We start from the raw sequence: 72,089 nt of genomic DNA on the forward strand, positions 1-72,089 counted from the left end.
AAAATATAACCCTCTGCTTACGGTTGGGTTTTGCATTGGAGTAAATGGAAAGACAAATTACATTACAATTAAAGAGATACTGGCACCAGAAAATAATCTTTTTTTTATATCCATCTTAACATTATCATTGAATACTATTTATAATTTTGCCATAAAAGTAGTCGCCTGATGCTTTTATATTACTTTTCTTACCCCAATGTTGCTCTATAAGGGGGCTTCCATATTTTTGCAGCAGGAGTCTGTTAGCATTAGAAGCTCTATGGGGGCAGATTTATCAAGGGTCGAATTTCAAATTTGGAGGGTTTAAAATCCTTCGATCGAACAATAAAATAGTTTGAATCAAATGATTCGAATGATTTTAAGCAATCGATCAAAGGATTTTTATTTGACCAAAAAAACTTAGAAAAGTGCTGTGGAAGGTCCCCATAGGCTAACATTGGACTAGGTAGCTTTAATTTGGCGAAGTATGAAGTCAAAGTTTTTTTAAAGAGACAGTACTTATCAAATGGTCGAACGATTTTTATTTCGAATCGTTCGAATCATTCGATTCGATCTAATTCGATCTAATTTGACCAATTCGATGGTCGAAGTACCCAAAAAATTATTTCAAAATTCGAATATTTTTTGATTCAAACTATTCACTCGAGCTTAGTAAATCTGCCCCTAACTGACAGGCTGAGAAGTGAGAGTCAGGTTGGCAAAATGGTCAGATTTAGGAACTTCAAGTAACAATTACTTACAAAGGCAGAGCTATCAGCAAAAAATGATAAATGTGAACTATAGGTAACTTTTAATGTAGACCAGGGGTGTCCAACCTTTTGGCTTCTCTGGGCCACATTGGAAACATAAAAATTAACTGGGGCCACACATGAAATAGACAAACACTTTTGATTTTTAAAATTAAGAAAATCCACAGAAAATAACTACAATACCAGTTGGATAACCTGATGGAGCTATACAGTGCAATATGGGACACCTGGATATTAAACAGACTTATTATTATATTATTATTACTAACTGGGCAATGGGCAGAGTCCTCCATCCTCCCTACTCCATAGATAACCACATTGTTACAACCTGGCATCGTAAGCCTGTTCCTAACAAGACAACAGACTGAGGTGGTTAATGTGTCTGGACTTAGAGAGCACAAAGTGACATTTCACTCTCGTTTTTCCATACATTTATTTCTTAATTTCTTTCTTTTTATCCTTTCTCTTTCTTTTCTCTCTCTCCTTCAAGCTGGGCCGCATTCATATCCATCCTGGGCCTCATGCGGCCCTTGGGCCGCAGGTTGGACACCCCTGATGTAGACTAATATTTCGAAAAGAAAATTCATTGTGTCTTTATCACTTTACAGCGTTTTTAGCTCTGCAATAGCGTATACATTGCCCATACCTTGAAACGCTCTTCACTATGCCACAAGTGTTCTTCATTGAAAAAAAGGTTCCCATGTTCCGAATTGCTTCCAAACATAGCACCCACACAGCTCCTTAGATAAACTGAAAAGGCTGGGGAGGGCTTAATGGAAGGCAAGGAGCAATTGCAATGATGTGAGTGTTTTTTTCTCTAGTGCAAGAGAAGGGTTTTTTTTTGGTGAAACAGACGGCGTGGTCAGGCCTGGATTTGTGGAAAGGCCACCTAGGTCCGGGCCTAGGGTGGCAGGATCTTAGGGGGGCCGCATGCTGCCCAACCACACCCACATTGGTTCAAAAACACTGGGGATGCGCTGAAGATACAATAATTTTTTTAATTTCCCATGTGCCAATCTCCATTGCTCCTGTCCCCGTGGAGGGGACAGGGGCGACAAACGGCAGTGGGCCTAGGGGTGCCCACTATGTAAATCCGGCCCTGGGCATGGGGAGATTTTAATGCAGATTTGTAAAATAATTAACTACTGGCAAAACTGTACTGTGTGAAATCATTTGCTCATACCTAGAAGTGACAAGTACAAATCAGTGGTGTACTTAGGTTGAGTTGGGTCGTCTGCCTGCAAATATTATGGGGAAGGTGGCTCACAATCATGCGTGCTCCCTTCCCTCAGCTTGCTTGTGTTCATTAGTTTGTGGTTGGGGGAGAAAAGGTGGTGAGAGGAGGAGAAGAGTAGCGGTAGGACATGCAGGAGAACCATACAGCAGACCCCATGACTGTTCAGCGCCCCCTGATCTCCTGGTCCCCCGCTGGGTATGCTGTGTACTAGTTACACCACTGATACAAGTTCACCTAGCACTATCAATCACTAGCGAAGGGCGAATGTATGTGCCAGGCGCAAATTTGTGGTGAATTCCTGCGATTCGCCGCCGGCTAATAAATTCGCGAAACCGAAGCAAAAATTTGCAGTTTTGCAAAATGGCCCTATCAATCGCCATCACTATCAATCACTAATGCTTAGTACTGGAAACTGGCATTATGAGCAAATTGACTATGTGAAAATCCTTATCCAGATAGCCCATGCCCACTATTTCTCTTTTAAAGTGATATCACAGACTGCTGTATTTCCATATTTTTTAATCCTGACACATAGAAAGAGACATACACTCCGACATAAACACAATAACTGGTGAAAAAAATATGGTTTTGTTGTTTAAATTGCTTGCTTTTGATTTAAATACAATACATAAAACTATAATTTTTTATGGTATACAGTTAGTTTTACATTATTAGTTGCTGCCTTGGGACTATGCAACTGGGGAATTGGACTGTTACAGTGGGTTGAGATGGAATTATTTTGCCAGTTATTTCCTAGTCTCTGTCACAAATCAAATTCCTCTCAAATAATCTTCTGTATTTGGACTTATTTCTACATAATGCTCCCAGCAATCACTGAAATTTGGCTGTTGTGTGGACAAATTGTACACCCCACTTCCTTCAGGCAGATTTAGTAACTTTAAGACTAACTAAAGACTTTCAGAGTTCAAGGAAAAGTATACCCCCAAAATGAATATTTAAGCAACAGATTATATCAAACTATGTGGCTTATTAAAGAATCTTATCAAACAAGTATATATATTTAAAGCGGACCCGTCACCCAAAAAAATTATTCAAAATCCTATTTTATCACATTAGTCAAGCAAAATTAACTTTAATTACACTATATAAATTATTTTAATTTTGTTTCCTTCAGTCTGGGAATTCAAAAATAAAGCAAGCAGGCAGGAGCCATTTTGTGGAGACTGTTGTTAAGGCAAGTCTTGCATCATCTCTGAATCTTGTCTGTGCACCAGAATGGGGGACCCGATGTCCATCCCCATGCCCTGGTTAAACAATTAAATGGTGAAGAGAATGGGGGAATGTGGGGAGTGCAGTTATATCTAGGAAGGGCTGAATGCAAAGTGAAAGTAATTGTCTGCCCCGCCTCTATGCCTAAGTCATAGAGGCGGGGTAGACAATATTTGATTGACAGCTGAGACTTTTAAATGAGCTTACAACAGCTATGAACACTTTAATAAAAAATAGAAATTGGATTTCATGTTTAATTTGAAAAGGACTTTTATTATACAGCTTTTTGTGTCTGGATGACAGGTCTACTTTAAGTAAATATTGTCCTTTTTGCAACCACCATTTTGTGATGGTCTGTTTGCTGCTTTAGAGATCACCTGACCAGAAAAACTTTAGCTCTAATTGTAACAGGAAGAAGTGTAGATGCAAAAGACAAAACTGTGTCTGTTAATTGGCTCATGTGAGCTAACATGTATGGTTTGTTTGTGTGCACTGTGATCCAAGGGGACTACCCTTATTTTTTAAAATGACAATTTTCTATTTATTACTACCCAATGGAATATACTACTAAAAAAGTATATTATTATGAAAATGGGTTATTTACATTAAAGGAAAACTATACCCCCAAAATGAACACTTAAGCAACAGCTAGTTTACATCATATTAAGTGGCATATTAAAGAATCTTATCAAACTGGTATATATATTTAAGTAAATCTTGCCCTTTTACATCTCTTGCATTGAGCCACCATTTTGTGATGATCTGTGTGCTGCCTCAGAGATCACCTGACCAGAAATACTACTATTCTAACTGTAACAGGAAGAAGTGTTGAAGCAAAAGACAAAGCTCTGTCTGTTAATTGGATCATGTGACTTAACATGTATGTTTGTTGGTAGGATTGTGTGCACAGTGAATCGTACAAACCCAGGGGGCGGCCCTTATTTTTTAAAATGGCAATTTTCTATTTATGATTACCCAATGGCACATAATACTAGAAAAGTGTATTATTATGAAAATGGTTTATTTAATGAAGCAGGGTTTTACATATGAGCTAATTTATGAGATATCTTTTTATAGAGACCTACATTGTTTGGGGGGTATAGTTTTCTTTTAAGCAGGGTTTTACATATGAGCTGCTTTATGCAATATATTTTTATAGAGACCTACATTAAGCAGAGTTTAACATATGAGCTGCTTTATGCAATATTTTTGTAGAGACCTACATTGTTATGGGGTATAGTTTTCCTTTAACATTAAATTATTTCAGAGTGGAACAAAAAACATAATAAGCATAATAATAATAATAATAAGCATCTCATGAAAAACTTTCTAAATGTAAGCATTTGAACTTCAGGTAGTGCCAGTTTCTATCTCTCGCCTGTGGATACTTTGGCCACTGTGTCATTTGCTAGGAGAGGACAGGTCTTGCTCATGCACCTACGACGCGGGATCGGCTACTACCTCCAAAGGGAAAGGTACCTTGGGACATGTGGTGCTACCTGGGGACTTAAGAGTTCTTGGGAAGAGACATTCCATTTGAACAGTGTGGGCATTGGGATGGGGACTGTGTTGGAGAGACAGTTATAGTGATACCTATATTGAGTTAGGTAGGTCCCACATGTCCCCCAGTATTGTGTTGTGTATTAGATTGCCCAAGTTATTTCACTACAGTTTTACATAACGTTATATTTGTTTCATTGCAAACTTGTGTGTTTTATTTTTCCTAGTGGAACCCATCCTGAGGTGTGCCCCTAAGTGTTCCCTAGGTGGAGGCACTGCAGCACTGCACTGTAAATCCCAGTTCCCTGTACTTTTCATACACAAAAGGGATTCAAGGCCCTGGATTGCAAAGGTTTAATTGTTATTTAAAGAAGCAGTAACCATATTAGGGTTATACAACTATGCATTTATTTGAATAAGAAACTGGAATTTGAATAGGAGAGGGCCTGAGTAGAAATATGAATAATTAAAAGTAGAAATAAAAATACATTTGTATCCTTACAGAGCATTTGTTTTAGATGGGATCAATGACCCCTATTTGAAAGCTGAAAAGATGAAGGAAAATAATTTATTTATGATAAAAAAAAAACAATGACAACCAATTGAAAATTTGCACAGAATTGGCCATTTAATAACATACTTAAAGTTGACTTAAAGGTGAGCAACTTCTTTAAATTTTCATTTTCACTATACCACCCCTGTAATGAATTTCAATTAATTTTTAAAGACTCTGCTAAACCTGAATAAAGCAAGATAGTAAGAACTATATTTGCAAGATCCGATAATAAGAAATTGTCTCTCGACAACTACAACCTCAATAGCCTAAACCTAATATATAAAAAAGAGGCACACATTTTGCCCAGGCGCAGTAACCCATAGCAATCAATTTGGTGACCAGTAAATGCTACCAGCTGATTATTATTTATTACATAAACCAAGATATGTGGTAATATGATAAAAGATCTAAGGCAGGGGTATCCAACCTGCGGCCCAAGGGCCGCATGCGGCCCAGGATGGATATGAATGCGGCCCAGCTTGAAGGAGAGAGAGAAAAGAAAGAGAAAGGATAAAAAGAAAGAAATTAAGAAATAAATGTATGGAAAAACGAGAGTGAAATGTCACTTTGTGCTCTCTAAGTCCAGACACATTAACCACCTCAGTCTGTTGTCTTGTTAGGAACAGGCTTACGATGCCAGGTTGTAGCAATGTGGTTATCTATGGAGTAGGGAGGATGGAGGACTCTGCCCATTTCCCAGTTAGTAATAATAATATAATAATAATAAGTATGTTTAATATCCAGGTTTCCCAGGTTATCCAACTGGTATTGTAGTTATTTTCTGTGGATTTTCTTAATTTTACAAATCAAAAGTGTTTGTCTATTTCATGTGTGGCCCCAGTCAATTTTTATTTTTCCAATGTGGCCCAGAGAAGCCAAAAGGTTGGACACCCCTGATCTAAGGGGTCATTTATGATGCAGTTGCACAATTTTAGATGCAGTTGAAGCATGAAAAAATGGCATTCTTTAAGGGGAAACTAAAGTCTAAAATAGAATAATACTAGAAATGCTGTATTTTGTATACTAAACATAAACAAGGGCTTACTACACCAGAAGCCTAATTAAACAAATGATTTATGCTTTCAAAGTTGGCCACAGGGGGTCACCATCTTGTAACTTTGTTAAACATCTTAACAAGAGCAAGAGCATGCACATGCTCAGTGTGGTCTGGGCTGCTTAGGGATCCTCATAAATTATCAAAACAGCACAAGTCAAATAATATCTGCCAGAAGCCAATACAGCAAAACTCATTAAGAATCATAACATGCAGACTGCACTGGGTCCTGTGTTGTCATATAATCTTATGTAGATTTTATAGTTTTTGTATTATTTATTACAAACTTTCTCCAACTCTCCAGAACCAGTGGCTGCAGCTAAATAGTTCGAAACGGAGGATGTAAAGGCAAAAATAAAATCCCATTTTTACTTTATTAACTGAAAAAGAAACCTATCCCCAATAATAAATCTGTACAGTTTTTATAAGAAATCTGATTGAAAGCAGTGAAATTCCCCCTTCATTTCCTTGCTCTGACTGCTGTGGATACGAATCTCTACACAGTCGCCGGGTGGTTGCTCTACCTTAGTTGGGTGCATGTCCTCCAATGGCCACTTTCCACTGGCAATACTGACAAAGAAGTTAGTCCAGTACCCGCAGTTTTAAAAAAAAAAACAGCCTTTATTGGTGCAAGAGCATAACAGCAACATTTCAGAACATACAGTCTTTTATCAAGCGTGATAAAAAGACCGTATGGTCTGAAACTTTGCTGTAATGCCCTTGCACCAATAAAGGCTGTTTTATTTAAAACTGCGGGTGCTGGACTAACTTCTTTGTCAGGGTTGCTCTACAGGGAAACAAACAAAGCTGCTGGAGTTCTGGGTACGTAAGTAAGGTGGGGGGCTCCCCCTGCCATTTGAAAGTATGATTGTTTCCCTGCAGAGCAGTTAGGGACTGTCTGAAATTTTCTATCCTCAGCAGTTAGAGCAAGTAAAATGAAGGGGGAATTTCACATGTCAAGTTTCTTATAAAAAACGGTAGACATTTTTTAATTACAGACTATTAGAGATATATTTATTTTTCATTAAAGAATGTAAAAATTGTATTTTATTTTTTTGCCTTTACATTCCCTTTAAGGTCCTTGTGTCTAAAACTGCTCCATGCAGCAAACTAGCACCCAACTAGCACCTAGATAATCTGGCACAAAACACCAAAATTTTTCATTGAAATTGCACCCAATTCATGTTGAAGCACATGCGCAACTGTGCTCCAATGCTCAAAACCTCATGAGACCACCATTATACTGGAATTATGGGGAATAGCCCTGCATTCTGGTTAAAAAAATTGTAAATGAAAATAATCCTGCAGATGGAGAGGGAGAAATGAATTCTGCTTTCTTAAACAAGGTCCATAAAAGCATCTTACACAGCAAAGTGCAGCAACCACCGTGGATGTTATTTGGAAGATAAGCAACAGTGATGACCCATGATAATTTTATATGACAACAAAAACTTCATTGGAACAATTTCAGTTATAGTATTTGTATTTTCTTTGCACTTTCAAATTGTATGACTAACCGGTAGGTGCCTAGGATTCCTAGGAAAAGTTAAATGAGCTCTGTAGTGACACTAGTTGTATACCTGACTTATATACTGTAAGCATTACTGTAAGCACTCATTGAACTGGTGCTATATGCAAGCCACATAGTGGAATGCCTTGTAGTGCTCAATGATCTCCTATTCTGCACAGTGTACTGAATGGTTGCTGTTATATGAATGGCAGGGTTATAAGCAGTGCAAAGTTTATTTTTTGTATTTGAATACTTTGTTGTGGGATTTTGCATGTATCTATTTTTTATATTGTTTCTTTTATATTGATTTGAGTACTTCTCTTACTTACTTATTTGGACTTTTAGGATAGAATTACTAAATGCAGCTCCTCCATGTTTTTTTTCTCAGTCGTTTTTGTATTTTTGTTATATTTTATGGTGTTACTGTTCTGCGCGCACTTTTTACTTCTTTACTCAGAGTATTTATTCTTCATGTCATTGTGGCAATTGAGCACAACCCTGACCAGTCTGTTGCCATGGCCTTTAACCAGGGGTGCTTCGCCAATGAGGCGAGTTGAGGCTGTCGCCTCAGGCGGCAGCGCCCCACTAGGTACCAGGGGCAGCAAAAATGCTGCTCCTGGTACTTTAAGAGCGAATTTCTGGGGGAGGGGGGGCAGCAGCAACTGCTGCTGCCTCAGGTGGCGGAGGGGCCAGGATCGCCCCTGCCTTTAACTAAAAGTTGCTATATTATAATTTATTCACACTGATAACTGTGTTACATAATACATTTGGTTTGAAAAAAGACAAAACTTCATCAGGTTCAATCCCTTTAAATCATCCACAGTATTACAGAGACAATTCTTCTATTTTTATTTTCAATGTCACAATTTACACTACAGTATCATGAATTTCAACCCTGGGGCCAATGACATACAGGGATTATTCTCTATCTGTGTTTTGCATCAAGTTGAGAAGCACCTGAATGTCGCTGTGCTGTCTGTAATATATATGAATGGATTCTGGCTTTCACTAGAACATGCCCCTTGTGCCACTAGTCTTATGATAAAGAAAGCTTAAAGTCACAGCCAAAATGCCTTATATGTAAATTAGCCCTTATCTAACAATAATAAAACACGAATACTGACAAACTAAAATCAAAACTTCAAGCACTCAGAACCAATATTTTATGAATATTAAATATTAATATTAAAATAAGAGGGGCTAAGACAGTTTAAAAAAAGGTGGAAATTCAAAGACATAAACTGCAAAAAAAAAATTAAAATCAATATTCCTTTATGCTAACAGGGGTTAAGAGCAGACCCAGCTAATTGTACAGTCTACAAGCATATGAGTCAGCTGTCAGTTTGGCAAGAGAAATAACAGCTGCTGCACTTTAATAGATGAGTGTGGATTTCACAAATGTAGAACTCAGGTACTCTGGCAGTAAAAGTAATGTGGTCACACTGGAAAGGGAATTTGCTTTTCATCAGCCTTGACTTCATGAAAGCAAGTTATCAACAGCAATGGAGCAATCAGATGACACGATAAAGCGCATTTACAGGTCTGTAATTACCAGTCCCCCATTCAACCATTCTCCTTAATAATTGCAAACATTTAAATTCTTGATAAGTATAAGCTAGCCACATGACAAAATAAAGTTTGTACTCCACAATATGTAATGCATGGAAAAACCATGGAATGGAACTCGAATGACTACACCAGCAAAATGTTTAAAATTGTCATGGAACAGTTGTTATGGGGAAAGAGTGCCAAGCAGCATTTGTTTCCATTTGTAAAATGTTTCACATCCACGGGAAGGCACTGATGGGTCTGAGAAAGTGCCGCCTTCTGGCTGGTAACTAGATAAAGAATGCATAATGCACACCTACAAAACTGGTAGTAGGATCCTTTATCTGGAAACCCATTTTCCAGAAAGCACCAAATAACCAACTTCCATAGAATCCATTTTAATTAAATAAAAAAATATTTGAAAAATATTTTTTTTTATTTTTCTCTGTAATAGTAAAACAGTGCGTTGTACTTGATCCTAACTAAGATATAATTAATCCTTATTGGAAGCAAAATCAGTTTTTTTTTTCAGTTTCAAATATTATTAGTAGACTTAAGGTATGGAGATCCGAATTACGGAATGATCCTTTAGCCGGAAAACTCCAGGTCCCGAGCATTCTCGATAACAGATCCTACACAGGTATGGGATCCATTATCTGTAAACCCATTATCCCTTAAACTCTGAATTACAGGCTGTCTCCCATAGACTCCATTTTATCCAAATAATCTAAAATGATTTTTCTCTCTAATAACAAAACATAACCTTGTATTAGATCCCAACTAAGATATAATTAATCCTTATTGGAAGCAAAACCAGCCTATTTGGTTTATTTAATGTTTAAATGATTTTCTAGTAGACGTAAGGTATGGAGATCCAAATTAAGGAAACATCCCATATCCAGACAACCCCAGGTCCCAAGCATTCTAGATAACAGGTCCCATACCTATACCTGTATATCCTTAATCTTCAACAAATATAAAAGGGATCAGCATCCAATATTCATTTATTGTTTGAGTGAAAACATTTATGAAAAAAACATAAATCTTGAAATCTAAAGCACAGGTTTTATCTATGCCAAAACGTAATAACTAATGAATTCTTTGTGCTCTGGGCAACACCAACTGCAACTACCAAAAGTTAATAAATAAGAAAACAAACTGGCCAGCATATCACAGGCCTAACAAAAGGCTTGAAATGTGTAAAGGCTAATTTAGCAATGCAGTGCATAGTACAAAGTTAAGTTCTTGACAGACATATCATATTGTTTTTCCAACAATGCAGCATTTTTTTCCAGAATGTCAGTGCGTCTGCTTGCCGTGATTATGAAATCCGAGACTGAAGAAACAAGATTTAAATAATGATAATAATGTTTATAGTCTAAGTTAAGTTTATTTTAAGTTTATTTTGCTTGACTAACATGTTTATTTGGACTTCATGGGGTGCCAAGTCACCTTAAGCAATGGATATCACAATGAATGTATTGCTTTATCTTGTCATGATCTTGCAAGATCTATGCCCCTTAGGTCACTATACACTTATTTATAATGCCTTGAACAGGATAAGTACAGGTCTGTAGATACACCTTATACCTAAAAAGGCACAGTAGGGGTGTGCATATGAAAGGCCATAAGCGCTATGCCAGGGGTGCAAATATTTGCAGATGCAAGGTGCATTGTAGAAAAACACATGGCACTTTGGCCTTGTTGGTAATTAGATTTATGATCTGGAAAACCCTCATGCTCCCAAGCATTACGTATAATAAATCACATGATTCATTTTCCAGGGTGCACATATTTAAAAGCAATATATTTATAAAGGAAGTATAAATACATAATTTACAATTTTTAGGTCAAAAATCAATTAATTTACAGAGACATTAAGACCCCTGGTCCAACTTGTATGTCCATGAAATCATTAATGCTGTCAGCTGGAGTCAGGAGGATCCTTCAGGCAAGAAACTGTTTCATAACAATAAGCAACTATACATGGGTGAGTATAAAAAATGAAACAGAGCTGGATGGAGCAGGCAGAGAAGCAGGACAGACTGGAGCAGGTTGGTGTGGACAGAGGAATGAGGATGAGGCAGGGAAGTACTTAAATAGGGCACACCCATCTCTAATTTGTAGGCCTCAAATAAGGCTGCTGAGCTACAACGGAAAAGGCTTCTGGCTGCTCTCCCAACCCAGTAGTTTAAGGCAGAGCAGCCAGAAAGCAGGAAATGCCTGACTCAAACCCTGGCAGGGCCGAACAGCTTTCCATTGTAGTAACAAACGGTCCACATCCCCTCGCCTAGGTGATTCTGGTACACAGTCCATTGGCATGCATTTAAATAAAGAATCTGGGTGCCTCAGGCTGTTTTAATATATCCAGTTTAGTTTCTTTTTTAGGTTTTGGACACAGTGCAAATGCTAATTCTCTCTCTCTCTTCATCCACTCTAGGCTTAATCTGATATGCCCTTCCATAATGGGGTGAAGTAATTAAAGTACTGCACATACTTAGTCATGGGATCTTCTGATTCCGCTACTGACATTTTTCTTAAAGCCAAAGCAATTATATTTTTTATTAATACCAGTCAGGGTCCATATCAGCGGAGAAACTACAGAGGAAGCAGACCCTGTGGCCGCAGTGGGCCCAGGAGGTATTGGGGGCCCCATGAGGCCCAATTAAAGAGAAATTCCACCATATATTGGTAAACAGGACAACATCTGGCTATGTTGGGAGCACTGAAATGAATTTGCTGTATGCCCAGCGACATCTTATAAAGCCATGGTTCATATATAGTAAATTTGCAGGTCCTCTGATATCCAGCGGTGTTAAACGGATGCATCAAATACGGTCAAAGGTTCATTTCTCCGTAGCTATGAATTATATAAATTAAACATTGCTTGGTTTTGGCAGTCTTTGCACCTTGGTGGAGGTGGAGCCTGTCCCATTCCCCTTCTCTGTCCATGATTTTTGCCAGCAGTACCTTTTTCTGGCTTCTGCATCACTCAGTGTTCTCATCCCCTTGGAAATGCCTCTTGTTCAGAGAAAATGCACCCAAGTTTGATAGCATTCCCTTGTAATTTAATGCTTCCAGGTCTCTGCATTCCAGCTCATTATTACTGTTCCTATGGGCTGACAAACCACACTGCACTGCACATTCAAGGTGAAGTTTTAGTGTAAAGGCACAAGCAGGGTTGCTGCCCGGCTGGTATTCCACCAGTTTAGCCAGTAAAATACCAGCCAAGGCTAGTACTTTCTGGTAAATATATAATACCCTTTTGCTTCACCCCTGGTATATCCCAGTTCCTGCTTGTATGTTTTATACAAGAATGTGCTTTATTAGATTTAGCAGACACTAAGGGGGTTTAGATCCCATACTGATCTGATACTGATACAGTGTCATGTGACATGATCTGCTAATGCTGAAGTGTTAATAAAGTTACCGTAAGTCTTCTTGAAGCAAGAGAAGCATGGTGTCTGTGTGCAGTTTCTCCTCTGTCTTAAAGAAAGGTGCAGGCTCACGTGAGATTGAGCTACCGGTTATCCCATCCCTTAAGTAGAATGGCAACAGAGTTATTGATCAAAATCCAAATTTTTCTGATTTTTTAAAATAAAAAAGTCATACCTCCCAACATTCTGGAAATGAAAAGAGGGGAAAAAATTTGCAGCAAAATGTTTTGGCCACACCCATTTTTGTGGCCACACCCACTAATTACCATGTTCATTTTACAAAATTTGTCAGGTTATGAAAGTTTGAACATATTTTTTTTTTCATTTATTACAGTTTTGCTAACGAAGGTCAATTGTCCTTTAAGCTGCGAGTCTAACTTTTCCCAAGGGACCTTCTTATCTAAATTGTTACAATTACTCATTTGCTTATCTCAAAATTGTAACAAAGTAGCTTAGCTGTACCTGGTGGCTGTTCTGGGCTCTCTGCCAAAAGCCAATTAAGTTAAAAACTTTGTTTCTTTTTCTGTCTGTTCAGTGCAGAGAAAGCCTGGACTTTTTTCAGTACAAACGCGGGACTGCAGGTTGAGCTGTCAACTGGCCATTGACCTTAATGCATTTGGACAAAATAATCATGCATATAAAAATGGTTGCTCGCCTCAAAATTGTGACGCATCACATTATTTTGATGCTCCTTGACTTCAATGCGTTTCGCAAATTTTTCGATGTTTCACAAATTTTTCCACTGTTTCGCAAATTTTTCGGTGTAGCAAAACAGGACAGATTCAGCATCACTAGTTCTGCCTGGTATTCTTCATTGACAATTGCTACATAGTGCTAAATAGTGGCTAATGTTACTTAAAGGGGCTTTTCACCTTCAAACAACTAGTTGGTTTCAGATAGATCACCAGAAATAACGACTTTTTTCAAAGACTTTCTATTTTCTATGTGTGACGGTTTTTCTAATATTGAAGTGTAAAGTGTCATTTCTCTCCTTCTGAAGCAGCTCTGGGAGGGGGGGGGGGTCGCAGATCCTGTAAACTTGTTCTACTGTTCTAAATGGATACATTTAGTTGATACATTACTTATCTTTGTCCCTGCTGAGCAGAATCTCTGGGTTACATTACAGGCATCTGATACAATAGTTGTTGATACTCCAGAGATGCTGCTGAGAAATGTTGCAAAACAGTTCACCAGAACACCAGAGACAGGGACATTCACCTTTAAACTTATATTTTGGTAAAAACGTAAAAAATAAATATTGGAAAGTAATTGAAAAAAGTCTTTATTTCTGAGGAACAATCTAAAAACAGCTGAATTGAAAAAAGTGTTTGGAAGGTGAACAACCCCTTTAAGAGAGTAGTGACATGGACTAGCTAAAATATGGTGGGTCTATTTGCCTAAAAGATTTCATAGTGTTTACCAATAGGGATGGGCGAATTTGACCTGTTACGTTTTGACAAAAATTCGCCGCCATCGAAATGTCGCATGGGTGTCAAAAATTTTTTGTCGCGTGGCGAAATTGTTTTGACGTGCGTCTTTTTTTTTTTTGACGCACGCCACCATACAAGTCTATGGGAGTTATTTTTTCGGCGAAACGAGGCGAAAGAATTCACCCATCCCTATTTACCAATTAAGAAATTATTTTACCAATGAAACCCACAGGTAGCTGTACATTATATAGTTCAGCCGCCTTAGTATACAGACCTTTTAACTCTGATGCACTGTAATATATTTATTCACAAATACAGAAAAGAGGGTTCATTCAAACATGCAAAGGAAAGGCAAACAAAATCATATTTAAAGGTTTCTGCACCTATAGAAACTCTAGCACTAATGCACCAGTCCACTCTGCTTTGATGAACTGCAAGCAAGGTCCAAAGAAGAGGGTGCATGAAGGCAATGTACCCCAGGAAAAAACACTTGACAGATGGATGTTACTTCTATGGTTCCTTTATGTCACACGTGCTGCTTTCTCCACTGATTTTATTTTTTTAATTGTGCATTTCTGAGATGTATCTGCTGATTTACTTTAAAATACATAAGTCACCTGGGTTTACACTGACTTCTTGCTATGAGTAGGGGTGACTGCCCATGCTCTTGATGATGATCAATAATATTGGGAGTATTAGGATATGTTTGCAATCAGAACAATCCTTACAATTTGCTTTTCTTTCAGACCACAATTACTTTAGCTGGGTGAAGTGTGTACACTGAGACCCTGTTAGAGTTTAGAGACCTGTCTTATGAAACACATATTTGTTCAATTTTTGTAACCATGAGGGGACAGTTAAGAATGTCAGTCATAGATGAAATTGATCTTTTCGGAAGACTACCACCTCCAGTAATGGATGGGGGGTGAATAGAGAACAGATCTAGCCCAAAGCAGATTGTATTTGATTATTCTGCCGGCATTAACAATTTACTGTCTCACTGATGCTATCATGGGCTTGACTGATTTCTGGGTTGGGTTGAACATGGCTCAGATATCTTGGTAAATTGTGGTTACTTATGAGAAAGTTAATGGTATATGGAGGACCATATACGCGCGGCACGGACTTATTGGTGCAAAACTCATATTTTTCATTTTTTTAAAAAAACTAGAATTTATTTCAGGATTTATTAAAGTCCGATGCTGCAAAAAGTCAGAGTTTCAACCTTTGCAATACTCTTCTGAGAGGGCTAAAGTGGGGTATGTGATCTCCCATCTGGAGGGTAAACCACTAGAGTGGGCAAGACCTCTCTGGGAGAAGAATTCTCCTCTGACCTTCGATTTGAAGGAGTTCCTCCAGGCTTTCTGAACTGTGTTTGATGCCCCGGGCCGTGTCGCTAATACCTCATCCCGGCTCCTGCAAATCCAGCAGGGAAGTCGCAGTGCCAGTGAGTATGCTATTGACTTTAGAACTTTAATGGCAGAAACCAATTGGAATGATGAGGCATATAAAGCTGTCTTCTGCCAAGGCCTGTCCACTCAACTGAAAGACAATCTCGTCTCCAGAGAACTTACAGAGTTGCTGGAAGATTTAATTGCTCTCGACATGGTGGCCATACACGGGCCAATAAAAGCTGCCGACAGACCGTGTCGGCAGCTTATTGGCCCATGTATGGGGCCCCCCCGACGGGCTTCACCAATCGAGATCTGGGATGGGACAAAAAATCAAAATTCGGCCAGATCTCGATCGGATGGGACAAAAAATCCCGTCGGATCGCGGCCGCATCTATTCGTTGATGTGGTCCCGCAATCCGACCACCCGTTAGGGCCCATGATCGGATCAGCCCAATATTGCCCACCTCAAGGTGGGCATATCGGAGGGAGATCCGCTCGTTGGGCGACATTGCCAAACGAGCGGATATCTCAGTGTATGGCCACCTTTAGAGAGCATTAACTTGCCAAGGAACGCCATCATCTCCCAGAGACAAGTCATAGATGGGTAACTTCACCCCTTTGCTTATTTCTCTAAAAAGTTGTCTCCTGCAGAGCAAAATTACGACGTGGGGAATCGTGAGCTTCTGGCAGTGAACCTGTCATTTGAGGAGTGGCAACATTTCCTGGAGGGAGCCCCTCACCCTTTGATCATTTACACTGATCACAAAAACCTAGAGTTCATCCAGACTCTCAAGTGACTGAATCCCCATCAGGCTCGATGGGCACTCTTCTTTACTTGATTTAATTTTGTCCTTACGTATCTCCCTGGCTCTAGAAACTGTAAGGCGGATGCTCTATCCAGAAGCATTCCCCCTGAGGGATGCATCAGTGAAGATTAAGAGCCAATTGTACCTCCCACAAAGATCATTGCTTCCCTATACCCACAACTGGCCAGCCAGATCCTGTCTGTTCAGTCATCTGCTCCTGCTGCTACCCCCATTGGTATGGTTTATGTGCCACCCTATTCCGCATACCCATCCTTCAGCAAAGCCAAGGTTCCACGCAAGCTGGAAATCCAGGTACTCAAAAGACCTTTGAGCTTGTCAGTCGACTCCTCTGGTGGCCTTCTTTACAGAAGGATGTGACAGACTTTGAGGCGGCCTGGGCCATCTGTACCTCGTCTAAATCCAGCCACTCTCGCTCTAGTGGGCTATTACAACTTCTTCCCATCCCGTCTTGTCTTGGGACTCATTTAATTGTCGAATTACCACCTTCCAAGACGAACACTGTAATATGGGTTCAGTAAGATGGCACACTTTATACCTCTTTGTAAACTTCTCTCTGCCATTGAACTCTCTCAGTTGTTCATTCATGGATTCCCAGTGGAGATTGTATCAGACAGAGGTTCCCAGAATTACCACCTTCCAAGGCGAACACCGTAATATGGGTTCAATAAGATGGCACACTTTATACCTCTTTGTAAACTTCTCTCTGCCATTGAACTCTCTCAGTTGTTCATTCGTGGATTCCCAGTGGAGATTGTATCAGACAGAGGTTCCCAGTTTGTGTCCAAGTTCTGGCGCTCGTTGTGTAAAGACCTGGGTATCGCTCTTCAATTCTCCTCTGACTATCACCCTCAATCCAACGGTGCAGCTGAAAGAGTAAACCAAGCGCTGAAACAATTCCTGAGAAGTTATGTATCCCTCTGTCAAGACCACTGAGCCGATCTACTTCCCTGGACGGAATTCGCTCATAACAATGCTTGTCATACCTCCACAGGTAGTTCACCCTTCTTGACTCTCTATGGGCAACATCCACAAGCTTTCCCTCAGGACTTCCTCTTGTCTGATGTTCCAGCAGCAGATGATCATGCAGCCCACATGTTGGCCATTTGGTCAGCTACAAAAACCAACTTAGAGAAAAGTTCCTTGTCCCACAAGAAATATGCCGATCAAGGACGGAAATCTCCTTTATATAAAGTTGGGGACAAAATGTGGCTCTCTACTAGGAACATTCCTTCCCACAAGTTGGGTCAAAAATGTGTTGGTCCATACTCCATTGTGGAGATTGTTAATCCCTTGGTTGTCAGAATTCAGCTTTCCCCTGAGATGTGAATCCCTAATGTGTTCCATGTGTCTTTGTTAAAACCAGCCATCGCTAATCGCTTCTCTTCAGAGCAATCTCCCCCTGCTTCTGTCTCTGTGGATGGTCAACAAGAATACAAGGTAGAGAAGATCTTAGACTCAAGGATCTTGAGAGGGTCTCTACAATTCCTGATCCAATGGAATGGTTTCGGTCCTGAAGAATGCTCTTGGATAAAACAGGTTGATGTCCATGCCCCCCGTCTGGTACGGGAATTCTACAAGCAGTTGCCAAAGAAACCACAAGATGGTGGTCTAGTGCGAACCCCCTACCCCCGGGAAGGGGGTACTGTCAGGATGGCGCTGCGACGCTCCTGTTTCCAGCCATGGCAATTCCAAGATGGCAGCACCCGTGATCGGCATGTGGATGCTGGCGCCATCGTGTGTCTGATGCAAAATTCAAAATAAAAGAAGGCCCAAGATGCCGGTTCAATGCCCAATAATAGGTTTTGTTTGGAACATTCCTTGGTGCATTATAATTCATCTGTTATTGATTCCTGGACTTCTGACTATGCCTGAACCTCGACTCCTCTACCTTTTGAACAATTGCCTAATCTTGACTACGTTTATGTTTGAACCCTTTTCGGATACCACAAACTTTTACTCTTTAACCCTAAGCTTCCTCCTTGATCCTGACTACTCCTGCTGGGATCCGATAGTCCCCCTAACAATGGAGAACTAAATCCTAAAAATTCATATGACTAAAAATGCCAAAATGAATTTATTGCACGAGCCTCAAGTTTCAGCTTCTCAATAGCAGCAACGATCCAGGACTTCAAACTTGTCACAAGAGGTCACCATCTTAGAAAGTGTCTGCTACACTCACATGTTCAGTGAGCAGCTGAGCTTAGTGGATGTCGCAAATTATCCAGCAGAAAATTAGGTTTGTCTGTCATAAAAGCAGATGTTACAGGGCTGATTATTAAATTCAGATGCTAGTTGCACTGGTTTCTGAGCTGCTATGTAGTAATTATCTGTATTAATTACTAATCAGCCTTATATTGTGAAATTTATATTCTACTGTATGTGTACTATATATATATATATATATATATATATATATATATATATATATATATATATATATATATTGTGATTTGGTCCCTAAGCTCAGCAAGTGACAGCAGCACAGAGCATGTGAAATGAATCAGCAGAAAAGAAGATGGGAGTTACTGGGGCATATTCAGAGGAACAGGTCTTAACTGCTAAAGGGCTGTGGTTGCTTTGGGCTGGTACAGAAGTCCAAAACATAATGATAATGTACGTTTCTCATCTACTTCTTTAGTTAAGTTTTAGTTCACCTTTAAAAATGTATTAAGCTTGCTTTATCTGTTTTCAATGTGAAATGGTAGTTACCTTCGTTTAATTAATTCCAAGGTCAGATTTACTCATAGTAACATAGTTACATAGTAACAGTAAGTAGGGTTGAAAAAAGACACACGTCCATCAAGTTCAACTTTTTTTTTATTTTTTATTTTTTTATATCTGACTAACTGCCAGTTGATCCAGAGGAAGGCAAAAAAAACCCATCTGAAGCCTCACCAATTAGCCTCAGAGGGGGAAAAAATTCCTTCCTGACTCCAAAAGGGCAATCGGACCAGTCCCTGGATCAACTTGTACTATGAGCTATCTCCCATAACCCTGTATTCCCTCACTTGCTAAAAAGCCATCCAACGCCTAATGTATCAGCCTGGACAACTGATTCATAAGAGGTGATGTGTAACTAATCACAAAAAAACTGCTGTTTCAAAGGGTAAGGATTGTGAGTCTGACCCTCTATCTTTTGGCCTCTACCACAATAATGCAGAAAATTGTGTGACTTCAGTGAAATATATATTGCATTTAACCAATATTTTTTTAAATAAAAGGGGTCAATCTCCAACAGCAAGTGCAGATGATTGATAAAAGGCTTTAACCCATGTGCCATGGGAATTTGTTATGTTTGTTTGTTAGAGTTGTGCTATGTAAAAGGGGTTGCTATTGTCTCTGAAAAAGTGGCAAGCTTCCATGAAAACTGTTGGCACTGCTTTTGTGATCCCACATTTTATAATAAATAGTTTTTTTAAGAAAGATCTCCAGAATTGAAGGAATCTTGTACAGTTGTAACCGATGTACCCCTTTTCCAAACTATAAAGAAGAGCTGCTCTACTTAAGTCATTTTGCCATATTTATTCCCTTATTAGTACCAAGTATCCTGCTGTACAAAAGTACACTTTATGTGCATTATTTTTTGCAAAAGTGCTGTGTGGAGAAAGCTTAGTTCATCAAGGGAGGATCTTATTTAATACTCAGTCTAGCCACGTTAGAAAAAAGAACTAATGCTGGAAGCCTTTTCCAGTCCATCAACCAACTGTGATAAATGCAGCTGAAAAAAATGACAATACAGGACACAAAGATTAATTTAATCTCTTTATTTACACAATGATGGTACATACATATCCTCTGAGAGGCTGTTTCCCTCTCCCCACCAGCTCACTGCCTGCCCCACTATGATTTTGGCTTTCTCCAGCACTGCACAGTCACTACACAGGAGCCATGAATTATTAAATCAGTATTTCGTGGTAATACATAATTTCTTATCAATTATTCATGCTAATGTGTGTGTAGTTTACTTAATTGTGTTATTGACGATCAAAAGTAATTTCCTGAAAGTCCTCAAGGACAGAAAATTTAATCAGCGTAACGGCTGCTCAGATGCGCAGACGTTAAGTATTCTTAATTTGCTGAGCAGTTCACTTATTTACGCTCCTTTCCCAGGAAATATGAGTTTAATCAAACTATGGCAGTGAGGATATTGTGCACTTTCAGACTTTAGCACTGAGGGCTGTGAGGAAAATAACTCGTTGAATGCCGAACTGCCCTTTGCTAGCTTTGGTTGTAGGAAAATTCCAGGTTTACACTTTCTAAATAGAAACCTTTTCTCTGTCCAGCTTGTTATTTAGGATTGGGGGCTGCATGTTGTGGTGTTTATACAAATGGCCTGTAGATGTCACTGTGCTCAGACCTATACTGTGCATACTTCCTGGTAGCTTAAAAGTGAAAGTTACTGTTGTGTAATGCCTGCATGACTCTGCTAATAAAGCACTGTTATACTCTACTCATCCTCGGCTACCCAAAACATAACACATCTTCTGACAGCTGAGTATGTTAACATACATCACTTTATTTCCTTAACTATCTGCAGAATCACATAAATCAGAGTAAGTGATGGCTGTTACTAGATATTCCTTAGAAGCTGCTTGGAGACCTGTGCAAGTCAAGTAAGAGTATATTCCCATGGGAAATAGGAGACATTGTGATGTTTTGCATAGCTGTGGTTATACAATAGCAATTGATTCCTTTTTTACATTCTTCCTTTAAAATTAGGAAATCATATATAAAACATAAAAGCAAATCTAAATTCAATTAAAAAGCACACTTTTTTTTGTAATTGAGGAAAAGATCACTTGGCTGATGTAATAGTTTTAGAGCAAAAAATGAAAGGACCATAGGTCACATTGAAGGTGGTAGCATGTAAAGCCACTACAAGGCTGTGTTTTTATTGCCACACTGGGCATAGTTTCGTGATTTGCCCACAAAGCACCAAAGGAAGTCCTCTTCAGCACTAAAGCAGTGATTTTCAAGTCTTTTTCTCACTGGGCATTGTTTACTGTCTTGCCCTCAGAGCACCACACAAGGTCCTCTTCTTCACTGAAGCAGCAGTTTGCAGGTCTTTTTCTGATTAGAGATGGTGCTCAGTGGAGGAACAGAGGGGCAGATGTTCCTCCTATAACAAGAAAGTCTGCCTGAATGCCCCACATTGGGGACTCAATGCTACTGCTTTGAAAAATCATTAGTTTACTGGAGCTTCCAAACAATGGGAGAGGGTAATTGGATGTATATATGCAGCCAGATTAATGAGCAAGAGTCTCAGTTGATTATTGTGTCTGCCCAGAAATAAATACATTTTCCACTGCGTTTGGGGCAGTAGTATCTAATTTTAAATAATTTTCTTCTTATAGTATACTCATATTAATATTCTCATATTAATACTGCTCTGAACTGGGTAATTGGGCGATGATATCAACCAGTACATTTTCTTTCATTTAAAGGTTGTTTTATTTTGACTGGCTGCTATAATATAACTATCCTCCAAGACTACTCGAGTGGATGTTTCAACTGCTGCAATTTTCAGTTAATTGCAAACACAAAATGATAACTTATCATTATTATTAATAATAGACAATAACTTGGTTGATGCCACAAGGAAGTGGTCATCACATAGAATTATCATTTTATCCAAATAATTCACATTTTTAAAAATTGTTTCCCATTTCTCTGTAATAATAAAACAGTACCTTGTACTTAATTCAAACTAAGATATAATAAGTAAACTTTAAGTATGTTATAGAATGGCTAATTTTAAGCAACTTTTCAATTGGCCTTCATTTTTTCCTTTTTTATAGTTTTTGAATTATTTGTCTACTGGCCATTTTCAGCTTTCAAATGGGGGTCACTGATGCCATCTAAAAATGCACTGTAAGGCAACAAATTTATTGTTATTGCTACTTTTTATTATTTGTCTTATTGTTTGTGTAGCCAATGTTCCATATTAGGTTTTGGGCAGAAATGGAGATTAGCTTTCCCCTGGTGAAATCATGTCTAAAGCATTCACAAAAGTGATTGACTGATGTGGCACTGACTCATGTGTCAGCTGCTTTATATTAGTCATTGATACCTTCTAGAAACATATTTATTGTAGCTATCTTCTACTGCAAAATCATCACACACTTATTGTGTAAGAGTTGATAACACATGCTGTGAATGACTTAACTTGATTTGATTTCTTAACTTAAGTCTGTTGCAAGTTCCACAAAAATATCTTATATATGAAAAGTTCATCCCTTTATTATGGAAAATACATTGGGTTGCTCTTCATATTTTGCAAAGCTGACTGATTTTATTGGCATCCAATATTAGGTGGCACTGTGGCAGGCTGAAGATAATTATATTTCCAGTAAATTGGGGGTAATTTTGGAAGTTTGTAACTAAGTTTTATGTATTTCTTGCCCATAAACTGTTTTATTCCATTCCTCCTGCCTGCTGAGATATATGTTAAGGGCATTTAGAAAAGTAAAATATCAGTTAAAAAAATATGATAAAAGATAAAAGATCACAGGCATTTTATTTCTGGGACAATTTAGCACATTCCTCTCTGTATCTAGTTTAAAACCTTACTTGAACTATAAGTTTGAGTTTACATGGCTTGTGCAATAAAAGGAAGTGCTGCATGTCAAATAAAGTAAATGTGACTACTTAGAACACACCAAAAAAGATCATTATACTAGCTAGAAACCAAAACATTGTATTTTTGACTCAGGCATTAAAGTGAGCATTTTATTCGGTAAAATGCAGGTGGATTTTATATTTGGAGTCTGAGTTTAAAAAAGGAGGCAACTTGCAACAATGAAGTTGAAGTCAAAATGTGCTCATTGAGCAGCCAATGACATTGTAAATCCAACGTTACGGGGGGTGAAGGGGTAGGAAGGGCAGGTTGGCTGGTACAAGGCACGTACACCCTAACAAATTTGCCATTATTACTGTAGGTGTTGGGACAACACTGAACAGGCATGTAAAGAGCAAGATTATTCTCAAATAATTACGTGGGGGGGGTTGGAAGACAAGACAAATAACTATTATTATTTTTTTTTTTTACAAATAATTGTAAAAAGCACTTTTATCCGTGGAATGAGCAGATCAAGACAAGGCACTGCAAATGTCCATTATTGCTCATGTCCAGTCCCTTTTTAATTAATTAGCATATACTTAACTCTCCAAAAAGGTATATGCAGATCAGCTCCTACAGCAACAGAGAAAGAAACAGAAAAAAATAGCGCAATATGTTTCAATATCACACCAACACCCAGTGTCCAGATTTTTTTTTGAGGTGTATTTCCCCTTTAAATTTCCACTGTTATTGGTGACATGCAACGTTTTACCAATTTTTCCACCACCGTTTGGTTGAATTGCCTACCTACAAACTGTAGGTATAGAACAGTGATCCCCAACCAGTAGCTCGTGAGTAACATGTTGCTCTCCAACCCCTTGGATGTTGCTCCCTGGGGCCTCAAAGCAGGAGCTTATTTTTGAATTCCAGGCTTGGAGGTGAGTTTTATTGCATTAAAACCAGGTGCACTGCCAAACAGAGCCTCAATGTAGGTTGACAATCCACATAGGGGCTACTAAATGGCCAATCACAGCCCTTATTTGGTACTCCAGGAACATTTTTCATGCTAGTGTTGCTCCCCAACTCCTTTTACTTCTGAATGTTGCTCACGGGTTGTAAAGGTTGGGGATCCCTGGTATAGAATATGGCTCGTAGGGTTTAGCAGGTCTCTCCTTCCATATAATTAACTCTATTGGCAGGCTCTTTTAATACTACTATGCACATGAACAAAGAAAGAAGGGATCATGTGCAGTAGAAACTCATGCTGCCCTCTCACTTAAGGTTCTGGAGGAGGGAACTAGTGAGAAACTGAAGGCCCTTCTTATAGTGTAAGCCCATGCTATTACAACTAATAAGTGTTGGTTTTTTTTTTGTTTTGTTTTTTTAATAATTCCCTATTGGCAAAATAATTATTTTGCAAAAGGGACAGCAAGGAGACATTTACAAGATGAGAACTTACACTTGAATGATTTATTTTTCTCATTGCATGCGGCAAAGGAGCCAGACTCATACTGTAGTACAGCTTACTCCAAACATATTTTCAGTGGCTAACATGGAACAATGTAGTTACACATTAATGTAAGTTAGTGTAAATAGGGCTCCAGTCCTAAAGAGTGCTAACATGGAATAAACTAGGCCATTATTTGTCTTTTTCTTTGACTTCCACTTATCTGGTATGGAACCAATAGATTAGAGGAACGCTGATATATTCCTGTTTTATTGTTTTTTTAAGGTTCATTAGGAAATCTTGTTAACATAAAGATCTGGAGAATGGCATGTTGAGCAATAGTGTGCATAGTTTTATGAATGACAGCCTGTATCAAACATATTTACTTGCTTTTTCTAAGGTAGGATGATGATACTTATATTCCCAAGACTTTTGATACAGTGCCCTATAAAGACTCCTTCCTAGTCTAAGGTTTGTTGGTTGTGGTGGTGCTTTGTGTTTATTGATAAAAATGTTTTTTGAAGGAGCATGTACAACGAGTTGTCATTTAGAAGCTGAAGCATGGTTCAAAGTGGTGTGCCACAGTGTTCTGTATTGGATCTAGTTTTGGAGGTGGACACAATACTAAAACTGATACATCTAAAGTCTAAGTAAGAATGTTTTACCCTTTTAAGGCAAACTGAAGGCGGGATATAGTGTCTTCCTCTTTACTTTGGTAAAAGTGTAAACTTGACGAGCATGTCTTTTTTAAACCTCCAATATTAACTATAGGTAACTATGTAACATTAAAAAGTTTAGTTACCTTAGTTATGGTACATAACACACTTAGGTATACAAAGTCTTAACTTTGTTTAGAAGAAACAAATGCTATCAACCATAGTCACATATTTTGTTTCAGATAATGCAAGATGCTTTTATGATATGCGGCTTGTCAAATTATAACAAAATAATCATCTACACAGTGGTACAGGCTGTAGCAGGTGGGTCTGTTGAATGGAAAATCTCATTAATACAGATACATTTTATTGGTATCAGGTGTTTTACTTTCTTTATAGATAAAATCAAAGCAAGCAGCTCCTCCTGCTGGTAGTATTTGCAACTACTCGCAATACAAACTGGTTGAAAAGCAAAAGCAAACTTTTTTGTTTTTTTCAGAAACATATCTCAGAAAAATAACTCTGGGAGTGTCAATGATATTTTCTTCCTTTTATATATTTTTTTCCATTCTAACTGAAAAGAGGAAATAGTGTGGGTGTGTGCTTGCGTCCTTACTATAGGGTATAGCATATTCTGCCTATAGCTAACTCTGGCCATACGTAAACCAAAAATGTATAAATACATGTGTATACCAGGGATGTAAATATCACCCATCAGAAAATTATGAAATTATTTTTTAAAAGCCTTTATCTTTATATTTGACTATTGGTATGATGGGGTAGGTAAAATAACACCAAAAATGTTAGGACTGGACTATTAACTCAGATATGGCTATGAATGTAGATTTTTCATTCTGATGTATGTGACATGAATATTTGTTGATGGCAGACCAAAACAAGGTTGAATAGTTATCAAGAAAATTTGGTTAACCACCTTTTCTCAAAAAATACCATTCTATATTTTTTAGCTTTTTTTCTTTTTAATAAAATTGGCATCATGCATTATTTTTACTAGCTTGGCTAAAAATACCAGCCAGGTGGCAACCCTTAAGGACTCCCCCTATGTCCCAAATTGTAATTATGCTATCAACAGTATGGTATTAGTTGTACTGCATCAATACTTGTTATTTATTAAAGTGCATATGTAGAATGCTGTCTTTCCCATTGGAGGGAGCTCCAAGGCTGTCTCCTAATGCTGCCTGATAGTAAGGAGATTAAACCAAGTATTTTTAGTAATTTTTTGCAGTTGTATGAGAAAAGGGAAAGGAGAGCAACCCCCCACCCCACTGTACAGTCTCGTTCTAAACATGAATTCCAATATGCATGCAAAAAACATAAATATGTATAAACAAAAGTCTTTGCAAACACAAACACATGAAAAGCAAATACAGTCATGGTTTAGTATGACTGGGCAATGCCAGACCTGAGATGCTTAATCATCTATGGTTGTAATTTTACACATAAGATGAGGTGACATTTTTGAGATGACACATTTATATGACACAAAAGTGGATGTGTCTTCACTTTCATCTAAAATTGCATCTTTCATTTAACTAAAATTACTTGTGAATTACCTTTAGATATTTGGGAGGAGAAAGGTAAATTTAGGGAAGCCATAGACAATATTAAATAAGAAAAAAACTACTGGATCAGAGTTCTGCTCATCTCCAGCAATAAGACCAATTAAATCTTAGGGGCAATCATCACTGGTGATGTTGCCCATAGCAACCAATCAGATCTTTACTTTTGTTTTCTAACTTGTAGTTGACTGTTCAAATCTAATTGCTGATTGGTTGCTACAGGCAACATCACTGGTGATGTTTGTCTCCGGTGTTAATAAACACGCCTTTAGTGTCAGATAACACAACAAATCATGGATGGGAAAATACACAAATAAATATTTGATATATTAAGATTCTATTGGGGGGAATATACTGTATATGGTTGAATTTAAGCCTGAGCAAATTAGGCCTTTTCTTACAGCATAGACAGCAGCTGATGAGGGTACCAAGACCCATAAGACCCAAAATTCTTCTACTGTGGTTCATGAGAGCACTGGAAGCCCAAACTAAATCTTTGTTTGCTATGGGTGCATTTAATATTTGAACTCACAGTCTGTGTGTTGAACAATGGGCCAATCCATAACACTCTTAGTTATCTTGAGCAAGTCTAGAACCCATAGCAGAATCATAGTTGGAGTAAGCATGGATGTTTGTTTTTCCCATAAGGGAGTGACAAGGTAGATCACATGCCCTATCTTTCAGGCTATACAGACAATGCACATCACGGTGGGTGTCAGATACATTTTGTCATTGTGTTCTCTGTCATGTACTCTCATACATTTTTTTCTGTGTCACTTTGCTCAGCCTGTGGAACTCTCTCTTGTCCTCCCTCAAGAGGGGCAGAAGCTGATGCTCCAGTGTTGTTGCCTGCTGTAGGCAGAAGTTGTGCAGATTGGAGTACTGCTTCTGAATGCTCCCGTGCTTTCATTCGGAGGGCTGCTACACTGGCTGTGCGATGACTTTGGCAACTGTATGGGGGTAAGAAGGAAAGACCCAAGGGGTCGGATACACAGCAAGAACACAAGGGACTGCCTGCAAGAGAGAGAAACAGAGCCAGCCTTGTTAAATAGGACAGGCATTTTCATATTCATTTAATTGTAAAATCCAGTAGATCATTAAGTAATATTGTTAGCGTTTTACTTGCTTCAGCCATCCATTGCATTTATTAAAGCGAACTATTGCATTTATTGAACTATTAAACTAATCTAATGAAAATCATATTAATCATTTGATTCGTTATTGTGTATTTGTGGTCTAGGTAAAACTACTGTATGTCCATTTTATTGCATAACCCCTACTCAGCTGGCAGTAAATAACTATTTTTTCATTCCATTTTTCATTCCAAATGTTTGCCTCTGAATCTGTAAATCTTCTATGCTGCACATATTAGCTAACACAGCAGTGGACTTCAAGTACATATCTTGTAAAACAAGTCTGCATGTGATACATGTATACTGTGTGCTGCTTTATATATACACAGACAGCTAAGTCAGCTAATTCATATTAGCAGACATAATGCTGCTCTAAACTTTTTTTCAACAGCCATGCTGCAACATTTCAAAGTATATATAGGACATTATATGTGTTTAACTGAATTCGCTTGTAGGCTGAGCTTCCATTAAAACAACGGAAATGAAATAAGCATGCAGTCCATTTACCCCCTCTAAATGGCTTCAGACAGAACCTCCCTTTCACAGCTTTGGGTCACCCTGGAGGGATGTAAAGTTTCATAGATAGGGACTCTCTCTCTGTAGTGACAATGACTTTAAACTGAAGCATCCTCAAATAAACCATACTTAAGGCTTTAAAATCATTACCATACTAATAGCAGGGAGTTTCTTTGCATCCTTCTAACCTAGGTGCATCTGAGCAGGAATAGGGAAGAGTAATTCTGAGAAAGGTTCATGCTAAAATTGCAAGAAAATTCTGCTTACGCCAAATTGCAAGAGATTGTATCCTAAGAAGACTGAGAAATTTTTAAAGATATAACTCAAGGAATGAGTGTTACAGTTATGCTTGTTGTGACTATAAATCCTTGCAAAATAGAAACATTTCTTTAGACATGTTGTTACTCATGTGGCTATGGGAAATATGGAAGGGAAAGGGTTACCGCTCCATTAGCAAAGAATATAGTGCTGAATCAGAGCAACGTGTGGTGAGATCATCTGAACAGATTAATACTTAATGTAATAATCCAGCCTCTCTGTAAGGAGGGGGAATCAATTCTGAGAGTCTGACAGGAAGAGTCCCCTCTCTACTTCATCTCACCTCCCCACCTCTGATCAAAGCGTCGTACACAGGCAAACAAATCGACCACTGGAAACAATTATTAACCCCTGCAGTGTGAAAGTCCAGCAGAGCATTGATTCAATTCAACCCTGCAATGCACCGTCTAAGTAACAATTGACTCTTATAAGGAAGAAGTCATAATGACCAGTGTTCTCCTGCATCACGAGAGTCCAGCTAAGAACCTACAGCCTTGACCCCCTCCCCCCCCAAAGTGCATGGAAAGATAGATCTAACCCCAGGACTGTCTGAGATTAGTAATGATGAAGCCAAGCACAGCTGGAAAGATGTGCAGTGATTTTTAACCTGTGTGCTACTAGAGAACATCCATGGAGAGCAATCATTTTCAGATATCAGAAAGTATGTCAGAATATAGATGTAGTGGTGAAATATCATAGGGGTCGTTCATGACCGCAAGCAGAGTTGCAGGTCCACAAATTTGGCCACAGTCAGTTTTGCAGGAAATCCAATTGATTAAAGGCACTTCCATCAACATGCTCTCCTTGCACTTCTGTGTAGTTGCTACTGCCTTCCGCTTGGTTGTACACAGTTGGGCCTGTTCACACAGGGGAACCTTGGAGCTACTGTCACCTCTAAACCAGGAGTAGCACCAAACAATCTGCATTAAATCCCTGCAGCACAGCTCTGCTAAAAGAATAGAACTCTACTACTGAATGCCAGCATAAGCATCAACTGGACACAGAACATTGAAATGTGTCCAGTACGCATCAACAATGCAATAGCAACTGCATCAGTTTTGTTCCACGATAAACAATCTGAATATGCCCACGTTCCTATGCATGCATGCATTGAGATGATAATTAAAAGTATTTGCCATTATATATCTAGGCAAGTTGTTTAGGTGGTCAGGTGTTTGCATTGGAAGTGTGCATCTGCCTTTACCTGCAAACCTCTATTTTTTAGTATTTATCTAGTTCATGCCTCTAGACAACCGACCCACCACAGCAAACAAGTAGCCATTCTCTAACCATATTTCAGCTGTATGTCTAATGTATTTCTTATGTCTAAATTAAATTGTAATTGGGGTTGTGGTGACCAACCATTAAAGTTAGATACCGCTGCAATTTATACAGACAACAGGCTGGGGCCTGTCTAGTTGGACAGTACTGAATTGGCAGGCCCTTCTGAATTGCCAGGTCCTTATATTTAAGCAAGCTTGAGGAAGGTGACATGTGACCAAAACATGTGTCAATAAAGCTCTAGGAGCACTTTCATCTTGCTTTGTGAGTGTGCTCCTCCCTTTCTTATAATACCCTAAAAGCCTAAAATTAAGGTTAATGCTATTGAGCCATGAATATGCTTGGCCAACTGCTCAATACCTGGTTGTTTGGAGCTCTTGGTTAAAACATTTTGATTACAAGACAGTGTATACTGATGAGTTAATGGTCATTTGAAATTTAAGTGAACTAAAACTAACAAAATGGGGATTTCCTCCATTAAATTAAAAAAAAATTTACACTTGCATTTATTTTAACTGTATGAAATTACCAAAACCTAATATCAATTATTTGCAGGTGACTAATTATTGTATTATTATTACATAATTTAATAATTAAAAATTCTCTTTTGTTTCTAAAATAATCAAGGTATTTTTCACTAACCACTTCTCAGCAGTCTGCCTAGAGAGGCAGACTGCTTAGAAGGGGTTAGTGAAAAATAACTTGATTATTTCAGAAACAGAGTAGAATTTTTATGTATCATATTTTTTTGATGGACAGTTAGCTCTAATACATCATTGGCCTGTGTTCCCTTTGCCTAGATGATGTATAAACAACTGCGACACAAAGCCTGCATGTAGAGAGGGGTGCATTACTTTTGATCATTTCAAGTGCGGAACAGAACATCATTTAATTCCTTATAATATATATAGAATGTTTATGTTCATTGACATAAATCCTATTTACTGTGGTTTGCCTTCATGATATAGCTAGTTCCCAAAAGACTGCTCTTTTGCTCCACGTGTCCGGGAAGCTTACCAACTGTAATTGTAATTGGAGAGTCTTTACTGTCTCTTGAATACAGTGATATTTTTTCTAGTTAAAATGGAAATTTTCATTATATGATGCACTTATGCTAAACCAATTTTTGGGTTGCAAATCAGACTTCTCTGAGTGCACTATAGTATAAATACTTAGGCAGCACATAGGAAAGGTATATCCTGTAAGCTTGCTGACATGGCAATATTAACTATTATGTGCTAACAGAGCAACGAAGAAATAGAAGCAAGCTTGTAAGGACATCTTTATAAGCCAACAAAAAATACATTTTGCACAGCATCCAATTATTAATTGTGATATGAGTAAGATTTACTGAGTATGGTATATATTTGTACAATATTTGGAAACTTTTTTTTTTACCGGATGAAGAATTTTACATACTGTATATAGGAACACAGTGTGAAACAAACACATTACATTATTCAAGTTCTGTTAGCGTAAACAGCGAGCCTGAGCTCTGACATAAACTGGTTGACTATGAGTCCTACTGCTGCTCAATTAATAAGTGGCCGCTATTAATTAATTGGCATGGTATGCTTCCAGCCATTAAAGGATGTGACTGGACTAAGTAAATCCACAGGCCCTTGATGCTTTTAGATATAAGTTATGGCAGGGACAGGAAATCTCTTACAACAGACCACACAATTAGCAGTGCATCCTGCTCACCACCAGCACAGACTGGCGCATGGTAATATACAGTACATAGTCTTTAGAGAAGCCTGCAGTGCTGAACTCTGTGCCAGTCCAAAGAAAGACATGAAAAGCATCGTATTAAGCCATGGAAAGTGAGGTTGTCAGGTTTTAGTGCTTTGCTATACATTTCTTGCTGAATTAAAATAGTTTTGCAATATGGACAAAATCTCATCATGGCTTCCCCAGCAGTTTCAAACCAATGTTGTTTTCATTTTGTTGTCAAGGGAGAACACTCATTTATTAATCTTATCAGGGGCATTGTAGTTTTGTTCACCAGAGAATAATCTGCAATTCAATTGACATAAGCAAGTTTCCAATTTCGTACAACACCCTTCATAAACACATGCATTGCTTGCCGTACTGACAGGGGAGAACAACATTATTCAAAAGAATAGATAAAAATTAAAGTAGTTAATTTATCTTGAGATACCCTCAGAGTGAGCTATGGAACCTTACCCTTCAGAGATGCAACATGCGACAGAGCTTGAGCATAACTTGCTGTGTTCAGGAGAGCTCCAGGCAGGCAAGAGGGAAAGAAAGAAGTTGCTGAACCCACAGTCCGGTCATGGGACAGACACCTAAGAGCATGGAATAAAATTTAAAGTCAATAGTTGTAATTTGCCAAAAGTGCTTTCCATCAGTTGCCTTGCCTTTCCTTTCACATCTAATACCACCCCAAAAACAATTACAATATCTAGGCCTGGACTGGCAAATGCCAGAGGAGCTTCTGTAAGATGCCATAGACAGTCACTATTTAGTGGGCTGGTGGGGGGCTGTATGGACCTCTGTGTACTTGAAATGCCATGGTCTATTTTGAGAACCCATGCCAGCCCTGTATCCCTTCTCATCAAAATAATATGTTTTCAGAATCCCTTTATGTTCAGAGAGAGTACCTAAGAAAGTCCCCTTATTTTACCTTTGGTGTGCTTCCAATGTTTCTTTCTTTCCTCTCACAGGCTCCACTGAAGAAGGAGGGCTGAGATTTCTACCTGCAGTGGTAACTTCTGGAGCTGTTTCCTTTGCTCCTTCTTGCTCACAGCTTCCCCTTTCAGTTTTTCGCCACTTTGCTCTGCGGTTTTGGAACCACACCTAATTTAATAGAGAAATAATGTGAAAAACATTGGTATTTGTATCCAGGAGAGCAAAGAATATGTGTACCTAGCAAAGCTATAAGACCTTCTAGCAACTAGAGCAATACATGTCTGTTAGATAATAGCATTTATATTTGTTTTTTTACTAGTTCAGAGGCATTTGTCTATGACCCTCTACCACTTGAGCGGACCCTTAATGAATTAATTTTAAGTGCAATGATTTTTGTTTAAAGTATCTTCCAGACAAAGGGATGTAATAATTCTGTACAGACCATTTTTGCTGGGCCTTAATACTCACTAAATCTAGAAATCCTGATTGATCTGGGATCTTCCCTTTGAGCAAACATTACTTTCAGGCCAGGGAGAGTTAATATATTTTTCATACCTTTCAATATTCCTGCATAAAAACTGAGACATATACCTCAGAACCACACTGAGCTATGCCTTAATCAGTGCCTATCTTTGGCCAAGGCAATCTTGTCTGGCGACAGAGGAATACAACAGGGAAATTAAGAGAAGAGTTTGAATTGGGACTAAGACATTAGATAGAGTGCAGAGGATGTAAACCAAAGTGAATGGGGTCTTTCAACTACGAAAATAAATTTTGCAAGTTGTAAATGTTAACAAAGAGAAAAATGAGCATAGAAACCTATGAAGGACCATACTGTATTCTGTTTTCCAGAATACGCAAGAGCATACCCTGAAGGAACAGTTGATGTAGGAAAATACAAAGTACAAACAATACAACAGATTTGTTCTGCAGGCTGTAGGCTCTCAGGACACTCAAAGAAACTGGGGGAATAATTGGGAACGAAAAGGGCAGTAGAAAATGCAGTGTGTACAAATAACTTGAGTGGAAGTGATGCAATGAAATCAGATAAGCAAAATCTCACGTAAATTATTTAACTGAATATCTCCCAAACTATCTGTGTTATTCATGATGGGAAAACTCTGTTTTTTTAGTTTATTACACAGAACCATGAGGAATCAAAATCTAAAAACACTGTTACCTAAAATCAGAAAGAGACCTTTATGTGTTAGTCATGTATGTGTGCTACAGCAGTGAATAGGTTACATGGATTCTGTCTTCTAGCCTTTTTTTATCATATGGGTGTTTATTAGTTATCAGTAATTAATGATTCTCGTTATTATATTTAAGTAGCCTTTAATCCCACGCATCAGCAATCGCTGAGTAATGAGAATCTTTAGTCTAAATTTAGGTCATTTGAGCAGAAGCTTTGTCTCTTAATTGAGCGAAGGTCAGAGCTAGAAGGATCTTTAATTGAGTTATTTTTCATTATCATATTTTAATGACTTTGCACTGGTGGGCTGTGGAGAAACTCGTTCATTTCGCCATTTAGGGTTTTGTTTGACAACATGAGGCTGTTAGCTGCTACACATTAATCATCATTGAATGGCTGAGAGGGTCCTAATTTTAAAGCCATCCGCTTCCCATTTCTGATCTTCATTCACAAACCAAATGTGATTTTGCTTTCCATAATCTTCTGGCACCTCTGTAACTGAATGGCAAATGATTCTTATGTGCCCAAATTAGTTTTTTTTTCTTTAAAGTTGAGACCAAACAGGAAATGCAATAATTTGCCATTGTGAGCTGGATACAGTACATGCAAGGCATAACCTACTGCAGAACTTCTTTGGAAGCTGTGCCATCAGTACCATGATGTAATACATTTCTAAATTGTTTCACAAGATTTAAGATGTTATCCTTAAACTGGCTCATGAGTAAAAATAAGGAAAGTATTTTGACAGAAATGTTTGCAGTATGAATATACTATGTTTTATTCTGCCAAGAGAGGCTTTTAATGTGCTTTTCAAAAACTTCCATTTGCACAGTGTTCCAAATATTTTGGAACTAAGAAAAAAATATGAAATCACTCCTAATCTTTTAGATTCTGTTAAGTGAAACCAACTTGTTAGTTTTGTTTAAGAACATTATGAGATGACCACAGATTTTTTGTACTTATATTTCATATTTGTATACTTACTTGGGTGTATTAGAAAATATGTTGTCTGATGCTGATTCCTTTCCCATGTATAATGCCATAAATCTAAGTTTACAGTACATTTCTGAGATCCAAAATGTTATATATATATATATATATATATATATATATATATATAGATATATATAGATATATATATATATAGATATATATATATATATATATATATATATATATATATATATATATATATATATATATATATATATATAGATATATAGATATATATATATATATATTCACACACACACACGTCTGGTTGCTCCTGCCATGTAGATCCATGTGGATCTCGGTCTTTGTTAGTTAAGGGGAAGGACTCTGTTATTGTTCTTATGATATCTTGTCCCACCCCCCTGTCCAGATTCCTAATTATCTGATTCATCTCATTTTGTGTGACTGGGGGAGGTGGGGAAACTCCTGGAAAGGATGCAGCTTTAGATGATATAACTGACCTAGGAATCTGAAAAGATCCCAGGACATTTAAATCATTACAGCCCGCTATGGTGTACTTTAACACACACAACAACCTGAATCACATACATGCAGGTAGTTATTTAGTTATATTTTGTATACCCCTCTCCAACCACATTCAGTCTGCTTACTTTGGAACTTTTCATACTTTGGAACTGGAACATTCCATGCACCATGCAATAGACATAATTAAAATAATTAAAATATATATTAGGATATACTAACTTTAGAATTTGTTTATTTAAAATATGTTTAGATTTAAAAAGCAGTGGGCACTATATTATAAAAATAGAAATTCCCATTTAAACCTTTAAGTTAACTTTTGGCATGATATAGAGAGTGATATTCTGAGACAATTTGTAGTTGTTTGTTTTTTATTATTTGTGGTTTTTGAGTTATTTGGCTTTTTATTCAGCAGCTCTCCAGTTTGCAGTTTCAGCACTCTGGATGCTAGGGTTCAAATTACCTTAGCAACCATGCATTAATTTAAATAAGATGCTGTAATATGAATAGGAGATGGCCTGAACAGAAAGGAGTAATAAAAAGCAGCAATAACAATACATTTGGTGCCTTACAGAGCATTTGTTCTTTTAGATGTGGTCAGTGACCCCATTTGAAAGTTGGAAAGAGTCAGAAGAAGAAGGCATATAATTCAAAAACTATAAAAATTCTTCTATAACATATTAAAAGTTAACTTAAAGGTGAACCACCCCTTTAATGCTGACTATACTGTAGGTGCAAATTGATTGTCAAACAGCAGAGAATTGTGTAACCCGCAAAGACAAATGTGAACGATGTCAAGGAAAAACACAGGTCTATGGATTAGAAAATAAAAACAAAGAAAGCTATTAAACAAATTTCAAAATTTCACCAAATGTATTCCTTCATGACCTTGACCCCCACACAGAGTTCTGCAAGCGACAATATATGGAAAGTGATGGCACAACCAGGACACACAGAGGACTAATAGGACCAGTATGCAGAAATCTGTAATAATGCTGAGCCTGTTCAAAGAGTCACTGCTTTCTCTTTCTTTTTTTTTCCAGTGCAAGGAAATGGATGTTCTCTGATGCAATCCAGTACCTTAGAGACGCGGACAAATTAGTGTAGAACATTATCACTAGTTAATTATGAATGACCGATTAATCAAGCTAATCTAATATTCCACATTATGTTGATGTTATTAAAGTGCACGGTGAAAGTGACAGATAGCCTTCATTTGCTCTCGGTGGCCAAATGTGCTCTCTGAACTGATATGAAGAGCGTGTCGGAGAGAAGGGAAACCACAGCAACATTTTGTCTGGGGTAGAAGAGGAGATTAGAAAGATGCTATAGCATTAAACTGAACTGTATAGCGCAATAGCAATCAGTTGTTCCATAGTTTAAATCAGTTTAATACCAAATGTTATGCATTAAGAAATAGGGTGCTAGATTCACATAGCTCAGACTTCAGTGTATGTGTATCATAGAACTACACAATGAATATATCCCAGTTTGGATCTTCTTTCCATTATGGCCTGTTGAAAATGGGTTACCTATGGCACATCGTTGTGAACACTGAATGTTATGAACGAAAGGTGCATGTACTTTCTATGAGAAGACATTTTGTGGAGTACAACAGAAGAAGCTACTGGCATATTAGGGCATTCATTTTATGTTGCTTTCCCTGGGAAGATAACAGTGTTTTTATTATTATTATTATTATTATTATTATTATTAACATGTATTTATATAGCGCCAACATATTGCTCAACACTGTAAAGTAAATGTGATTATACAACTAAAATACATGAATTATATACATAGAACATATGGAGTTACATACATCACAATCAATAGGTGAGGAAGGCCCTATGTATAGGCATACACTCTAAAGGGAAGGGAGTAATACACAAGGTGTGGGAGTGGGCAAGATCGAATTAAGTGGGTGAGAAATGTGGTATTGTATGTGGTGTTGCGTTTGGTAGCTAAGCAGAGTGAAGGTAGGCTTCTCGAAAGAAGTGCGTTTCTTTAAAGCAGAAAGGTTGGGAGAAAGTCGGACAGACCGTGGAAGAGAGTTCCAGAGGAGGGTTGCAGCCCTTGCAAAGTCTTGAATGCGAGCATGTGAAGAGGTAATGAGAGAAGAGTAGCAGGTCAGTAGAGGAGCGTAGTAAGTGGTTGGGTGAGTATATAGAGATGAGTTCAGAGATGTAGGGTGGGGCAGAGTTATGAAGTGCTTTGAAAGTCAGTGTCATTAATTTGAATTTGATTCTGAAAGGTAACGGAAGCCAGTGCAGGGATTGACAGAATGGCGAGGCAGAGGAGGAGCAGTTGCTGAGGTGTATGAGCCTCGCAGCAGTGTTCATTATGGACTGGAGAGGTGACAGTCTCTGGAGAAGAAGGCCAATTAAAAGAGAATTACAGTAGTCTAGACGTGATATGATGAGAGAGTAAAGTGTTTAGAAGACTCCATATGCAATTAGGGTTGCCACCTTCCTACATATTGATCTTTTTTCCCTAATAATAACATTGGGATCAGCCATAATTCATATATGATTTGCTTGCAAATAACACAGAGTGCTGCTTTAAGCAATTGCCCTGAAGCATAAAACTAAAGGGACAGGAATGTGCCCATGAAATGCCTCTATCTATTTCACTTACAAAACTACTTTGTGCAGATCATATGAGTGTGATAGCATATCACACGTTATTGCATTGGACTCCCAGGCATACATGGTTGGTAGGAAACCCAATATCAAGAACAAAATCCTTGCTCCTTGCTCCTTTTATGAGTGGAAATCTATATGTAAATGACCCCCTTGTTCTGTGGCCTGTGGTCTTGTTAACTTTGAGAAAGGTTGCTGAGACAAAGTGCGGAGAACTTTGCCTGCCTTGTCAGTCTGTGGCAAAGCAATTAAACCCACATGGCCCTGTCTATTGTAGCTAGTATGGGTGACGGTTTAACTACCAAAAGCAATGAAAGAACTGGATTCATCTGCTGCTGAGGAGAGACATGCAAGTATGCAATCTAGTGCAGTGACACCATTGCACAAACTAAAGGAAGGCTTGCACAAATTATTCTAGTGCAGTCTGTGAGGTATGCAAGAGGATTGTAGTACTTATATATTTCATGTCTAATGTTAGCCTTGCTCAGCCAGTATAAGCAGGATAAAGGTCGCCATATACTGCCAGATAAACCCCGTTGACAAAGCCTAGGCTTGATTTGGCATCCCACATACAGGACCAAATTACACTGATACCACTGTTAGCCTTGGGGCAGATGATCAGATTATACACTGGGGTCTGCAGAAGTTCTTCACCATGCCATTTCTCATTTGGCCAGATATTGGTAGGGCATGACTGTGCATGGGCCCCATACCTGGGTCAAGAAGCTACCAGCTATGGTTGCAGGGAGCACTTATCAGGCCGTATATGGTTACCTTTAACTATGCAGGTTTCAAGGGACAATTGTTGGCCAAGGCCTGTTTGTGGTACTTCCCATCATAGTCAATGCAAAGAGACCAGCTACTGAGAGTCTGTAAACAAAACAAGCCATAGCTATGGAAAATGGAATCCACAGATAAATGTGTGTGTCTAGACTTGTACTGTCTTCTTGTTCTGCCTCCCTTTTAACTCCTGACCTTGTCTATGCTCAGGAAGTAGTATCTGGAATATTATTTAATTTATATGTGCTAAATTCTTTGGATTATTATTTATTTAAAGATGTTTTTTATATTTTAGAAATATATGGGGTTTTCCAGGCAGAGAATTTGGACCACCATAGCTTAAGTCTACAAAAAAATCATGGGCCTCAAGTGATTCCTAATATTTTCAAAATTTTTGCATTTTGCAATAATCTACAAGCAAAATAATTTTAGTGCAAAACAGCACTAAAACCTCTAAACCCACAAATTTGCCTCGGACTAATCATATTTATGTACCAATATTCAAAATAATTCCATCAAGACTTGCACACTCAATAACATCTAATGCATATGACACTACAAAAGATTTAAGGTTTATTTACATATATTTTAAGCAATTGTTCAAAAGTGGATTTAGAGTTTGTATATGTGATATATTTCATTATGAATAAACTGTTCTGTGCTATATTCCACATTAATATTTCTCTTGAACCTATATTTAATGCTAGTTGTCAAAATATAATTAAGTCCAGAGCCATACTACATCACGAGAATTTAACCAAGAGTGTTTTAGGTAAAATAGTGTATATACGCCTTTTATTAAGGCCACATAAACAATACAGTTGCATTTACTATGAGGCTTATAATCAGCAACAAACAGAGAAAATGGTCCCACATGCACAGCAAGCCACTCAGCAATAATTATTTTTACTACAGTAGATCTAAATGAAGATTAAGGTGCTTCTTTAGATACATTTGCTGGACTATAACTCAATTTACTGTATGTTTTAATTCATCAATGGAAACAGCCTTTAACCCCTACTGTGTCAGGCGCTTCAGGCCCACATAGCTTTGAACTCAGAAGCAAATACCACAACATTATTGATTTCTGCAAATAAAGTGCTCTTACTGTCAGTTTTTTAAGGACAAATGACCTCTACTCCCACCATGCTCCTCTTTAATCCATGCTATGTATACCTGTACTCTAGCTTCCGTGAGGTTAATTTTCATTGCAAGCTCTTCTCTGGTAAACACATCAGGATAGTGTGTCTGGGCAAACACAGCTTCTAGGGCTTCCAGCTACAAGGAAACAGACAGAATATCAGCAGGGCAAGTGTTTACCAACTAATTACAAGGAGATTTTGAAGCAAAACAGCATAGGGTGATATTGGTAGGGAAGAGAGCGTCACATGGAGTGGGTTTTAACAAGGTAAAGATAAACTACATACTCTTTCCTTAATTATGCTGGCTGCTAACATTGCGCTGCATTACTGCTGCTCTCTTACAAGTGATTTTCAGCAAGAGAAGTGGCATATACTAGGAACGCCACCTATTGTGTTTTAAATTAGGAACTATTAAACCATATGAGCACGTTTTCCACCAGCCTAGATCTATTTTCTGCAAATTTGAAATTATTTTATAATTTGCACAATATGGAAAATGTTTCTGTTACAGGTCTGATAACCCATTATCCAGAAAGCTCAGAATTATGGGGCAGTTATCTCCCATAGATTCCATTTTAAATAATAATAATAATAATTCACATTTTTAAAAATGATTTACTTTTTCTCTGTAATAATAAAATAGCACATTTTTTCTCATTCCCAGCTAAGATATAAGTAATCCTTATTGCAGAAATAACAAGCCTAATGGGTTTAATTAATGTTTCAATTATTTTTTAGTAGATATAGGGGGTTATTTACTAAAACTCGAGTTTGTCAACCAAACTCCCATCCATGAATTGAAGTAATTTATCAATAATTCTTCTTGAAAAAGTCTGAGCAAAAAAACATTGCGACAAAATCGAGCATCAGTTAGAATGTTACGATTGAAAACTCATCCTTTATCGAATTATCGCTGCGAAAACTTGGATTATTGGATGAAAAAAATGGATTATTCATCACACATCATAATGTCAAGAAACGACTTCAGTGACATCTGTCATTGACTTCTACATGACCCCCACAGGCTTGACATGGAGTATTTTCAGATTTGGACATTTAGCATCTTTGGGGTATAACAAATCATTTTCCTTAAAAAAATTGAGTTTTATACTTTAAAAGCTGGATCAGATAAATTTGAAGTTTAATAAGGAAGCCCCCTAATGTATTGAGATCCCAATTACAGAAAGACCCTTTATCTGGAAAACCCCAAGTCATGAGAATTCTGGATAGCAGGTCCCATATCTGTATTCCTTTTCTGATATTTGCCATTTAGGTAAAACAACACTACAAAGTGACGGAACAGATCTAATTTAAAAAAAAGAATTACTGCACTATTTCCTTTACTGCACTATGAAAGTGGACATTGGTTGGAACATGATCCTTTACAAATGTTTGTATAACTCTTGCCTTCCAGTTATGCTACCAGGTCTTGTGAGAAATTAATGCCACTTCTAGAAATTAAAGCTAGAAGGACTGACTGTATTTCATTTAACAAACAACATGCATTTAATGGAAGTGTTCCTTACGTTTAAGTGAGTCCGGTAATCTTACTTAGAATTTAATGTCAGAAAAGATCAGTACCTCTTGTTCCTGTCTCTATTATTTACAGTAAAATAGATTGGCCAGTGATTAAAACCATCTGATCGAGCTGCTGTGTACTGTATAGTGAACATTTATGCTGGGCCTTTGAGCTTCACATTTACTACCCTGCACCTCTTTTACTTTATCATAAAATCATAAGCCTGCTGGTTTCTAAAAGATAATGTGTGACATGAAACTGCTAATGCCTGCAATAGCTTTTAGCTCAATAATTGAATTCAAACATTTGAACAATCAATTAGGGACTAGATTTTTAAATATTTTTTTTTAAATATCTTTGACATTAGATAGAAAGGAATGGGAAAAAAATATTTACATACACACAGTATATATAGTATATTGTGTTATGTTTATCCCTACTAGAAGTCAGAAGTTTAAATTTTAGTTTAGTTTTATGGAGCAAAATCGGAGCTGAAAGTCATTTGCTAGATTGGTAGTATTGCTCATTATTGAGAATAAAAAGTACATTAATATGATGTGATCTGAAGTTCAACTCATAAGTCTCTTCTTAATACAGACATAGATCCAAAGACTTGAGTTATATGGTGGATAGCATTAAGACACAAGGACAAACAAACCGGATACAAGGGCTAATAAGATCCCTAGAAAGTACACCAAACAACAATCCTCTGATATTTTTGGTCATAGTGGAGTATTTTGCTAAATACGTCCCAGAGTGAGAGCGAGAGCCAGCCTAAATTAACATTATTATTGTACAAATGTTTGTAGTGCACTTTTATGTTCTCTTGGTAGGGGCCCTCTAAGAATAGCTCTAGTCAAAGGCCTGCACCCTGTTTTTTGAAAGAGTGCCAGACTTGAGTGCTTTTTTAAGGGTCTGTGAATCTAATGGCTTCTGCTAAATTGTTCCAGTCAGAACCAACAGGGCAGAGAATGGAAAAATTTTAAATTAAAATTAAAACATGCTTTCAATTGCAATATCAGCTACAAATATGTTTATACCAATGACAATTTGTAATAAATATATATTATGAAAGTTGCTTCTTACAATTTTTTTCATAGGATTCCCTTTGTGGAGTAAAGTGTACCTAAGCAATCTTCTAGAAGTTAAGCAAAAATGTGATTATTTTAGGAAATTCAGTAGTAGAAGTCCAAGCTCAGGGAGCACAGAGGGAAACGCTACAATGAATATGTCCAACACCGCCCAGCATCTCCTGTAAACCAAAAGTTTAGGCTTCCCTGGCACAATATTTGCACAATGCGATCGCTGGCTATTAAATCGCTGCAGGTACCTGTTGCAGTGTGAATGTGGTTCGGTTCCTCCGTTGTTTTCTGCGCAGAAAGCCATCATCAAACTCTGAAGCAGAGTGAGCCCCAAAAGGAGGCGAACCTACTATGAGAGAGGGGGAATGAGTTTGGGTTCAGGTAACCCCAATTAACAACATACTAAAGTTCCTATTTCTTATACTTCCATGTCAAATGTTAAGAAACACTATTACTAGCAACACTAATACTACCAACACTAATACTACCAAAACTTACCTTACTAAAAGCACTAATACTACCAACACTAAGATTTATCAAGAGTCGAATTTCGAAGTTAAAAATACTTTGAAATTCGACCATCGAATTGAAATAATTTGAACGATTCGAAGGATTTCAGCGATCGATCGAATGATTTTACTTCGACTTCCAAAAACATAGAAAAATGCACTAGAAGGTCCTAACATAGAACTTCGGCAGGTTTAATTTGGCAAAGTATTGAAATCGAAGTTTTTTTAAAGAGACAGTACTTCAATTATTGAATGGTCAAATATTCGAACGATTTTACCTTGAAGTCGTAGTATCCTATTCCATGGTCGAAGTATCCAAAAATGTAATTCGAATTTCAAATTTTACTTCGAAAATTCCCTCTAATTCACATCGACCCTTGATAAATCTGCCCCTAATAGTACCGTCACTAATATTACCAACACTTATATTACCAACACTAACACTACCAACCATAATAATACTACCTTCAGTTTACTAGCCAAATCTGCCTGCTCAAGTAAAAAAATAGCAGGGCAGTAGAACTGTAACCAGTATCATTGAGTCATCACTGCAGAACATCCAGCTGTTGTGCAAAGAATAATCCTCTGATCAGTGGCTTCATTTTCAACAGCCCACACTCGGCTATAACAGGAGCAAAGGAGCTCAGCCGAAGGCCAGGCATAGCAGCCAGAGGTTCTTTTCCCATGCAGAACTACGAAACATTTATGCGTTAATTCGAATAGTCGAAAAACTAAGTGATTACAAATGTAGATGAAAAAACTCTCCCTTTCAGACCATCTGGGGAAGTGTGTTTGCACCCAGCCCCACCTGTGACTGGCCGCTCATTATCTCTGTACTTTGAGAGAAAAGCCTGTAAACTGGAATGTGCCATCTGTCTTCACCCCTTAGCTCCAAGGCACTAACATTTAAATCCACCTCATGCTTGTCCTAAATATTAAATAAATGTACAACTCGGCTCCTGCTGCCATGGGGCCCATATCTGTGATACTCGGCACTTATCTAATCTCTCCTTTAGAACTGGATGCCAGGGATCCTCTTCTCAACCAAACCTACACAGCAGTAGCAGTCATTTGCTTCTAAACTGCACCTTAATGTTCGGAACAATAGCAACTCAAAGAAAATCAAATAACGACTACTATTAATAAACGGGCGGACTTTTTCATTCGTCCTTATATATAGATTGATGGATAGAGCGATCGAGAGATGCAGACAGGCATATAAATTAATCAAGACACTATACAAATATGCACAGAAGTGTATTTTATATAAGAAATCGATAGAATAGTTTAGTTGCGATAGGTCGATGTTCGCACTGATATTTGCATACCGTGTGTGTATATTGGCATCATAAAACTGCGGCACAAAATGCACGAAAACTGTAATTATCTTGATCAATTTCGTTCTTTTAAGAAAAATAAAACCTCTGCAAGAGTGAGAGTGAGAAGGACGCGTATCTAAGAACAACGCCGTAATTGTATTAAAACGAATTATTTATTCAGTGTATGTAGATCCTGGCTACTGAATGCCTATCTGTAATTGTCGCGTCTTCTAGGCCTAAATATCGTGTGAAATACATGAAAAATTGACTTGCCAAAACTATAAATCATTTGCCAGGCTAGTAGAAATGTGAAAATGGCTCGTTGCACACATGAAATAAAAATTGTTCAGTAATGTTAATTTAATAGACATTTTTCCACGAATTCTCTAAAACCCCAAGTATTTAATTAAAGTCCATAATTGATAGTGTTTATTCATTAGCAGCTTGCTGCTTTTTTCAGTTAGTGCCCATGGCAGGATACGGGCAGCTGATTGGGAATAATTTAACCCTTTGCGTGCCGTGGGTTCCTTACTCCTGACCCCGCCGCCGGAGGGCTTCTAGGATCTTTTCATGTTTACATGATGTTTGCAAACCTCATTAAAGATTGATGTTCTGAGGCACAGTCAGTGTCAGATCTGGGAGGGCCGACAGGGCCCCGGACACTGAACATCTGTGCAGCCAGATCTGGCTCCTCTGCCCCCAGGCTCCGGGGAGCAGGTGGGAGCAGCAGACTTCGCCCTAAAGAAATCCATTTACCTCCCCCAGCCTTTTACTGGAACGAATGGAGGACTCGCTAAAGCTCTGCTTCATATTTTATGCAACATTAGAAAGCCTTGTGCGACAGAGGGACGAGCAGCTCTGGGAGTGATCAGCAACTCCTTAAACGAGAGAGCACAGGCCAAACTGTAATAATGAGGGATTCAATGTTGGCTATGTTTGATGATAGGTGCTAATAACCTGTGCTGGTACAGATTCTATGTTGGTCTGTGCAGGTATATTACTGGGATGAGATAGATTCAATGTTGGTCTGTGCAGTTATAATATTGAGATAGATTCTATGTTGGTCTGTGCAGGTATATTACTGGTACAAATTCAATGTTGGTCTGTGCAGGTATATTACTGGGATAGATTCAATTTTGGTCTGTGCAGTTATAATACTGAGATAAATTTACTGTTGGTCTGTGCAAGTATAATACTGGGATAGATTTAATGTTGGTCTGTGCAGATATATTACAGATATAGATTAAATGTTGGTCTGTGCAGTTATATTACTGGGATAGATTTAATGTTGGTCTGTGTAGGTATATTACTAAGATAGGTTTACTGTTGGTCTGTGCAGATATATTACAGATATAGATTCAATGTTGGTCTGTGCAGGTATATTACTAGGATATATTTAATGTTGGATTTGTTTCTGCGTAGGTGCTAATACATCTGTACTGGTATCTAAATGAAAACATTTAAAACAAGACACTGAGATAGAAGAAAAAGAAATGTACAGACATGAAAAGTTGAGCCGAGGACTCACCTTCCAGCTGCGGAGGGCAGTGAAAATAAAACATGTTGCCCGAGCTGCACCTGGGAATTACAGAAGGACACAATTAGGAAACATATAACATTGTGCAGCAGAAAACAGAGACAAACAATGTTCTGACTCATTCAATCATACATAATGGATATATCTTCTAGAGACAAAATCTGACATAAATGACACGCAGGACCAAAGGCTTGTCATACATTGCGACATATACTTAAAGGGGTTGCTTACCTTTGAGTTAACTTTTAGTATGCTGTAGAGAATGATATTCTGACAAATGCAATTGGTTTTCCTTTTTTATTATCTGTGGGTTTGTTTTAGCTTTTTATTCAGCAGCTCTCCAGTTTGCAATTTCAGCAATCTGGTTGCTAGCGTCCTAATTACCCTAGCAACCATACATTGGTTTTAATAAGAGACTGGAATACAAATAGGAGAGGGCCAGAACAGAAAGATGAATAATAAAAAGTAGCAACAACAATACATTTGAAGCTTTACAGAGCATTTGTATAAAAAATAAATGATGGCCAATTGAAAAGTTTCTTAGAATTGGTCATTCTATAACATACTAAAAGTTAAACTAAAGGTTAACCATCCCGTTAAGATTCCAGGCCAAATAGCGCTCATAATGTGACATATCTGAACACTGCGCTAATAAAGGACCGCGTTTCCATTCTGTTGCATATGCAAAGCATATGTTTGTGGAAGCAGTTCCAAAAAGCACTTGTTTTATAAAGGAAAGCATATAAGTGTTCTATATAAATACTGAAGTATATCCTGACATAATCTACTGCAGATAAAAAACGCCACACATCCATATAAATAAATATTTAAATAGATGTATATATTCAAATAAGACAGGTACAAACCCCATAAAGTCAACAAGTTGGAATGCATGGTGCCAATGTTTAGGACATAGACCCAAAGTGGGAAAGAGTAGGGAGGAAATGTGATTTTTTCATGGCATTGTTAGGAATGGCTTCCCAAACTTGGTCAAATATCATGACTCCCCCAAGTAAAGCGCCACCATTCAGGCAGGATGTTAGAAGCATATGATATCAAATAGATACACTTCGTATAAACAGACCCAATTGTCACGGAAGCTCATAGAATGTTTATAAATGTTTGTAGAAACAAAATAAAGGTTGCTTTATCGTTTCATCCAAATGAAGATGTGTATCTTAGAAATACAGCAAGTACAGAATAATATATCAATCTGCATAACGTAATACAGACGGTGCACTATACTAACCAGCGAATGTAACACACATACACACGCAATCAATTCGCAGTAAATAGCAAAAGCAGCGCAAGTTGAACGGTTACCTGGAGGCAGTGCGCTTGGACTGGGGCTCCTTACTTATGAAAGTTGCTTGCCAGAAATCAATGGCTGGATTTGCAGTACTGATTCCTAAATAGCAACGTAGAAGGTAACCGGCACCCGATCTATGAGCCACTGAACTCTGGTTACTTCTTCATAGAGATGGTAGTCGACAGATAAAACAACTTGAAACCAAGAGGAGCAGGGAGCCGCCTGCAAAAAGAAAGATTCGAGTCCCGATATATGAGTTCAAATTTTGGTTGAATTTTGGCCCAGCAAGATGGGACGGAGACGGGTCACAGCTCAGATCTGTGGAAGATTATAATGGACTGGACTGGGTTCTAGGAAGTTGCAGCCCGAGTGCAGCGGAAGAGAAGGCGCTGTCCGACCTGCAGTGCTGAATTATAGAAAGACACCGGCTCAGAAAGAACAGGCAGCTGTGAGACTACAACTGGCACTGCGCTCGCCTTGCCTTCCAGCCTTTATAATCTCACGCATAATTGGCCCTAATCGGATTATTTGCAACGCGCAGATCAGTCAATAACATGGATAGGTCTGCCGGGTCCCACAAATGAGTCACGAGGTACAGCACGTCACTTCTACAGAAGCAGTTTAAAAAGGCTTCCTCTTGTGGTGCTCGGGCAAGACCTGGGGGAGCTATGGTCATGCTCATGATCGCTGACTTGATCCTCGAGGGGAAGTCTTGTCTTCCCTTCGGGTCAGAATTAGCGCTGTCTGCCTAGTCCCATGTAACTGCTAGAAGTAGAGTACCTAGAGGTAGGTGCCATCTCATCAAGCGAATTGTTAGCCTTTTCGTCCTTTATGAGAGTGACAGTGGTGTCTTTCTGTGTGAACCACTGTGCCATTCACATTGTGCCAGATCATGCCCTTCACATAGGTATAATGGATATCCCAACTCACCTGACACATATGAGAGAATATTGGACTGATTGATTCCTCAGTTTACCCTTAAGGTATGAAGAGGAGAGTTATCGGGGTACGGTTCAGAGAACTGGAATAGAGACCCGAAGTAGATCGTTAAAGTAAACTTATTCAAAGCTTGTTGTTTCCCTGTGAAGTGTGAACGTAGCTGCCCCTCCTCTCTCCCTGTTGTTTCTGGCACAGATTTACTGGGTGCCCTGAGGATCCGAGTTGCTGGCATGTAACTGGCAATCAGCCCTCTAATTGGCAGTGTGGGTGATTTTTAGGGGCGCTTATCGCGGAGATACGTTTTGCAAGCGGCAGCACAGACAAACTTTGATTTTGTTCCCAGCATGAGGTCCCTGGATTTATGGCCTCTTTCCCCTGTAAATAATATGCAGCGGGACCCTAGCAATTACTTTTTAAAGGGCATCAGAGACTAAACGCGATGCAGGGAGGGGAGGAATGGAGGGAGGTAGGGAGAGATGGAGAAGAGCTCCCGGCTCTGTGCAAACGCTGAGGTACCCAAGCCTGGAACAAGTCAGAGGCTAGTGATTGGATCACATCGCATAAACAGAAAAAAAGAGGCCAAAACAGCATAATGGTACCTAATTGGTTCTGTAATAGCATTACACAAGGATAATAGCCTGTTATGGCCCTCTGAACTATTAAGAGCTTCCCTGGCGCATTGCCTTGATGATATTAAAGGGGAAATCTAATGATATTTTGGTTATTAAATGCGTGTAATTAATTTATGCACCACTGAAAATAAAGTTTGCCTGATGACCCACTCAAGATAGATCAGGAGATCCAAAGTCAGACAGCTGTTGATAGGTTTTTGGTGTCTGCTTGCTGTCTAGACTGTTATTTTTGGGGTCATGCAACATCAGAGTTAATATTTAATACATGTTTGCAATATACAGAGTAGAAGCCAGAACAACAGAGGCTTTTGGATAGACAGTTCTTGGTCCTGGAAAATGGCTTCTCATAATGCTCTTTCTTCTCTTGCAATTTACCCCCTACTTGCAGACCTCATTGCCAAATATGCCTTTTAAACAAAATATTCATTATATGGTTTTTATTCACACCTACTAAAACACAGTGCACATATGGCTTTTAATGTTAGCAATTTGCATATAATTTAGCATTTTAATTACTATGTATTTGTTTATTGCACAAATGTTAAGTATTCAGAGAATCAATACATCTGAACTTATATGATTACTGGAAATAGGCAGGCTTAATCATTTGTTATATGCATATAGAAAAGCCCTGGTTGGACTGTTTATGCCCTAGTCTTTATCCTTTCACCCCTGAAAACTGCCTGAAGCCCTTTAGGGCAAGGCCAGTTTCCCTATGGTGCCGCAAGTATCTTATTATATTTATCAAAAAATATGTTCCCTTTTTCACTGAACATGCAATGTTATATACATACGAATATACACATACCATCAAGGAAATACTCAGAAATCACATGATTAAACAGAAAGCATTAATAGCCAATGCAGTATTTCATTAATATATGTACACAATTACAGAAGAAACATCTCTAAATATTTTAGTTGATGCTGCACATAATTTAAAGGTTGTTTCACTAGAGATATGAGTGTCCCACAATAAACACAACCACCATCATTAGGGGCATTTACCCTTTCACTCGTATCTGGTAAAAATCAATGTGTTTATACAATAGACAATGCGGAACATAGATTGTTTCACACAGCTTTTGTCCATTAGTGGGAAGCTTTTTAGTAACTCACCAGGGAAAATCTTGGCCCTTTTTATCCTGAAGAAAGAGTAAATCAGTAACCCAAATCAAGGTGTGGCTTGTCTAAGATTACCCTCTGGATTTGGGGATGTCTTAGTGGAGCTGTAAGTGTTATAGTGTAATATATATATATATATACCCTTTTACTGCATTTTAAAAAGGGCAGAGTAAGGGCAAATAGCAAAGGGTAGAGTTATTACAATGCAATTAAAGATTGCATGTTATCTTTATATTAAAATATTTACATATACATATAATAGCATCTGTTGGGACCATCCGCTTAAGCAATAGTCCATTTGGGCAAACATATTTTGAAATTCCATTCTCCAGGTATTATGCTTGGGCTCTGGGTTTTTCAGATAAGGGATCTTTCTGAAATCTGCTAAAAATCATCTAAACATTAAATAAACGTCATATTAATTCATGCTGCTTAGTTGGGATCAAGTACAAGGTACTGTTTTAATATTACAGAGTAAAAAGGAAATTTATTTTTTAAATTAGAATTATTTGCTTATAATGGAGAATATGGTAGATGGCCTTGCTGTAATTTGGAGCTTTCTGGAAATCCCATACCTTGTTAAAATGATAATTGTGCCATTGATGCTATAGATGTCAGACAACTTCTCAGTTTGTTACTACAATGACAATACCAAGTTACATGACTGCAAATTAGGAGTATAGGAGATATTATTAAGGAACATGTGATGCAAATTATGCCCATGTTTCTCACTGCTTGAATATTTTTTTTAATGAAACAGGCCTCACCCTGTGACCTCACTGGTAGCCCCACCTGTACAGGATGGCAAGCCTCTGCTCTTTGTCCTTTAGTACAGAAGGTAAAGTTTTCTTTGTATTTCAAAGGATTTACAGGACCTGTTATCTTTATGCAAACAACTAATTATCTGGGCTGCTGGAGCTACCATTATATCATCATAGTGACAGAGAGGTTCTAACTCATCGGACATGTAAAACAGTGACACTAAAATATATTTAATCTTAGCAATTAAAGAATTAAATAGTCCACAAATAAGATGTTTAATTCCAAATGTAAAATAAGACCATGCATTCAAAATTGTGGATGTAAACATGTTTATCACATGTAGATCACATAGAGCTTAAACCTCAGCTCAACTTACAGTATCTGTAGTGATTTTCTCACATGTGTGAGAAACACACGATTAATAAATGGTAGAAGCATAAATAAAATATTAAAGTAAGCAAATATAACATTCTTGACCCTTCTGTCGCAAGCTAAGGCCAATGACCAATCACTAAGTGAGCAGAAGGCACCTCTGGAGCCTTTATGATCAGGTTGTCTGGTGACCATGTTTTGTCTCTCCTTGGCTGCTGCTTGCTGGTGTGATATGCTGTGATGTGCTGCTTACTTAAGTTCTGAGCTGTACTGGCTAATAACAGAGGATGGTTAGAAGAAGCAGATTATTTCTTTACAAATGCAGGAATACTCTACAGAAAGTTTTAGGTAGGTATTCTTCTCTAATAGAGCTAAACTAATCAGTCAGCTTCTATCAGTGGCACCACCCCTGTGATGATACTATAGCTTATCTCTTGTTTCAAGGCTCACAACTTGGCCAGTGCATTATTCTATGGAATGTTTGATTTCTAAATTGGAATTAGCTGTATTTTTGGGGAAATTAAATAAATTTGCAAGCATTTCTGTAAGTAAAGGTGGCCATAGGCGTAACAATTACAATCTTTCTTGGATCCAAGATAGATTGTTCATTTCAACACACACGTGTAGAGCTGAATTGTCAGATATACAGGTAAAAACAATAGAATTCTACCTGTAGTTGATGATTCAGCAATAACAACGGCTGATGTTTGGGTGCTTTCAAAGGCACCGGATCAACATTTTCCGTCCAGTCCGATCGACCGGCCGACCGATATCCAAGACTTCTGCTGATCATCGATTCAGCTCTTTTCCCACCATTCACGCACAGAATATCGTACAATAATTTGTTTCTTACAATATTATCTGTGCGTCTATGGCCACCTTTAATTTCAAACTTTTCGCAGTTCTGCTATTTCTTTTTGCAGTCATTTACAAAATTGCACACCATATTCAGGATGCAGCCTAATCAAATATATATATATATATATATATATATATATATATATATATATATATATATATATATATATATATGTATATATATATATATATATATATATATATATACATATATATGTGTGTGTGTGTGTCCCTTAGCTCAAAATAGATTAAAACATTTTAGTTAAAATTCCATAATAAAAGAATATACATACAGACCCCATGATACTCTGATTGCTGATTGACTATAATGAAGTACCAGAGGGTATGAATCACTATGATGGAGTATCATGGGGTCTGTATGTATCAGAATCAGACTCTTGAGCAGTGGTGGGCGAATCCGACCGGGTGCCCTAGGCAACCCATCCAGCCACCTCACTCCCCCCATCCCCATGTGAGTGTGAATGTGTGCACACATGCGCCATGTTGTCACGTGGGGGGTGGTGGTAACACAGGAGAGAGCGGTAGAGGGGAGAGCAGAGTGGCAGAGGGGAGGGGAGTGGTAGAGGGGAGGAGAGGGGAGAGCAGCAGACAGGAGCGAATAAAGACTAGGAGTAGGCAACAGACACTTTAATAGGTACCTACCCAGCACCCCCCCTCCCCTATTGTTGTGCCCTAGGCAATTGCCCCTTCTGCCTACCTTCAGTTCCGGCCCTGCTCCTAAGTGTTGCATGAAAAAAAGACAGATGCTGAGAGTAAAATAGTAAATAGTAACTTAAGTAATTCTGAATCAAGTCAGAATTTTAAAACTTATAATATTTAGACAATTTCTTATTTCAGTATGTTGAAACATATATTAAATCACCCTTTTCATGATACTTACCTTTAATAATAATAATAATAATAATTAAAATGAAAAATAATGCTTTTTGCACTGATAAACTTTAATTCTTAATGTAATTATTTGTATTGACAGTTTATATTCTTATATTCACTCTTTATTTAAGTTACTACATATTTCAGTATAGAGTCTCATCATGTGATACAAAACTTTACTACATTTTGTTTTACATGTTAGCCAACACTCAACTAGGTGTTATTGGTACTTGTGATTCAGTCATAAACTGGGCTCTGTTTGCATTCCATTGTCCTCAGTTTTATAGAGCATCTCAGGCTTGTGGAGAAAAAGAATTATGATCTTACCTGCAAGATTTAATTTTATAACTGGATTGGATTTTTTAAAAAAAAAACATGCTTGAAATATAAAAAAAAAATATTGATTTATTTATATTATAAACATGTTTTAATTTTATTTAGCCTCCTCCTCTATTGTAAACTCTGTATAAATAGTTCAAGGACAGATTATAATCCCTTCATAATTACTTCTACTTTATAGCTGCCCGTGGTTCTAGTAACTATTTAATTAGTTAACAGAAATTCAGTATTCAGAGTAAATAACTGGTGGGAGAGTCTGATTTAATAAGTTCATTGCTATTATGACCATCTTTGAAGAGTATAGAAGGTTGAAGTAAGTGTAAAGTGAAAATATGCCTCATTTGCACTTGATGGATTACATTAATAAAGAGCATTTCATATGTGATTGTGTCTCTATATAAATAATATATAATAGTGTATAAGTAGAATGTAGCTGATTCATGTATTGGCAAAATTAGTCTAGAATTTCCTAGCTTGGGCTCAAGCTGTTACAGAACTGTAGTTACAATTTCATCCAGGTCTCTGTGAAGTAATACAGGGAGGATAGGTGCAAACTGTCAATGAATGTGTGTAAAAACTAAAAAGGATAGTTTATAAAATATTTTGCTAGTTTTTTTATACTCTACAGACCTTTGGTTATAATGATCTTTCAGCATTAAAGAAATACAACCTTTGGGGGCTTTGACACTACTCCCCTTTTTGTGGAGTATTAAGCTTGTACCCTTGGAAGATAGTGTGCAGAATGGATCATGGGCACTTATGTTTATGGCACACTGTAGCAAGTGGACATCTTTGTTCTTTCACAATGCCTACTCCAGTTTGTCATAACCTTCCTGGTGTTTTGCTCACCACTCATTGTTATTTAGCAGATACAAATGTCTGAAATATTATGATGCTTCATTTAAACAGAATAAGGAAAAAATGATGATGATAGTATTAGTAACAATAATAATAAACCCGCCCCATTCACCCCACTCTTCATTACTAATATATGTTTATGATAATCACATTTTCCTACTTTTTATTTGCTAAATAATTAAAAGGACATTCCAAGATTTTTGTCCTTAAATGCCTCATGTGCTCTTTAAAATTGATGTCATTTCAAAATGAGTCTATGCTTTCCAACTCAAATGCTCTGAACATCTAATATGGCACTGTGACGTATCAGACTGGACTAAATTAAATCATGCAAATAATTTCTTTACACATCAATGTTCAATACACAGAAAATGTTATTTACATTTTCATATGTATTTAAAACATTATGGGCCAGATTCAGGTCAGTGAGAAAAGGGTTTATCATGTGAAAAGTCATGGACAAGATTCAATTTGAGCTGCAATTTAATTCAGAAAAATGTATCTCACTGAAAACTCTATTGAAGTGTGTGGGGAAAAAATGGAACTGAATTTGGAGAAAAGTTTTTCTTTTTGAATTGAATCTCGTCCATGAGTTTCCTCGTGATAAATCATGAGATCACTTTTCTCACTGAATTGAATCTGGCCCTTTATTGGTTACATTTCACAGGCAAAGTAAAGAAGAGCAAAATGTATTTGCTTTTTATGTTAAAATACGAATGTCTCTCTGCAGTAATTATTGCCATTTTTTGTCATTTTGTTTGTGTAAATGGTGTTTACCAATTAATAAGTGTTGCCTAATATGTCAGCACTCCACTCTATAAATAAAAGATAATAATTTTTGGAAAAACACATGCACAGTTTGGCTCCTGCTCCCTCCCTAGGAGGCTTCTCTATCTATGAGAGCAATAAATAGCTTGAATCTGATTTAACTCCTCTGCAATAAAATGTATTTTGCAATTAGCGCAATGGGCAGATTTGTCCCGCTTGGACAGTCTTCTAATTTATACCGGAATGTCTGTCTGTGTCTCTTAATTTTTCTCTCTGAAGAGCAAGGTGACTGTTCCCAGTCTGCACCTTCTCACTCCCCCTGTTAATTGGTTCAGTTAACGGATCATTGCTTTAATGAAAGGAGTGGGGGAACCGTTGGTTTTATTGCACCCCTGTTTCATACCTATTGTTTTCATAGAGAATTTCATTCTTTAAAAAATGAACCACTTGATGCAGAACTGCAGGGTGCAGATCAAAACTATTATACATTGTTCCCCAATCTCAAATATGATTTACAGTAGTTAAAAACGAGAACTGCATATGATTTTGTAGTCAGAAGTGGTCTCTGCCATATTAAAAAATTTCTTTATGTTTTATTTATAAAGCTCCAACAAAAAAAAGCAATTAGTTCAACTGCAGTGTAATGGTGCAACAAGCAGAAGTAAACAGTCTAGATCAGTGGTTTTGAGACTTTTTCAATTTCAAGCCTCCTTTTGAAGTTAAACATTTGGTCAGTGCTACTCATGTCTCAAAACAATGTGACTAACATATCAAAATGTTTTTATTTCAGCCTTAGTTCCATGAATATCTAAAGCAACAATTAAGATATGAAATGAACATTAGTTGTTGCTTTAAGGTTTAATGAGTAAGTTATAGGCATTTGCTGCCAAATCTTACCCTAAATATCCTGCCCAATGTGGCCAGTGCCACAATTTGGGAATCGTTGGAATAGACTGAGAGATATTAGAGCAACAAATTACAGTAGTACCACCTATCCCGCTATCACAAGGAGATAGGTGGGAGTCCTGTCAGGAGCCTCATGGCAGGATGAAGTCTGGGCATTTACAGGATAAAACCACTGCTATGGACACATTTATTAAATCTTACATTTTTCGGGTCGGGCTTTTTGTCTCAAAAAATCTGAAAAATTTGCAGAAAAAAAAACACGACTTTGTCAGGATTTATTATGCGTCAAAACTGTGACAGATCCAAATCTGAAAATAGTTCAGCTAAAACCTGTCAAAATCATGTAAAAGTCAATGGCAGATGTCCCTTTAAGAATTTGAAGATGTTTCTTGTCTTCAGGATCTTCAAAGGTTTCATGCTGGTTTTTGTAATGCTGTTTTTGGGCAGAAAAATGAAAAAGTTGCAGGATTCCATTTGAAGCACGATTTGTTGCAGCTTTTTCCCCTAACATGCTTTTTTCATTCAGATTTATTGCTAGATTAAGGGGATTCAGGTTTGGGATTCTTTTTTTTTAAATAGTGAGAAAAAGTTGAGTTTTAGTAAATACCCTAGTGTTGTAAACTTGCCATGGCCACCATCTGGACAGATGAAATTCCTGTCAGTGGCTCCATCACAGGAGGGGGCCCGGGTAGACTGGACAGTCTGATTTGTGAACCACCAAACAGGCAGACTTGAAGCAAGAGTGGAATTTGGGACATAAATGGGTGTGTTTGGGCATAAAGTTCATAGCCTGGCGAGGCTAGAGACATGTTCAAGACTGCACTAGAGATGATTATTATACTTTTCAGCTAGGGGACCACCATGTTACTTGTGTGTTAACCTTATGGCCGAAAGTCTCTTGGAGCTCTGTTTAATAAGTAGCACAGTGACCCATTATGTATAAAGGTAGCCCTAAACTGTGTGTAGAACCTAGAATATGTAACTTATTTTTTCTGAAGTAATTTCTCTAGCTATACTGATTTTTACAGAACACAGCTAGTATAGATAGCAATGTACCATGTACAAAGTGGTGCAGGAGTGCATTTTTCCAGTTAGGCATTCCAAATTGCTCACTTAAGCTGGAACATCTTAAAAGTCAAATCAAACAGCACTAGTGTTTTGCTTGTACGGGTAAGTGATACGTTATCTGGAAGCATGTTATGGTAGGTCATCTTCCATGGATTCCTTTTTAATAAAATAATCTTAATTCATTAAAATTATTTCCTTTTTCTCTGTACTAATAAAACAGTAGCTTGTACTTTATAGTAAGCTTCACAAATCCATATTGGTGGCAAACAATTCCTTATGAGTAGAATGTGATTGTGTTCAAGTTTTTTTTAATGTTTGAAGTGATCTTGGTTTCGAGATTTGAATGTAAAAATAAATAAGCACACAGTTTGGTGAGTTTTTGAGTTTTCTTTAATTGAAAAAACTTGAAAATTCACAATTTGAATTGGGAGGGGGTTGTATACTGGTAATCTAATGTATACTGGTAATCTAATACTATACCCCACAAATATGGAGTAAATTTTAATATCCCTGGTCAGCTCAGGAAACAAAAATCATAGATATTACATGATTAGAACAATAGGTAAAAAGTATATTCAGTACATTGAACTTGTGTTGAACTGTCCTTTTAAGTAAACAATTGTGTGTGAAATAAAAGTAATAAAGAATATTTGTTAAAAAGATCCCAGAAATTGAAATCAATCCTCCTTTTTCATGGGCTTAAACCAGTGTGTAACTCTATATACCTGGGGTTTTTAGTGTGTTTAGGGCCAGATAGTGAGATGTTCACCAATAAAATGAATGTAATAGTCAAATGATCTCCTCAATGGAAAAGAAAACAAGTATTTATACAATGTAAATGCTAAATCCTAATGTATATGAACAAGAAAAAACTGTATACATTAAAAAACATCAAACACCAAAGAAACACATTTTCTCCTTGATATCTATTCAGATATCAATTAAACCAGGTGAAAAATTTAATTGTTAAGCTGCCAAGTCAAGTGATCCAAACATATCAAATGGTTTTTCCTGCCTGAAACCACAGGCAAAAGTAGAGTGTGTGAGTTGCACTAGATTTTGTATGCAATGGTAAGGAACCCAGCCATACACTTACACCATCCTTCCTTGGCGGGCATCATTCAAAATGTGTACATCAGTAGTGCCAGAGGATGCTAGGAACAGGGAAGCTCTGTATTAGAAACATTTATGATTGTACATTAGCTCTTCAAATAATTTATCATTTCCAAAGGGTTTACTTACAGTAAGCGGTTCATGTACATGTAAGGTATTTCAACAACATCTGCATAGCCACCAGGAAGCTTCACTAACCAGGTATCTCAGCTTTCAATTACTGTTCAGTGTTAGAAACCTGCAAACAGCAACAGGATAAAGGAGCATTAGGTAACACAGACAAGAAAGGTATGTGGAACCAATATTTTATTTGAAAACTGCAAAATAACTCTGGTTTGCTGAAAGTTAATTGTGAATCTGTTAATTTGTCTGTTGTTTCAAGCACAAAGAATGGTATTATCTATTATATCACTAGGGGGGTACATATTCTTGACACTAGTAGAATTAATTTTAACTTTAAAACAATGTTAGGTATCATCTCTGGCTATAGCATTCCTTGGTGGATGTAATACAATCATTAATCTAATGCAAATAGGTACTTAAAACATACTGATTACTGTACTATGTAATATAGCAATTCTAAACAAAGGGCAAAGTGCTTAATTTAACATTCTTTTGCCACAATTAGAGCATTTCAGAGCATTTCTATTGAGTGATAATATTTCATTTACATTTTACAACCATTAGATTACTGAAGGAAAGTAATACACAGCATTATTGCAAAACTAAAAATAAACGATTTTACAGTTTTTTTACTAGTTAGGTCCTTTTTTTGGTTATGATGAAGCTTGGTACATTTTGCCATAATTAAATCTCTTACAACATGTACAGCAATTATTCAGTGGACAAGTTTTAGGGGCTTTCTGTAATAACACATACAATGTGCAATAACACATACTTGTACTTTATTTCTTCTTCGATCATGATTTTGAATTTCACATTGCACGAGATTATATATCTGGCACTTTATTATATTGTTGCAGTCATGCTTCTAAGTAACAAAACATAATTAAAACCACTAAAACTGTTAATGTGTAGGAGATGATAAGATAAAATTCATTTTCTGGATAATTATTTCTTTCAGGCAAACCATTCAGAGTGTTCATAGCAATAATTAATTTTATCTGCTCCTCAGGTGTTGTCAGGTACAGGCACAGGTGTGTGACTGGAAAGTATGAGCCTCTGTGCTTGATAACCAGGGGCAATTCTTTTTTTTTTAAATTCTTTATTTATAATTTTACAGAGTACAGAAAAAGAAAAACAGGGACAGAGTCCAGGTAAAAGTAAATTACATGGCATATTTTAACATGCAACCTTCAGGAGCTTATTATTGGTTAGCTAGCATATTATCACCTTAATATTTATATAGTTTTTTGCACTTTTACCTTAAGGTAAGTCTAACCAATTACACAATATATTTAGGAAAAGAGGAACAAACAAAATAAATAAATAAATCAATAAATCAATAAAAAATAATAAAAAAAAAAACAAAGAAAGTGGATAGGGATACATATCCATACATGCGTATGTATACCCCTACATATATACGAGTATACAAGTATACAAGAGGACCATGGACTGAGATATTTAGGATTACTATTACATTTGGGTACACTGCCATATGGATTTCATATTTAAATTCTGGGTAATTAATTCTTGATATTCTTTAGATTCTACAAAAAGAAGCCAGTGAGTCCATTTGCGTATAAACTGTGCCTGTTGAGTTTTTTCCATTTTGTTATTTTTAAATTTTTTAAACTGATAAATTTCCTGAACTTTTCCTAGCCATTCTTTTATCGTTGGTACTATATCCGATTTCCAATAATTCGGTATAAGAGACTTGGCCACATTTATTAAAGTAGATATCAAAGATTTTTTATATTGAGCTGTGGACAATTTATTTTTATGCAGGAGGAAAAAAGCAGCTGAATCTTCTATATCTATATCCGTAAATTTATTCAGTAGTCGTTGTATTTCGAGCCAATAAAGATCGTATCTTAATGCAGTCCCAAAGGATATGACTTAGGTTAGCTTTCGGCTGATTGCATCTCCAGCAATTATCTCTTATATTCCCCTTCATTCTTGCCAGAAACGTAGGGACCTTGTACCAATATGAGAGTATCTTGTAGTTATTTTCCTGTAATTTACAGCAAGGGGTGATCTTAAAAGTGCGCTCATTTATTCGGTTCCACTCTATTTCCGTAAATGTTTCTCCTAGTTCGTGTTCCCATTTTTAGACGAAATTTGCTTCTGGGGTAGTCTCCGGATTCCAAAATTATTTTGTATAATACTGATATTTCTCGTGTTGGTCTGTTTCAACCCATAAACAATAATTCGAACGCTGTATCAGGTGGGCCCTTTGTATCCATAACACCGGACTTACACAGGAAATTTTGCACCTGCATCAAACGTATCCTATCCAATCCAGTCCTTGGCTCTGTCAATAATATACTTTGTGGTGTATTAAGTTTTCTACCAGTCATCAATTGGTATGCAAATAAAGAGTTCTTATTGGTCCAATTCCAAAAAAATTTAGGACTTTGGCTCGGTATAAAATCCGGGTTATAAAAAATAGGGTGAAATCTTGATTTTTGGCTCATTAAATGCTTCTTATATTTTATTGTATCCCAGATTTTAATCATCCCAGACATCACCGGGCCTATTTCAACTTCCTGTGGACGGTTGTGTTTTGATAGCCAAAAGAGCGAGTCTAAGGGGATTGGAGAGTTCTGTTGCTCCACTGCCACCTATATATATTATATTCTTCAGACACATCAAACATTCTCTAAAGAACAGCTGTAGCATGGTAGAAATACAGATTAGGTAAACCCAATCCCCCCCTTTCTCTTGGTTGTATCAGATGTGTCATTTTCTGCCATGCTGGTTTTGCTGTGGGGCAATTCTATGCCTCTTGCCACCTGAGCTGGCTCCTGCGATGCCGCCCCACCTTGCTACCCAGCGATTATCTTTTTTTTGTGTAGGGGGAGGTCTGGGGTGGGGGGGCACATTGCATGAGCAGAGAGCTCAATTGTGCTCTCTGCAATAGAAGAGCTGAATTTCCAGTTTAATGTTACCAGGAGTGGCTTTTTGCTGCCCCTGGTAACTCCAGAGCTGCTGCCTTCTTCTCAACTCGCCTCAAGGCAGCAGCGCCCCTGTTGATAACCCTGAGTAAACATATTAAAGGAGCACTAAACCCTTGCTTGCTTCCAGCCCTAACCTTTGATTCTGTTATATGGAAATTACTTCTGTCTGTTGTTGCTCATATAATCCATCTCCATTTTTCATTTCATTAAACCACTCATTGTGTACAGTTACTTACTCTTGGTCATTCAAAGATTAAACCCTCCGTACCAAAAAAAATTTTTGTTGATAAATCACATTGGATTCAGTTTATTTTTAGTTAAAATTGTTACTTGCACCGGGAATTTTCTACTTCAAAAATGTTACATGTTTTCAAAAATGTTACTTCAAAAATTACATGTTTATGTAATGTATGTATATATTTTATTGTGTTATAACTATGGATAAATATATAAGTATCTGGGGCTTTTGTTCACCAGTAAATCCTCCCAACATATATGAGGGCTTCAATATAGTTTAAGGAAAGGAAGGAAGAAAGGATGCTTTATCTTAAGTGGCAAAAAAGCTTTTTTTTACAGCGAGAGCTGTGAAGCTGTGGAATTCTCTCCCTGAATCTGTTGTACTACTTTGTTTGGATGCCTCTTTTGTTACTGAAAAAATACAGAGTTATTAACTTTCACACAAAAGTTGATCCAGGGACTGGTATGATTACAATATTTTGATTCAAGAATAAATGTTCGTCAGACACATAGTTCAGACTGTATTCTGAGTACATCCCAAATATACTACTTCTAAAGTCATCCCAAATCATCCAATTTTCCTTTCTTTTAATTCCCTTTTTCTCTTTCTTCAATATTGTCCACTTTTCTTGTCTCTTACTTACTATTTTTACCTTAGGTTTACCCCTCCTATATCTCCAGATTTTCCCTTTAAAATTTTTCTAATGCACATGTTCCCTCAAATGGACAATAGATGGTGCTGTGATGTTTGTTTTTTTGTATGGTCTAAACATCACAAAGACATTTAAACATTAAAAGAAAACTGGAGAGATACTGTACATATTAGTTTAGCCTTGATTCACTGCCAAATTATTCAAAACATATCTGAATAGACTTCCTTTTAAATGAACTAATACATTTGTATCTCTTCTTCTATATAAAAGAACAGTCAACCCAGATTGACAAAAGCCTCCTCCAGGAAGGTAATCACAGGCACTCAAGAACCCATCTATCCCACCGCCAGGTCAGAGTCCCAGTGCATGTTCCTGTGCCCCTCTCCTTGGAAACCACTGTCTAAGGTTATCAGACTTTCAAAATGAAATCATGGAACACTACTTTTCAACCATTCCAGATGAAGACCACAGCCGCACCCTTTTTATGTTAAAAATTTAATTACATTTATCCATATTTTCCAAGGGACCCAGAAAGATAATGCAACTATACACATATTACTTCAAATAAAATGAATCATTAAGACTGGACAGCAGTTAGGATGTTAGGACCCTACCAGTCAATTTGCTTTCTCATTTAGAATCTGTGCACATTTTAATGCTTTTCAAGTACTCATCCTAGTGCACAGATGTCCCATTCCATATTCCTTATGCACAACAGAGACGATATCCTATTGCAACGTCATCAGTTTATTGAATAATCACTTGAGTAATGCTTTAAAATGACCATGGCCACCTTTATCAATGGTATAAACAACAGCAGCAGACTGGGATTAAATAAGGGGATACTTTTGGCCTGTAGAACGTTCTCCTGAAGTAGAACCTGACATGAGAAACAAGGACAGGTGGTAATCTTAGTGTACACCGCACTCAATAAAAAGGTATTTTTGCTTGCAGAAATCATCTGCTATTAGAATTAAATGTATAGATTGTAAAATATCAATGATTTGTTCTCTCTATATTTATGAAAAAATCTTAATAAAGAATTACCTTCCAAACTTAAACTGTAATTATTTTGAAAGGAGAAAAATACCTGAAAAAGAAATAACTGAAGTCCCTCTAGTACTTTGTAGTGCTGCTCAGGTGAACCAGATATTTGAATACTTCAGAGAGGCTCAATATAAAAGTAATTAATTTGTTTCAAATACTTCCCACCTCCAAAAAGATACTCCTGTCCTTTTCAAAACATGATTTTATTTTATTATTATTGTTTAAATAATATAGTGTTTAGGGGCCAGATGCACAGCTGGTCCCAGTTGGCATGAGAGTATGATAGGAACATAGATAAATTGTGGAGTGAGCACTCACTCCTGAGACACACTGGTGTGGATAGAACTCGATCTTTATTCTATAAATTAAAACAACAAGCCATCTTCTTGTTAGCACCTTGGAGTTAATCCACAAAGCAGTGGTCTAAAATCAGCTGACACAGATGAACATATATATAAAATCATGTTGCTCTGGGTCCATTCATTTCTGCTTATGCAACTGTCTCACTGTGAACAACGATGAATAAGACCTGAGAAGAAGCCAAACTCAAATGAAGGTTTTTACCAGGAGCATTTCAGCCATGTGCATTTTTGTTGATGATGCAAAGATGCAAAGATGCAAAGACCCACTTGCAGGAAGTTATATGTGGAAGCTTCTGTACCTTTTACAATTGAGTTATCTCTTGTCCAATAGAAAACTCCCAGTCTCTTGCCTGTTTTTGAGACAGACTGGAGGCTCTAATTATACATGAAAAAAAAAAAAACTTCCAGAGTGTCCCTGCTTGTTGTGCAGAGGGGATAGTTGGGAGAGTGTCCAGTGTATACAATTAAATAATTATTTATTTATTATGTTTTTATGTGAGCTAAGAGGTGTTTTAAACAATATTGATTTAGTTAAACCCTCCATCTGCTATGGGTAACACATAGAATACAGTAGAACCCCCATTTTACATTTTTCAGGGGACCAGAAAAAAATGGTGTAAAATCAGGGAAATGTATTATGCTTAATATATAGGTGGGACCACAAAACAACAATGTAAAATGAGGGAAAACTTAAAATCAGGGGATGTAAAATGGGGGTTCTAATGTATTTTACTTCATAGTGGGTTGCATTGATCTCAATATAACAAAAGAAACAAAAGGGGAAACATCATGTGATGCACCAGTTAAAAAATACCTTCCATTGGAAACATGATCACAATTAACATTTGCATATAATGTGGGCCCCATCAGAGCTGTCCAACTGGCGGCCCCCCTTGTGTGGCCCCCTTGTGCCTGCTGTGTTTGTTTACCATGTGTACATTTAAATGGTGTCATTACATAGATTAACTGGCCCCTGCATAGTTTAAACCTCAAATTCAAACCAATCCCCTGCATTGTTCACACATGTGATCCCCCTGCATTGTTCACACCCGTGACACCTCCAGACTGAAACTGCCCACATTGTTCACCTGTTCACACTTTATACAAAATGCTAATGCACCAGCACCATATCACTGTATGTAGTACATCTTAGAGTGGTCCTGATAGGATTCCCTGTCTAAACGTACAATTAAGAGTACAAGTGGAGCTCACCACAGGGTATCCTGTGTGTGATATCCCAATTGAGTCAATCTGTGGAAATATGTAAAGGTGTGGAACAAATCCAAGGCAGCAACTGGACTGCAAAACTTCTTTATTGGGGATAGAGGTACACAACATGTAAGTGTGACAAAGGGCGCTGTCCGAAACATTTTGTGTACCTCTATCCCCAATAAAGAAGTTTTGCAGTCCAGTTGCTGCCTTGGATTTGTCCCACACCTTTACATATTTACACAGTTTTCCCTGTTTCCTGCTCTGTTCTACCTTCCCTATGCTCCCTGTATGTCATACTCTGTCTGTGTGTGCCATACTCTGCCTGTATGTGACATACGCTGCCTGTGTGTGACATACTCTGCCTGTGTGTGCCCTTCTCTGCCTGTGTGTGAGATACTCTGCCTGTGTGTGCTCTACTCTGCCTGTGGAACATAAACCTGGTATTTGTTCTGGGGGTTTGTTAGCATTTAAAAAAATGTGGGTGCTGTGTTATCCACAGGGGATGAGGAGGTATATGGATTTAAGGGTATTTCTTAATATGACAACTTTTTTCACATATGAGTGATAAGTGAGCAGTGAGTACCTACCATTTGGTTTTTTGGTGTGCTACCACAATTAATGTGGATATGGTCTTGTGGTAACATGGGTGTGGTTTAAAGTGTGTGTGGTTTAAAAACAGGGAGTGATCAACACTGGCTTCCATTATTGGCCCTCCACCATGTAGGCCAGAAAAAATTCGGCCCTCGATGAGACAGAAGTTGGAAAGCACTGCTCTATACCAACACTCATGACAGATTTCTTGCGTAGGTAAATGCTTCTTGTTATAGTTGCAGAGAAACAAAAGTTACCTGGAAGTCAATAGGTACATATACTGTGTGTATATATATATATATATATATATATATATATATATATATATATATATATATATAGATAGATAGATAGATATATTTTTTTTTTCCTATAAAAATATGCTCTTAAAGGAAATGTTCAGTATAAAAATAAAAATTGGGAAGATAGATGGGCTGTACTGTTGCCATTCTGCTTAAGAGATGGGGTAACCAGTAGCTCAATTTCAAGTGAGCCTGCAGCTTTCTTTTAGAAAGAGGAGAAACTGCACACAGATACCATGCTTCTCTTCAAAATAAATCTGCACGCACTCCTGCGACCACAGCCATGAGGGTAAAAAATAACTTTATTCCATGTAGTTAAAAGGTATGCGTCCTAACGCGTTTCGTATCAACAGATACGTAATCATAGGCACTTATTTACAAAATGACCGTTACAGCAATTTAAACTTAATTAGAGGAAATGACGTCCTGGATGACCCTGCTTAGGGTACTCCCATCGGACATAGTATTTAAAAGTAATTAACTCTCAACACAGCGGAATATTACTACTACAAAGTTCATTATTTAAAGAACATTATACAGTTTGAAATTGAATCAATTGTTACTTGATAAAGAGCATGCAAATCACAGTAAAACATCTCTATGTGCATTTTAAATTATAAATGCTTCAATTAAATATTTAAGATATTCATGTCCCAATTTTCTTTAAATTTATATTATTATTATTGAACTTGTTGCTAAAACCGATTTCATGCTTTGTGATTCTACAGAAAAAACTCACATGGAATATGTTGAAAAACTACATCTATTCCTAAAGAATCTAAATTGTTACTTATAAACCGAAACAAGTTAACATCATAACATAACACAGACTCGTATTGACACGTCATTAATTGATCTCAGATACTTAAATGTGAACAAGAATGCCGCAAAACGACACATACTTAACAGTTTATTGTCTTCCATAATTGATTAAATCATTTTGCAAGTCTAAGTTTTATGCAAGTTTTTTTTTGGGGGGGTTTGCCAACTTTGATGGTTCAACCCAAATATATCCAGACATCTAACTAAGCCTAAATTAAATTGAATGAAACAATAAAAATTATCTTCCCTTTTATAAGAAATCAATTAGATAGATACATATTTAAACCTGCCTTGTGCATTTAACAATAGAAAATTCTATAAGTTATATATGTATATTAAACATGGCACACAACATCAAATCGAAAATTTAGTCCCTTCGGCTGCCTTGTATCTAATGTGAATATCCAATACGCTTCTCTATAGCGAAGTTTAGCCGCTTTTTCACCTCCCCTTGAGGATTGATAAATCTTTTCTACTCCTTGGATTTTCAAATTAGTTATGTCACCATTGCTGCATTCCAAGAAATGTCTAGATACTGTTGTACTGTTACTCAGGGTTTCGATACTGTGTATGTGTTCGCGCATCCTGCATTTAAGATTCCTAGTGGTACTCCCAACGTATTGAATGCTACATTTCTTGCAAGTTAACAAGTACACAACGAAAGTGGTATTGCAATTTATGTAGCCATGCTTCTCTTACAAAATAGCAAACAGGTGTGAGCTGTGTGCAAGGTCCAAATGGGTGATAATTAGCAACACTGAGGGTAATTATGGATCCACTTGTCCACGACAAAAAAGTTATATGTGATAATCCATTTTTTGCCCAAGTGCCTAAATGAAAAATAAGGTAATAAGGTAATAGCTGGAACTACTCACAAGGGATCTCCAATTTATAGCATATCGTGATGGTTAGTGCCGTAGGATGGGCCGATATTTCGCTTACGAAGAGTCTCTTGTTTGCAGTGTAGCGACAAAAGTTGGTGTTGCGAAAAGTGCCGGTAACCCGTTTGTCTGAAAAAAAGACCGCAATAGTGCAATATAGCCGGGCAGGCAATCACACTTACCGAGTCTTCCAGACATGAGAAGCCTTTATTACAAGACGCTGTTAGCAGTTCCGACACGGAGCAGTTGTTTGAGTAGTCTCTGCTGATCAAGTGATGCCATGTCGGCGTCTCTAATTTTGTATTAGCAGCTACTAATTTGTGTGTCTGGGCTCAGCGGTCCGAAATTAGGTGCAAGGGGGTACAGATTAAATCCCGCTTAGTGATTGAATTTTTAGAAATATATCTTTTATGAACAATAAGGCCCAAGGCATTTCATATCAAATGTACTTCATCAGGGGCATGGTTGGGCCCATCCTACGGCACTAACCATCACTATATGCTATAAATTGGAGAACCCTTGTGAGTAGTTCCAGATATTACCTTACTCTGTAAAACGAACGTATTACACTATATAACTTATTTTCCATTTAGGCACTTGGGCAAAAAACGGATTATATCCCAGCGCACTGAATAACACATATAACCATGATTCTCTTGCTTCAAGAAGATGTAACTTTATTAACACTGCTGCATTAGCAGACAAAGATCATGTTTCATGACACTGTGGCAGTATCAGATTACTATGGGATCTGTATGAGAGCACACACATTAATACATATCTTAACACCCCCACTTGCTCTCATATTACAGAAAGAAATATTTGGCATAAATGTATAGCGCACTGGTTTATACTTCAAATATGTAATGTACAAAATCTCCCAGTTTAAACTTTGTTACTGGCTTAGTCGTAACATCTGCTACCATTTTGTTTGTGGAACAATACTCAAGAGTTATCTTTCCCTCGCTTAGTACAGATCTAAGAAAATGGTATTTGATATCAACAAGTTTGCGCCTTTGATGGCAAACCGGGTTTGCAAGAGCTATTGCACCATGATTATGTTCAAAAAATGTTTAGTGTCTCATATTGCCATTCACTGTCCTGCACAAGGTATAAACTTTCCTGTGTGGTAGCAGCCAGTGCTATATATATTCAGCCTCAAAGGAAGACAGTGCAATCATGGGTTGTTTCATTGACTTCCAAGAAATCAGTGCACTAAAACAATATCCTTTTGTGCTTCTTCTGTCATTTAGGTCTGAGGCCCAACTAGCATCACTATATGCCTCAAATTTTAAGTTCTCCTTATATTTTCTGTAGCTTAACTCAAAATCAGTAGTGCCTTTCACAACATATCTAGCTTTGTATGTTTCAGAGCCATCTACATTGATTTTTATCGCATAGATCCATCTACCCAGACTCCATTTATACCTTCTGGTAGAGTGGTCAGTGTGATCGTATCATTCTCTTTTAGTGAATCTATTTTATCTTTTATTGCATTAAGGCATATCTGTGACTGGGGTGAATCTCCATATCTATGGCTTCTCTAAAAGTATGTGGTACATCATGTGCCCTGTAACAGTAGTCAATGTTTGTCAGTATGTGATCATTACAGTCGGACTTTAGTACATAGTCATCTAAGTACTGAGGGGCTTTTCTGTTCCTTTTGGGGTATCTTGTACAATGGCTGTCTTGTATTTGGCCATTATAATTGCCCTTTGCTTCAGATACTGGGACCTTCCCTAGATTTGGGTATAATATAGGGCGTACATACCTTTCCCTATAAGTTGATTATATTTCTCAATAATGAATTTGGTACCGTTCTTATGGATCAGTTCACTCCCATCTTCCTGAAATTTAACAGATGGGCCGCTGCTTGTTGCTTCTTCAACAGAGAAAATGTGGATTCCTGTGGATAGCTGGGGTTATATAGTGCATTTAGTAACGTTGTCTTTACCCTTTTCCCTGTGCTATCAGTCAGGCACACTTCTGCATCACCTCTCCTCAGTGCTACACCAGAAGACTTTTTACCATCCGCCAACTCCATGTAGTGGTTCTCCAGCTTGAATGTCTCATCAAATCTTTAAAAACTTTTTAATGTTTGTAATTATATATGATGTTGCTCCTGTATCCACCATTAGTACCTTTGGTGTTAAACTGTTTGACTGCCTCTAACTTATTTTGAAGGCAAATGGTTGCTCTGTGTCATTAGCTGCTTGCTTAAAGGGATTGTTCATGTTTGAGATAACATTTAGTATGATGTAGAGAGGGTTATTCTGAGACAATTTGCAATTTGTTAATTTTTTATTATTTGTGGTTTTTGAGTTATTTAGCTTTTTATTCAGCAGCTCTTCAATTTGCATCTTAAACAATCTGGTAACTAGGGTCCTAATTACCCTAGCAACCATGCATTGATTTGAATAAGAGACTGGAATATGAATAGGAGAGGTCTATTTAGGGTCGATCCTTTTCACCCGAGTTTTGAAAATTAGATTTTTTAAATAAATTTCAATTGGTTGAAATTCAAGTTCATGGGAGTTTATGGAAGTTTTAAATATAATTCCCATGAATTCGAAATTCAACCCTTGAAAAATCTGCCCCTCAGTGTCTCTCCAGCATTTGTGAGTACTGAAATGGCTGTTTCTGCACATATTATATAGTCTGTGACACTTTCATTTGCAGCTTTCTGAAGAGATGTTAACTCTGTATATAAGCTAATTATCTGTGGTTTACATTTGCCAGCATAGTGGTTTCTCTGGATTTGAAGCACTTTCCTTCCATAATCAGCTGCTTCCCTCATAATCAGAGACAGACTTTTATCATCCAAAAATGTAATTAATAGCATACGCCTCCTCTTCTGTCCTCATTCAAGTCTGTGTCCTCTGTGGATTCATGCGGGATGGTTTCTTTAAGATTCATCAGGCACATGTGGCCTAGAAACTTTGTCTCCCATATTTTATAGTTTTTTTCATCTCCATTAAATATCAGCCTGCTCCATCGGTTTCCTCTCTCTCTCGTGGGCCCATAACCTGCTGCCATTCTGCATCACATATTTCTGAAAATATCTGTCCTTTATCATATTATCAGAGATCCTGAAAAGCAGTGTTTTGTTGCTATATTACACATACCATAGCAACTACATTAAAAGCATTTTGAAAAGTAGTTTTTAATGTAGTTGCTATGGTACATGTACCATAGCAACAAAACACTACTTTTCAAAATGTTTTTAATGTAGTTGCTATGATACATGTAGAAACTTTGTCTCCCATAGTTTATAGTTCTTTTCATCTCCATTAAATATCAGCCTGCTCCATCGGTTTCCTCCCTCTCTCCTGGGCCCATAACCTGTTGTGATTCTGCATCACATATTTCTGAAAATATCTGTCCTTTATCATATTATCAGAGATCCTGAAAAGCAGTGTTTTGTTGCTATATTACACATACCATAGCAACTACATTAAAACATTTTGAAAAGTAGTTTTTAATGTAGTAGCTATGGTTCATGTACCATAGCAATTGTATTAAAAAGGTTTTGAAAAGTAGCATTTTGTTGCTATGGTACATGTACCATAGCAATTACATTAAACACTTTTTAAAGTACCTAATCTTGAACAATATGTGGTTACATACATTTTGCATTAAAATTGCACTTAGGAAAATGGATTAATATCAAATGACTACAATAATCTAATTAGCGAATTATGTAATTACTATATATAATTACTAATTATCTAATGACTTTACTAATCTAATTATTGAATTATGCAATTACTATATAGAATTACTAATTATCTAATGACTACACTAATCTAATTATATAATTATGTAATTACTATGTATTACTAATTATATAATGACTATACTAATGGATTACTATATATCTATTTTATGAAGTTAAACATTAAAAAATTATTGTAGTTTTTATGTCAATATCATTGCTACGAGATAAATTTTTGTTATGTGTTACTGTGTTAATGTCAGTGTAATTTATTAAATACAATTAGAAATATGTGTTTCCATAGTGCCATAGTAATAAATGGTGTGATGTTAAAAAAATTAACAAACATTTCAGCATCTCATAAAATGTCACTGTTACATATGTCAGTTTAACCACAACCTTGTTTTGATATTTTTCCAGAGAAGAAAAAAAATTGCTGACCATAAAAAGTATGAGTGGTACTGAAGGAGGACCACCTACAGATTTAGACCTAAGAGATTATGAAGACGAAATATCAAAGGTACTTGGTCCAGACACAATAACTGTCATGGAAGAAAATTATGACAGATACAACAGCTAAAATCAATATATGTACATTCTAAGGATCTTGCCTGATTTATATGTGTCCCATTTTGATAAATGTGACATTAAACTAAACACACAAAAATCCAACCAGTTTCTAATAATTTCTATCTGGTTTTTATAAGCATGTGGATCAATGTTCAATTCCTACTTTCTTAAAGCCATTTTTAAAGACGCTTCTAAAAATGCAGAATTTTTTTTTTTGGTGTGGTCACTTGTAATCTTCCATTATGATCAATGTGCTCCTAATGTGTATCAAAATGTCTGCTATGAGGCATGCTTTCTACCTGCCTCTACCTGGTTTTGAGGGTTTTAAAATGGCATATCCTGCATCCACTGAAAAACACACAAAGGGAAATGTAATGTGTAGTGCTGTTAAAACTAATGCCACTACAAAACTGTAACTTTTGTTTGCTTTAAAATTGTGTACATGTGTGTGCAGTAGTCATTATGGTACATTATAGATATATAGATCTCTCTCTTCTCTCTCTCTCTCTCTACTATATTTATACACACACACTATTAATTTTTTTGTAATTTGAACAAATGATCAACTTACCCACAAGTCATACCTTAGGAGGGAGCCAGCCAGGAACCCACCCTCAGTCAAGTGTGGAGAGCACTCCAAATGCTGAAAAACCATGAAGCACCTGGAAAACCATGTAAAAAATAAATTCTATTTTTGTTAGTAAAATGGTGTATAAAACACTAAATATATGTAAGCAATAATGTACACATTTATAGGTTAATGTTGTAATATCTCAAGTGTAGAGGGAAAACAAACAGCTACCCATAAATACCATAGAACACTGCTGTTGTCAGCTGCAGTAAAAACAAAGTGAGAGGC

General features: G+C 37.3%; 1 protein-coding gene across 1 annotated transcript; it reads right to left on the reverse strand.

The window, feature by feature from the left end:
* Positions 1-24,184: 24,184 nt before the first annotated feature.
* Positions 24,185-47,569, reverse strand: drgx.L (dorsal root ganglia homeobox L homeolog). The gene is made up of 7 exons (XM_018225618.2): positions 47,136-47,569; positions 45,804-45,853; positions 42,696-42,793; positions 39,881-39,982; positions 32,610-32,782; positions 32,150-32,271; positions 24,185-27,728 (listed from the first exon to the last, which is right to left on the reverse strand). Exons 2-7 carry the CDS (start codon positions 45,835-45,837, stop codon positions 27,469-27,471), a joined length of 789 nt encoding a protein of 262 aa, XP_018081107.1. The 5' UTR covers positions 45,838-45,853; positions 47,136-47,569; the 3' UTR covers positions 24,185-27,468.
* Between the last annotated feature and the right edge of the window lie 24,520 nt (positions 47,570-72,089).

This window comes from Xenopus laevis, chromosome 7L (genome assembly GCF_017654675.1).
Source record: "Xenopus laevis strain J_2021 chromosome 7L, Xenopus_laevis_v10.1, whole genome shotgun sequence".
NCBI classification, from domain to species: domain Eukaryota; kingdom Metazoa; phylum Chordata; class Amphibia; order Anura; family Pipidae; genus Xenopus; species Xenopus laevis.

Bases quoted from the DNA above. Each gene is read 5' to 3' on its own strand.
- drgx.L (XM_018225618.2), bottom strand. From the start codon at position 45,837: ATGTTTTATTTTCACTGCCCTCCGCAGCTGGAAG. The intron at 32,783-39,880 runs GTATACATAGCA...CTATTAAATTAG, and splicing joins TCACGGAAGCTAGAGTACAG to GTGTGGTTCCAAAACCGCAG. The intron at 27,729-32,149 runs GTAAGGTTCCAT...TCTCTCTTGCAG, and splicing joins GCATGTTGCATCTCTGAAGG to GCAGTCCCTTGTGTTCTTGC.